General features: G+C 46.6%; 1 pseudogene; it reads left to right on the forward strand.

The window, feature by feature from the left end:
• Positions 1 to 15,324: 15,324 nt before the first annotated feature.
• Positions 15,325 to 46,288, forward strand: LOC103645233 (uncharacterized; annotated as a pseudogene).
• Positions 46,289 to 72,089: the final 25,801 nt, after the last annotated feature.

Here is a 72,089-nt window from a genome sequence, read left to right on the forward strand (position 1 = left end):
CATAACCTGTTAATTATGCTATTTTACTTCACTTAATGATTGTAGGATTGATTGTGCACATAGGTGTAGGAATTGTTTGGAACCTTAGTTGCATGATCTCAGGAATCCTGTTGAGATGAATACTAGTATGCTAGGTCGAGTAGCTGCTTTATTAAGTAGGATCTCGGTAGAAGACGAGTGATTTTTCTAGCACTCGCGCGAGGTCAGGACATTGATTGTACCCACTTTCATATCGTACTGATGTTGGGTGTGGGCAACAATCCATGGGGATTGGTTGTTCACGGGATAAAAATTTGAATAAGGATTAAGGTGTGGTACCGTGAGTCAAGCGTTTGAACGTACTAAACATATACCGAGAAATATGGTAAATCGGTAAGCCTAGTACCTGATTGAACCTGGCAGCAGATTGCCCTCCTCACGCGACCTGAGACGAGGTCTCCCATTCCGGTTATGGTGGGTACAAGTGCGGTCACTGCACGACGGCCAGTCGGGGTCAGTGAGGCATTGTACGCCAAGGCGGTGAGCCCCTCTCTGCTGACGGGGAATCGATGGGGACGGTTGATGTGTGTGGGGACGGAGTGCCTCGCCACGTTGTGTGTTTAGGTTTACCTTGCAAGGTTTAAAAACTCGATTCGAATCGTCTGCTTCTCGCAGCTAATGAGACTGCTTGGTCCATGCTGCTACATTGAGTAACAAGTGGAATTGTGCTGAGATGATACAAGATGTTGATTGCTAAAAATGTTTGCTACTATGTATGAATAGATAGTACATCTTTAGCCTTAAGAGAGTCACACTTAATTTTGACAAAGTTAAAAACTTGATTTAGAAACTCAGCTAGTGCTTTTGGCAACCAAACCCCACATCCAAACAGCTGCATGTCTAGAGGTAGAGGAGTAGACTCCTCACACCGGGTAAGTCTAGCTGAGTATTAGTATACTCAGCCTTGCTTGTGGCATAATTTTTACAGGTTCTTTGGAGGAAATGGTTGCTGGAGTGACTTGGCCGTCCATCTTGCCACCGGGTTGGACTGTCGAGTGGGACCCTGCCTCGGCTGAGGAGGAGCATGAGGAGTGATGGGACAGGCTTCCCCATCTCTCTATTTATTTACCGTTAGTTTATTTCCGCTGCACTTCGAACAATGATGGTTACTGTTGCAAAAACTCCGATGATGATGATGGTGATGTAATAATTTAATACTCTGACATGTATGGTTTTATGCTTTATTGTATTTGCTCTGTGACTCACCTTCGAGTGAGATTGTGGTACTTGATCCTGTCAGTGGCCGTGTCGGACTAGATCCGAGGGATTGACGGGTTATTCCGATTTAAGTGTGGTCTAGCCTCTAAGGCGGGGCTTAGGCACTTAAGTTGGAATACTTCGGGCAGTTCCGCCACAGCTGGTATCGGAGCTTGTACCACCACAGAGGAATCAATAAAATGTAAATACCATCATTTTTCCAAGTAAAACTTGATAGAAACAATATTGGATAGATAGTAGGACGAGCAGGATAGACCTAGGACGTGAAGCCTTAGGGTAATAGAAGGGTAGCTAGGTGGCTAAGTAACTAGGCCCTACATGCCACTTTTACAGGATGGGAGTTCTTCCCTATTCCTTTTATCTTGTTGTGAGGTCGTTCAGGACGAGCATGCATGCATTCTTAATTAAGCAAATGGATAACTGAGTAAAGGACTTAAAAACAAGATAACAACCAACTAGGTCCCCAGTGCCTTTTCATTTAACTAGAGAAAGGCTGAGTTTTATTTTTCCTTGTTCTTTTTATAATTCTTTTTCTTTTACTTACGCTTAACCGTACACAGATGACTTCCCACGGATCCTCCGATGACGGAAATGCACTGTCCCACACTGATGGGCTTGCACGAGAGGGCTTTCCCCGCATTTTATGGGAGGTACTTCAGGGGGCCGGATACGCGACACCCCCTCAGTACGCGGTGCAGCAGTTCGAGAAGCACCGAGTGCCCCGCTGTAGGGTGAGGATGACCTTGGAGCCTCATCCCCTGCAGCCAGGCTGGCGCTCTTTGGACTCCGAGTCTTTCGGATATCGAGCGGAGGACACGATCGAGGCGATCGCTCTGCATGGATTGACTACTTTCTGCGGATTCCATCCTTTGGAGCTGGCTACCCACCCCATTGGCTTGTTCCCCGCTAAGAGGGAGGACGACCCAATGTGGAAGGATCGGGTGGAGCATGCCAAGGATATCTGGGCCATCTACCTAGGACAGACCGCGCACTTGACCGTACGGTGCATGAATGCGCTGTACCGTCTGCAAGTAATGTGCGGTGAGGCAATGTGCCATCTGATGGCACTGCTGGAGGCAACAAAGATTACGTTGGACAATAGAGAGGAACTCGTGGTTGATTTGTCTCAAGAAATGGTGGAGAAGGACTTGCAGGTGGAGCAGCTATCCACGGATATCCAAGAGTTGGAGGAGCTAGTGGGCACCAGGGAGAACACCATCGAGGTTCTAGAGGATCAGCTCATTAACGCTCAGCAGCAGCTTGCTGAGGCTAACGAGCACCTGGATATGCATCACCAGGAGATCCAGGACCTAGAGGCCAATGAGGACGTCGACATCGAGGGAGGAGATGAGCCTGCCTCCAGTGTGGACACTGCTGGCTCGGGAAGACCACCTTCCCCCGAGTCGAGTGTTGCTTCGTTCGCTTACTAGGTGTTCAGGATAGGATTAGAAGTGGGATGGTCGGACTCCTCGCAGCTAGCTTAGCTTTTGCACCCTTGGGGTACTAGGCTAGATAGAGTTGAGTCATTTTGGGACAATTGATGTAATCGTGCTAAACTCTCTTGGAAGCTTGTTTGATGGATGCTGTCATCAGTTTAAATTTGGAAGGAAGAATTTGTGCCTTTTAAAAATCCTTTTGTTGAAGTCGGAGTCTATCATGTTGTTTTAACTTTTTCTCCGCGATAAAATCTTGAACTTGGAAATAAGGTGTTAAGTATGTGGTTTTTTCAGATGGCTGGGAGGCGGCGTCGTGGCCAGAATGAGCACGTTCCTCCACCGCCACCGCCTCCCACTCTGCAGGAGCTCATGGCTCAGCAGAATGAGATCTTGAGACAGCTGGCTCAACGTCAGCCACCACCTCAGCACTATGGTGGTGGAGACCATCAGCGTCACCCCGCGGCGGCTACCTATCAGGAGTTCCTCAGCACCCAGCCTCCATTGTTCACAAGGGCGGAGGACCCACTTGATGCAGATGTATGGTTGCGAGTGGTGGAATCCAAATTCCCGCTACTCCATGGAGCTTGCTCAGAGGTCACCAAAGTCAGGTTCGCCACCAGCAGCTTCGCGGACCCGCAAGGACTTGGTGGGATCATTTTCTTGCTATGCAGCCAGAGGACCGAGAGGTGGAATGGAGGGAGTTCAAGGCAGCTTTCAGGGGACACCATATACCAGCCGGAATTATGGACAGGAAGCTCAATGAGTTTTTGGCACTCACTCAGGGCAACAGGATAGTGTTGCAGTATGCCCAGGCCTTTAATGACTTGTGCCAGTATGCTGGGTATCATGCAGATACAGATGAGAAGAAGAGAGACAGGTTCAGGAGGGGGCTCAGCACTAAGCTCCGTGACCGTCTCAACACCGTCAGGGCCAACAGTTACAATGAGTTGGTCAACATGGCTATCTCCCAAGAGGACTGCATTACAGCTAGACAGGCAGAGAAGAAGAGGAAGACCCATGTGGCAGGACCCTCAGCTCAGCCACAACGCTTCAGGATTGTGTCCGACACCCAGGGCAGGGGACCCCAGCAGCAGCAAGGGCGATGGGTAATCCGACCTCAGCAGCAGCAGCAGCAGGCACCCAAACGCACCCAGTTTCCAGCTCAGAGGAACAATCAGCAGCAGCAGTACCGTCAGGCAAATGACAACAGGTGCTTCACTTGTGGCAACACCGGACATTACGCCAAGAATTGCCCCAGGACCCAGCAGAGGCAGGGGCAGAATGTTAATCAGAACCAAGGCAAGAGGCAGAAGGTGCAAGTGAGGCAGGGCAGGCTAAACTTCACCACCATGGCTGATATTCCAGAGGGAGCACCCGTCATGACTGGTATCTTTACAGTTTTAAATTATCCCGCTATATTTCTTTTTGATTCCAGTGCTTCACATAGTTTTATCAGTGCCAAATGCCAGTTGCCCTTTCACCATACCGATGGGGGCATTACAATTTCAACACCAGGAGGCTGAGTTGCCACTTATCAAATCAACAGGCAAGTGCCTATAAAATTTGGTAGTCTGGTGATTAGAACCACCCTTCTCATCTTAGGATTGGATAGCGTGGATATTATTTTGGGAGCTGACTGGTTGACCAGGCACCAGGCAGTATTGGATATTGCAGCCAGGACCATTGAAATCCATTCCCCTGCTTATGGCGAGACTGTTTTGTATTTGCCCGACCAGGGATGTACCCGTTCTTGTGCTTTCGTTATGATAGAGTCCCCAGTGGAAAAGATCCCAGTGGTCTGTGACTACCCGGATGTTTTTCCGGAAGAATTGCCAGGAATGCCACCTGACCGAGACATTGAGTTCGCCATCGAATTGCAACCCGGGACTGCTCCTATCTCTAAGAGACCCTATAGGATGCCTCCCGCGGAATTGGCAGAATTGAAGAAGCAATTGCAAGAGTTGTTGGACAAGGGGTTTATTCGTCCAAGCACTTCACCATGGGGATGTCCAGCATTATTTGTGAAGAAGAAGGATGAGAGTTTGAGGATGTGTGTTGACTACCGCCCTCTTAATGCAGTGACTATCAAGAACAAGTACCCACTGCCCCGTATTGATGTTCTGTTTGATCAGTTGGTAGGAGCCAAGGTGTTCTCCAAGATAGATCTTCGCTCAGGGTACCATCAGATCAAGATCCGTGCCAGCGATATTCCCAAGACGGCTTTCTCTACCAGATATGGGCTGTATGAGTTTTTGGTGATGTCTTTTGGGCTGACCAATGCCCCGGCTTATTTTATGTACCTGATGAACTCAGTGTTTATGCCAGAATTGGATAAGTTCGTGGTCGTTTTCATCGATGATATTTTGGTCTATTCCAAGAATGAAGACGAACATACTGAGCACCTGCACATCGTGCTTCAGCGGCTGCGCGATCATCATCTTTATGCTAAGTTGTCTAAATGTGAATTCTGGCTGAAGGAGATTAAATTCTTGGGTCACACAATTTCTCAGGATGGGATATCAGTTGATCTTGAGAAGGTACAAGAAGTGATGGATTGGAAACCCCCGACTACAGTGAAGAAAATTCGGAGTTTTCTGGGATTGGCAGGGTATTATCGACGATTTATTCCGGATTTCTCCAGGATTGCCAAACCAATGACGGAACTGTTAAAGAAAGGAGTCAAGTATAATTGGAGCCAAAAGTGTGAAGATGCCTTTCATACTTTGAGGCAGCATTTGACAACCGCCCCAGTGTTGGCTCAACCTGACAACACCAAGCCATTTGAAGTTTATTGTGATGCTTCTGGTACTGGATTGGGATGTGTCTTGATGCAAGAAAACAGAGTCATTGCTTATGCTTCCCGAGCACTCAGGCCCCATGAGCAGAACTACCCTACACATGATCTAGAATTGGCAGCTGTAGTTCATGCTCTTAAGATATGGAGACACTACTTGATGGGAGCCCACTGTAACATCTACACTGATCACAAGAGTCTCAAATACATCTTCACTCAGGCAGATCTGAACATGAGGCAGAGGAGATGGTTGGAGTTAATCAAGGACTATGATTTGGAGGTGCATTACCATCCTGGTAAAGCCAATGTTGTGTCAGATGCCTTGAGCAGAAAGGCCCAGTGCAATTGTATGAGCATGGATGTGGGAGTTACCACCCTGTGCGATGAGTTGTGCAAGCTGAACCTGGAAGTTGTTTCTTCGGGTGACCTAAGCTATATCTCGGTGGAGCCCACATTGCAAGAGCAGATAGTCAGGGCACAGGTTGAGGATAAGGGTGTTCAGGTTATCAAAGATATGATCAAGCAAAAGGCTGATAAATACAAGTGTTTCCGACAGGACATCAAGGGAATTCTATGGTTTGGAGATCGATTGGTTGTTCCCAAGGACCCTGAGCTCAGAAAGAAGATACTGGATGATGCTCACCTTTCCAAATTCTCCATGCACCCTGGTAGCAACAAGATGTACCATGATCTCAGATCTTTATATTGGTGGACTAGAATGAAAAGGGAAATTGCCAAGTACATATCCGAGTGTGACACCTGCCAGAGAATCAAAGCTAGTCATTTGAAGGCAGCAGGCCCTTTGCAACCCCTTCCCATACCATCTTGGAAATGGGAGGACATTTGCATGGACTTCATAGTGGGATTACCCAATACCTCCATGCACCATGATTCTATTTGGGTTATCGTGGACAGGTTGACAAAGACTGCGCATTTCTTGCCAGTGCACACCACCCACAGGACAGAGAAATATGCAGAGATCTACATTGATCAAATAATTCGTCTGCATGGGATACCTAAGACTATAGTCTCGGACAGAGGAGCACCATTCGTGGCACGATTTTGGGAACAATTGCAAGAATCACTTGGGACCCATGTCATCCGAAGCTCAGCATACCACCCCCAAATAGATGGCCAGACATAAAGGATAAATCAGATTTTGGAAGACATGTTGCGAGCATGTGCACTACACTATGGAAAGGAATGGGACAAGTGTCTGTCTTTGGCAGAGTTTTCTTACAATAACAGCTATCAGTCCAGTCTGAAGATGGCACCTTTTGAAGCCTTATATGGGAGAAGGTGTAGGACCCCACTAAATTGGTCTCAAGCAGGAGAAAGGGAAATCTTTGGGCCAGACTTGGTACTCGAGGCAGAGGCAAAGGTCAGGGTTATTACCAAGAACTTAGAAGCTGCTCAGGCCAGGCAAAGGAGCTATCATAATAAGAGGTGGAAGCCTCTACAGTTTAAGGTGGGAGATCATGTCTATCTTAAGGTATCACCCACCAAGGGTGTCCAGAGATTCGGGCTCAAGGGCAAGTTAGCTCCTCGCTACATTGGACCCTATGAGATCAAGGCAAGTTGTGGACCCGTAGCCTACCAATTGGAATTGCCACCTCACATGTCAGCAGTTCATAATGTGTTCCATGTATCTCAGCTGCGGAAATGTGTTCGCCTACCCACTGAAGTGCTACCGGAACCAGACCTTGTGATAGAACCAGATTTGTCCTACCAAGAGTACCCCGTCAAGGTATTAGATCAAAAGGAAAGATCAACTCGGGCAAGGTCGGTCAGAATGTATAAAGTTCAGTGGAGTCACCATTCAGCAGAAGAAGCTACATGGGAGACTGAGGATTTTCTACGCTCTCGCTTCCCCGACTTTCTGCCCAAAGGAGTCGGTACGTAACCCCAAAACCCCACCCCCACCTGCCCTTTGAATTCAATTATAAGAAAAACTTAGATAACAAGGATAGTCTAAGTTGCGGATTTAACTTAAGAAGGGCTTCCTTCTGAAGTTGCAAAGAGGATGACATTCGAAGAGCAGTTAATAAGAGAAACTTAAGGGTAAAGGAAAAATAACACCAGCACACCTTCAAGCACCCTCCAAGGGACTCTATCTAAAATCTCGGGACGAGATTCCTTTAAGGGGGGAGGGCTGTAACACCCCAGGTGTTACCATGGCTAGAGCACACCTTGGTACTAAGGACTGTGAATTATATGTGGTAGAGGCTTAAGGCAACACATAAGAACTTTGGAGATCATGTGCTAATCAAGTTGCCAATGACCTAAGAAGCATTACTCTAATCCTTGCTCACTTACTACCTTGGATAAGAGGGGAGAAGAACCCTAGACCTCTCTTAAGCCCTATCTCCCAAAACCCTAGGTAAGAGGGGAAAGAGAGTGAACAAGTGTGCAAAGCATGAGAAATTTTTTACCCAAACCTTAACTAACCTTATAACCATCAATTAGGGGAGGGAAATATTGCAAAAAGACCCCTGGAGAAATCCCAATTCGAATCTCCAAGTGAAGAGAGAGCTAGAGCTCTCTATTTCCCCCTAAGTCAAATTCTAACCCTAATCCAAAGACCAACCGTGTTCACCTTGAATATGGCACCAAAACCACTTAGGTTCTATACCAAAAATGTGGTATACCACCTAAGGCACCCCCTGGAAAAAGTGGAAACCGAGACTTTGACGTTTGACAGGTTTTGGCATCAGTTTTGTCGCGGTGTGGGCAGTGAGACAAGCCAGATTTGGCGCCCGTCTATCTCCTGATCTAGGGCGTATCCTCCATTGGAACTCACACATGTGAGATAGCCCTAGGTGCCAGGAAGAGGTCTGCGCCGGATTCATGGCAAGATTCGCACGTTTGCGATCTCTGGAGACGTTTGAACAATGGAAGAAACACACCTCCACGTGTTCGACGCTTCCTGCCCGCGCCAGAGCACGCTCACGCGCGCCCCCGCATGCCCAGCGCCGCGCCTGAGCCAAGCCAGCGCCATGGCCCGCGCCCGCGCCTATAAAGCCCTCCCAGACTTCGACTGCACTCTTCCGCGCACCCTCAAACCTCACCGGAGTCTAGCTCGCCGCCGTTTGCCCGTGCGCAGCGTGTCCGCGGCCGCCCAATCCCTCTGTCACCGTAGACCGGCCAATAGAGCCATTCCCAACCCCGTCCAGCCCTCGGAGAAGACTGTGCACACCTCCGTGAAGCTCCCCGAGCGAGGAATCGGAGTTTGCTTCGCCGGAGAGGCCAGTCCACGCTCGCCGGAGCTCTCAACCCCGCCGGAGTACGTGGACCGGGTAATCCACTCAACCATCCTTCGATTCCTTGTGCACACGGTCCCTACGTTACCCCGTGAAGCTCACCGTGCCCTTGGATTGAACCAGTTCGCCGTGGTTTGGCCGGTACACTCGCCGCCGACGAGAACACCCGCCTGCGCGCATGGACCGGGCGATTCCGGCCATCCCCGACGTCAAGCCGTACCTCGACGTGACCGCCAGAGTCTCCCCGAGCCAACCCCACCCTTCGCCGGTAAGCCGCGCCACCCTTTTCTTTCCCGCGGTTACTGTTTGCATAGGGGGAAGGACTGCGGGTGAGAGGGAGAGAAGGTCAGGGGGTTTTGTGAAATGTCAGAGACACAGGGGAATAGTGGCGCAAGGGTAGAGTTGCGAAGGTTGATTTAGTTTAAACCCAGGGACCTCGGTGTAAACTGCTTTTTCAGAAAACCTTATTAAACCTGATTTTAAATTTGAACAGAAACTTTGAAAATCCATAACTTCTGTTTAGTTCATCCAAATTTGGTCAAACCAATTTTGTCAGACTCTAAATAATGTAACCTACTTAAGAAAAATATAAAACCCCCTATGTACTATAGAAAACTTTAAAGCTATGATTTAATTATAGTTTTGACCAAAAGCTCAATAATAGGGCAAAAATTAGTTGCACTATTTGACTGGGGTTAGAAAAATTTTGAGAAGTTTATATCTACCTACTAACCCAAATAAAAATGTTAAACCTCTCTGTCCACTCCATTAAGTTAGTTTTTACCCCTTATTCTATAATATGCTTAAGGATAAGAAAAATAGAAAATGTAATTTAAACAATGAACCAGAGAGCACCCCTATTTTTGTTAGGATACTTATTTAATGTAGTTCACTGGAAAAATATATCATACCCTGTTTTAGTATAAAATAAGTAGGATCCATTTTGTTTTAATAAAACAAGTGAAACTTAGAAAAACTCTACAAGAATAACCCCAAGGTAAAAACACCCCCACCCTTGGGATAACTAATGTTTTATTAATGAGAACTTAGGAAAAATATGAAATCTGCTGTTTGACATTTTTCAAATAATAATGTAGTAGAAAGTGCCTTTTTGACATTAAACTTAAGAAAATCATAACTACATAACCACCCCTTAGTTTTCTGTGATTTTTTGCACAGAAGCCTATCATTACTATTGGATGCCAGCAAAAATAACCTCTAGGGCAGAACCCACCCCTAACTAAGAGATGTAGTGTAAAGTGGCCCATTTTGCATAACTCTTGTTATTTTTGTTTAAAGCCTAGCCTTTGTACTTTAAGCCTCAAATTCTCAAAACCAGCTAGAAAAGCAAATGGCAACCCACTGTACTTTTTATAGAATTTTTGGAAAATATTAAACCCCTGTCATAGTTCAAACCTACCCTAGAAACCCTAAGTAGAAATTAAGAAAAGGAAAATGAATAGTGGTAATTAATGTCATCCTAAAACCCTTGTAAATTTGTCCACTGAAATCTATAAAGACAATACAAATCCACTATGTTATCCTAAAAGAAAACCTAAGCCTAAAAGGTAATAAGTATATGTATATATACCACTAGAAGCCCCACATAACCAAAAAACCCTAAGTTACTTCTTGACTTAATTTCTTTTAGCTTAATGTTATTAAATCTTGCATAATCATGACATACATATTCATTGCATCTCGATAGACTGTAACCTTGCTGACGGAGAGTACATCCTCGTGCCGGAGCAAGGAGCTGCTCAGGAGGTATCCCCGGATCCAGCCCCAGAGTCTGCACCAGAGGACCTGCCTGCCACTGCTTTGGAAGGCAAGCCCCGGTTTTATGCATAACCTGTTAATTATGCTATTTTACTTCACTTAATGATTGTAGGATTGATTGTGCACATAGGTGTAGGAATTGTTTGGAACCTTAGTTGCATGATCTCAGGAATCCTGTTGAGATGAATACTAGTATGCTAGGTCGAGTAGCTGCTTTATTAAGTAGGATCTCGGTAGAAGACGAGTGATTTTTCTAGCACTCGCGCGAGGTCAGGACATTGATTGTACCCACTTTCATATCGTACTGATGTTGGGTGTGGGCAACAATCCATGGGGATTGGTTGTTCACGGGATAAAAATTTGAATAAGGATTAAGGTGTGGTACCGTGAGTCAAGCGTTTGAACGTACTAAACATATACCGAGAAATATGGTAAATCGGTAAGCCTAGTACCTGATTGAACCTGGCAGCAGATTGCCCTCCTCACGCGACCTGAGACGAGGTCTCCCATTCCGGTTATGGTGGGTACAAGTGCGGTCACTGCATGACGGCCAGTCGGGGTCAGTGAGGCATTGTACGCCAAGGCGGTGAGCCTCTCTCTGCTGACGGGGAATCGATGGGGACGGTTGATGTGTGTGGGGACGGAGTGCCTCGCCACGTCGTGTGTTTAGGTTTACCTTGCAAGGTTTAAAAACTCGATTCGAATCGTCTGCTTCTCGCAGCTAATGAGACTGCTTGGTCCATGCTGCTACATTGAGTAACAAGTGGAATTGTGCTGAGATGATACAAGATGTTGATTGCTAAAAATGTTTGCTACTATGTATGAATAGATAGTACATCTTTTGCCTTAAGAGAGTCACACTTAATTTTGACAAAGTTAAAAACTTGATTTAGAAACTCAGCTAGTGCTTTTGGCAACCAAACCCCACAGCCAAACAGCTGCATGTCTAGAGGTAGAGGAGTAGACTCCTCACACCGGGTAAGTCTAGCTGAGTATTAGTATACTCAGCCTTGCTTGTGGCATAATTTTTACAGGTTCTCTGGAGGAAATGGTTGTTGGAGTGACTTGGCCGTCCATCTTGCCACCGGGTTGGACTGTCGAGTGGGACCCTGCCTCGGCTGAGGAGGAGCATGAGGAGTGATGGGACAGGCTTCCCCATCTCTCTATTTATTTACCGTTAGTTTATTTCCGCTGCACTTCGAACAATGATGGTTACTGTTGCAAAAACTCCGATGATGATGATGGTGATGTAATAATTTAATACTCTGACATGTATGGTTTTATGCTTTATTGTATTTGCTCTGTGACTCACCTTCGAGTGAGATTGTGGTACTTGATCCTGTCAGTGGCCGTGTCGGACTAGATCCGAGGGATTGACGGGTTATTCCCATTTAAGTGTGGTCTAGCCTCTAAGGCGGGACTTAGGCACTTAAGTTGGAATAATTCGGGCAGTTCCGCCACAAGGAACATTGCCCGAAAGGTCCACAAAATCTTTGATGAGTAGATGGGATACTATCAAAACACAGTGTTCCACTTTTGCTGATTACATGATGGCAGTCCTCCGACAGAATCCTAGTGGACTCACTGACGCAGACAAGGTACATCTTTAATGTAACATTTTCACATAAGTATTGTAGGTATTTACAAGTATGTTCCTGCTGTAACCATTTGTTTTCTCGCAGACATCACTGGCAGCGTCTAGGTTTGCAGCTATTGAGAAGAAGCCTTTCCACTTTTTACATTGTTGGGTCATACTTAAGGACCAACCAAAATGGATGGACAACCACATGGGGCAACAAAATCAGCATGGCAACGCTAATCCCACCCATAGTAACACTGTCGATGTGGATGCAGAAGAATCTGTACCATCTAGCTTCACATCGAAGAGGCCACTCGGTCGAGATTCTTCCAAGGAAAAGGCCAAGAGGACTAAATCTGTGGACACATCTTCATCTGATTCTGAGTTCATGACACACATGGGAGATCTTTCTTTGGAGCGCCTTTCTGTGTACAAAACAACTGTTACAACTGAGGAAAAGAAGTTGGATTCAATGAACAAAAATGAGAGGCAAAAACTGCTCCTAGAAAAGAAGAAGTTGAACCTAGAGAAATTAAGGCTGGAAAGGCAGAAACTAAAGGAGGACAAGGAAGAGGAGATCATGATCTTAAGCATGGATCTGAGCAAATGTAACCCTCTTCTCCGCAAGTACTATGAAGCCAAGAAACAAGAGATACTGGCTAGTGTTACAGGGTCAACTTCATCTACCCAGTGATGGTCAGTTAATGAATTTGTTTCTTTATAATTTCTGAATGAGGCGTACTCGGACTTCTTTGTGTGAGGTTGTTGTCATCAGACCCAAATCTGGTTTGTACCAGATTGTTTTAGTACTTGTTTGAACTATTTGTTTTGAACTATTTGTTTTGAACTATTTGTCATGGATTGTACCTGAATGTTTTACTATATGTTTTGAACTATTTGGTTTGAATAACTGTGAGGATGCTATACTTTTTTTGATCATTTGTACACACATGTGCTTGCATGACAGTAGTACTTCATGTTATTGAATTGAAAGAGCACTTACATGAGACACTACGACAGACACTACAGACAACAGACAGTTCGACACTAGAACAAGGTAAACTAACAAACATGAGACAAGAACAGACATGAGACAAGAACAGACTATGCAACTCCGGATCCATGTCGCGCCCAGTGATGGTGTATAAGATCAACCTGAAGTTGAGTATATTTGTTGCGGTCTTTGAGTTGGTTGTACCTTTGATTGACGAAATCGTTGTGCTCTTCCATTGAACCTTGACTTGTGTCAGCCAGCACTCTGATGTTTTCAAAGGTTGTGTTCAAAGCCAATGGACCTTCGTCTTCTACTATCATGTTGTGCAATATTATGCAAGTTTTCATGATGTCCCCAATGTGTTCAGGACTCCAACCGTAAGCAGGGCCACGGACCACACCCCATCGCTTCTGGAGTACACCAAAAGCTCGTTCAATATCTTTTCGAGCAGACTCTTGAATTGTTGCAAAGTCTTGCGTTCTAACGTCGTACGTATTACAGATTGTCTTTACAAATGCGGGCCAGTCAGGGTAAATCCCGTCTGCTAGGTAATATCCCATATTGTACGTGTGACCATTCAAAGTGAATTAAACAGGAGGTGTGTCACCTCTCAGATGCCTTTCAAAAAGGTTTGAACGGTGGAGAACATTTATGTCGTTGCAGCTACCTGGCAGCCCAAAATATGCATGCCATATCCACAGGTTATACGACGCAACAGCTTCCAAGATCATGGTAGGATGTTTACCGCGCCCTGTAAACATGCCCTTCCATGAACTTGGGCAGTTACGCCACTCCCAATGCATGCAATCAACACTACCAAGCATACCAGGAAACCCACGTGACTCACCAACTTGGAGAAGGCGTGCGATATCTTCTACATTGGGTGCACGGAGATAGTACGGAGCAAACGCGGTTTGGACGGCCGTGCAAAAGTGTTTCAATGCCTCATGAGTCGTGGATTCACCAATGTGTACGTATTCGTCGACGACATCAGCCGGAATACCGTAAGCAAGGATTCGAACAGCATCAGCCGGAATACCGTAAGCAAGATTCGAACAGCAGCAGCAACAACATCAGCCGGAATACCCGCACAGTTTGGACGCTGAATAAAGTATGGATCCACTTGTTGCACAACATCAACAAGGCACTCAAACACATGGCGACGCATACGGAACCTACCATAAAATTAATGTGTCATAATAGGGGTCATCAAGTTATGTACATGGCAAAATGAATGTGGGAATGTGAAATACCTCCTATGAAATGGAGCATTCGTGTACACCAGTTGCGCTCCAAAGTAGTCCGCTCGGATTCTTGAATCGTCGCTCATGTGATCACGATGAATCCTAACACACCCTGGAATGGAACCACCATGACGACGCTCGTTGCGTGCACGCCGCCTCCTATTGAGCATGTGCCTCACCAACTCCAACTCTTCTTCTTCCTCTTCCATTTCTTCCATCAACCTCACAAGAAAATTCGATTCTAAGTAGGGGTTCATTGTTGTGGAGTTTGTAAAGGCAAGGTTGAGTGAAGTATGCAAGGCTCACTCGGTATTTATAAAGGAAGTACGCTTCGGAGACAAGCCATCCCGTTGCCGTGCAGGGGAAGCAAGTCCATGGCTTCTCGAAGAAGAGTTGTGGCTTACGGTGGAAGCTTGTCAATTTGAAAACATATTTTCGTACCGATAAAATACTATGCGGCGCTTTATCGACAATAGTTACACACAACAAAACAGGCAATGGTAATTAATATTGACAATTTGAATTTATTAATTTAAAAATTAATAAATACACATTTTGACGCATCATTTGTGTAGTGTGAATTGGGAAGAAAACAAAGAAAACTGAAAAAGAAATGGAAAAAGGGAATCTGTTAACACTGTAGCTTTAGGGGACCGAATTTAGGGGACGCTGCTGGAGACTGAGAATATATAGAGAACATAATCTTTTAGAGTGTTTTGTAAAGGACAGAGAATATTCCTTTAGGGGACGGAATTTAGGGGACGCTGCTGGAGACAGCCTAAAGGTTAGTGACTCCGTTTTAGTCTCATTTTGCGAACACAAGGTTGATTTGTCCCTTGTGGTTCGGGTTGATGATGAGTGATTGTCAACGGGTAGCACTTTGGGATAGTCAGTGGGCTGACTAGAGTGTGAGATTAATGCTTGTGCAACCATGTTGGTCGACTTGTGGTGTGCAGGTGTGGAGCACAGAAACGGTGGTCGATGGCTGAGGTGAAGGTCATGCAGGCTCGTGATGATGGACCAGGAGCGGTGAAGGGCGAGTGTTGGGGTTTGACTGATGGATCAGAGCAGCCAGGTGACCAACTACGGTGGTTGACACCTGGGACACTCACTTGTGCGAGGACGTGGTGGAGTGGACCGTGTTGCCGGCGTGGTCGAGGACTGGCGGGACACGCGTCTGATCGTGGAGAACGTGCACGAGGTGTGGTGCTCACGGCAGGTTTGGTGGTTTGGGCCTCAAAACCACCCAGCGCTACGAATGCCTGGTTTTGCTAAGTTTGGGCCTCAAAACTCAGCGGTGGCGGTTCCGGAGGGAACCGGTGGCGGCACGCGGCGTGATCGCGGAGGGTGCGTCAAGGCAAAGCAACTCCGTGTGAAGGACGTGGCCCAGATCGAAAACCTACGAGTTGGTCCATTTTGCCCCCGGTGGAGTGGATAGGCTCTTTGTAAATAGGGATAGTTTAGGAAGTGAGAATAACCCTCTATAAATATAGGGGAGGGCTGGTTGGTTCAGCATCACTTGGTTGCCATTTGTTTTGAGCACTCATTCTAGAGCTCCTAGTTTTCTCTCTAGGTAGACACCAGTTGAGCCGAGGGTTCCACAGTGATTTTGTATTTCGACTATGTTCTTGATTTTCAAGTTTAATCAGAGGAAGGGTCACCGGTCCGGCCCACAGGGCTCTTTGGCTTCAAATCTCAGTTTGTATCTGTCGGTACCCTGAATTAGGGGTACCCCTTACTACAGTATGAAGACACGGTGCCCGTACGGCGTTCTCTAGCCGCACGATGAACAACACCCAACCCACCACGTGGACGGCTCAAGGGGCACCATGTGGCAAGAAAGGATGATACATCCCAGGATGTATCAGTTGGATCGGACCTCCACGAGGAAGCACCGGACCCCTGTACGCACAACCCGGACCCCCGATTACGGTCCGGACTCCCAAGTAAGCATGCTGGGTCCCTTGGATGGGGTCCAGGTCCCTCCGAGTAAGGTCCGAGCCACAACGAGGTCCCGGGACAAGGGATACCCTAGCATAAGCAAGGGTCCGGTACTAACACGTGTCCAGGCCTTATCCTGTGCGCTTGCACTCCCCGCTCAGGCGGAGACCCGATGCTGCCACGTGGCTTGTTGGCCGTGACATAAGCCAGCAGGCGGAGCCTGACATAAGGCCTCTAGGCCGCACGGTCTCTGCATTTATTGCAGAGAGGACGTGCCGCCTGTCCACCCTACTGACAGGCGATGTGCCCCCTCAGCATTTAATGCGTCATGTCCACTCCGCTGACAGGTGGCGCCAGGGCCATCCTGCAGACGGCGCGCCTGTCCAGTCCATTGTCAAACAGTACGCCCGTGCTGCGCGACGCACTGTGTCCATCATCCTTTATACGAGAAGCTTCCCCTGCACACCGATAACGCATATCTCGGATGTCAGGGAGCAAGAAGATTGCAACAGCAGCGAACATTAGTAGCTCCAAGTACTACATCTGTTATGTTCCTAAGCCCACATGTCGGGCTCAGTACCCTTGTACATGCCCCCTTTAGCTATAAAAGGGGAGGCATGCAACGTTACAAAAGGAGGGCTCTCTTAGATCAAACTTAGACAGAGACTCTCAGCTCTCAAGCTTCCACATCAATCCAACACACAGTGGAGTAGGGTATTACGCTCCGGCGGCCCGAACCACTCTAAATCCTCGCGTGTTCATGTGCTCGGTGATCGCTTAGCAAGATAGGCAAAATGCTTAAGCCCCTTCCTCATCTTAGGATTTAGGGTGGGTGTATTCCGCCACCCGGCCGGAGAATTCCCTCTCTGACATTTGGTGCGCCAGGTAGAGGGCTAGGCATTAGGTTTTTGTTTGTTTCCTCGCTCAGCATGATGGTGCAAATCGTGGAGCACCGCGTCGAGACTTCAACGAATTTCCTAGTGGAGGAAGAAGTTGTTTCTTCCACGCCATAGGTTCCCAACCGCCCAGTGCCGGGCACTGCTGCTGTGCACGCTGCACGGCAGCATACAACTGCGCAGACATCCCGGACTCCATCGAGAGCGGCTTCGGGAGCATTATCAGCAGCCAGGGAGTTGCTGCGTCACCCTCCAAGCTCCACGGCCTCACCGGAGGCCATGAAGCAGTGGCGGGACGACGTCGACCGGCTGCTCGGCATGACACATTCTACCTCGACCAGGTCGAGGCCACGGTCATCTCGGCACCAACATGAGGCGTCGGCGTCTGTGCGCTCACCCTCAGTGAGGGGCACACAGACCAACGACCTCCGGGTAGAACTCAACCGCAGGCGTGCGGGAGAGGACGCCCGGGTCTCTTTAGAGAGGGCGCGCGAGCGCCGGCAAAACATCGAGGGTCGCAACCTCGATCAAGACTTCGCTGCAGTAGCACCGCAGGCCCCAATGGGCACCCGGTCCCAAGCGAGTGTCCCCTTGGCCGGCGTGGGCTGCGCCGCTCTCGCGGATCATCTCCACGCGGCGTCATGGCCATCCAAGTTTCGGCCTGTAACACCCGGATTTTAGGGGTCCAAAACCCGGGGTTAACATAAACACCAGGTATGCTGGGACCAAGTCTCAAACATATGATGTATAGTGGCACAGGATCGAATGTCACAACTTTATATATAACAGGAGTTCTTTACAAAATAATTACATTATAAGGAGACAACGGTCCAGCAACCCAAAGTTGACTGGGAGACGATGACCTAGACCTCTCACGAACTCATCACAGCATCCTCCATGAGCATCATCCTGCAGTACCTGGTCTTGACCTGTGGTGTATGTGAGACAGCAAGAGTGAGCTCACATACGTTCATCGCTCAACAAGTTGTGGGGAATAATGTGCATGAACTCGCCAAAGGTGGGAGCTCATAAAGTGTAAGGCTTACCAAGGAAGATGGTTAGAGCTGAGCATTGCTTTTAAAGTTGGTCAAAATTTTATTAGCAGTTACTAAGTATAAGTAAATACCAAACCCAATTAAGTAATAGAACAAAAGTAACAACATCACCTGCGATGCAATGCATATGACAAATTGAATTTAGTTCCATAAATTAATCATGTGAGTGTCCGAGCCGCTCATGACCGTGAGCACGGCTAGTATACCAGTTTTACACTCTGCAGAGGTTGCGCATCTTTACCCACAAGTCGTGTATCCCATGTCGCCAGGGTTTGCAAGGCCCTTAGACACTTCCGAGGTGAATGGCTAGGGATCCACTACGAGGCCTTTACAAAGTTCCACTAGCTTCCGAAAACCCGCTACAGTTTATAGGAAGATCCAGTACAGGAATCCCTTGCAGGACCGCCATCGCAGCAAAATCCTCCCGAGGGCCTCCCCGCACTGACCTCTCCCCTACTGCCCTTGCCCCTTTCGGGTAAGGTAGTCTTCCACTAGCTTTCCTAATTAATCAGCCAAGGGCGTCCCATTAAACCCTTGTGGTAGCACTGTTTTCCCGGGTGGTTCTCCATGTTCCAATTAACATAATGATCTCAATATGAACAATAAATAATAACTGATAACAAAAGTGTAACCATGAATAGTGTATCTCCATACCCAAAACCACATATAGCACTAGCAAGTACTACCCAGAAAGTTCAGTGGTGAACAAGGTATAAAGATAATCAAACTAGGTAACCTGTTGGGTCCCATCAAAATTAACCTATGCAGATCATTATGATTAATCAGAACATGAGTGGGTAAAAAGAAGTGATCAAGGGCACAACTTGCCTGGGCCTTGAGAATCCAGGTACCAGGATGATCCTCAGGTGATACGTATCCTCACTGCTAGTCGTAGCAATTCAAACAAACATTGTATAGCAAGAATTAACATTACACCAAACATGTAAATAAAATACACAGTAATAAACTAGACACTAAAATGAGATCATAGGAACTGGAATCATTAATTTTGGAGTTATAGATTTTAAGTTATGGATTTTCTAATGTTTTATGTGTTTAATACAAGATTAAGTATTAGATAAATTTAAATGAGCCTTTCATGCCAAAACAGAGGCACAAAATGATGAAGAATATTATTACAAAATTTTAGAAACTGGAATGGTTCAATTTGGAGCTAAAATGAATTTTCTATGAATTATCTAAGTTCTAGCAATTATTTTCATATTAAAAATCCATTTTCTATTTTATTTATTCAATTTAAACGAGTTCTGGACTGGGCCTCAATAACAGAAAACCGCAGGGGGTTCAGCGCAAGAAACCCGAGACACGGGGAACAGTGCCCGAGGGACGGCGGGTTTATTCCGTGAAAGCCAAGGGGCTCTTTAGCAAAAGATCCCGGCCAAAGGGGTATCAAGAATCCAGGGCCGTCCGATCTTGAATCAAGGGACCAGATTAGATTTTTTTCCCCGACCGAACCGGTACGCGCCGTGAGTCGCACGATTAGAGATCAACGGCGGGTATTTAATGGGGCGAAGGGGGTATCCTACTTCTAATCTCAGCCGTCGCTGGTGGATCTAACGGTGCACAGCGTTTCCCCCAAACTCCAGCTCGGAACGGCGGCGCCGCCCAAGACTCACGGCGAACCATCGCCGGAGAGAACCCAATCTGACGTTCCGGTGCCCTAGAGCTCAATCAAAGGCTACTACTCTATGCTTAGGGGATGGCGAACGTGGTAGAAGGGTTATTACCGACAATCTCGGCGCGCAGAAGGTCCGGCGACGACGATGGCGGATCCGCGGCGGCGAGTCGAAGTTCGGCGAGGAATTGCGCCACGTCCAGTGGCCGACTTCGCCCGCGAACGACTCGACAGCCTTCGAATAGACTTGGAGACGCTCCAAGGCCAGTCACCGGGGACCCGACGCCGACGACCACGCGTTTTGGTCACGGTGGCGAACTTGGCCCGAGGAAATCACGACGGCGGTTGGGTGGCTGGCGAGGGGTTGTGACTACCGGTGAGGATGGGAAGGGGGGGTCGCGGAGCTTCGGCTTTATACCCAAGGAACGACCCGCGGCCGTTACACGGAGGCCGAGAATCCATGGTGAGCCATGCGGAGTCCGCGCGGCGCGATCGGCGAAGCTGTTGAAGATGAACCCGACGAGCGGGCCCCGCGGACCAGAGAGAGGGAGGGCAGGCGAGCGCGGGACGAGAGACTGGGCAGGGGCCCCACATGTCAGCGAGAAGGCAGGGAGGAGCGAGCGCGGGAGGATGACAGGTGGGACCCGCGTGTCGGCGCCGTGGTGGAGTGGGCTGCGCGCGGTAACTGTTTAAGTGGGCCGAAATGAGGTATGGCGGCCCATGAGGCTGTTTTCGTTTTATTCTTTTTATTTTCTGTTTTCTTTTCTTCATTTTCAAACCCAATTTGAATTCAAGTTTAAATTCAAACTTCTATGGCTCATCACTTCAACTTATTTTTGTGAAATTAGGGATATTAATTCTGAATATATTTATTTATATATATATTATTTATATTTTTGTTTTATATCCCTTCTCTTTTCTTATTTCCTAACTCTAAGATTTGAATTAGGTTTTTAATCCTCAATTCACATCATTAATGTAGCCTTATTAATATTTTCTTTATTATTAAATGCACAAGCAATTAAACTCCAGCATGATGTACAATTTAATGGCTTTTATTAATCCTTTATTTTTACATGAGGTGTTCCCTTGTGATAGTAAGTAGATACAACACACATATATAGATAAAGGAAAATAATCCTTTTATTTTATATGCACAAATTGGGTATTACAAATCCTACCCCCCTTAAAAATAATCTCGTCCCCGAGATTAGTAAGAGGATGTAGAAGAAATTGTTTGTAGTCTATGGGTTAGTTTCTAATTGATTTTAATACCAAAACTCTTCTCTCTTTTTTTATATCACAAATTATCAGGTGATTAGAAAAGCATGGGTATATATGGGTATAGCCACTTTATTATGCAGGATAAATGATATCTTTAAAGCATATATAGTTTTGGGTAAGGAGTGGGGTAAGAAAAGACTCCATCCAAGATTTGTGGATCTTGACTCCGTTGGCGATTCAACTTGATCTTTGAAGTCTTGAGTTAATGCTTATCCTTCTTTGATGTGGTTGGTCTCCTTTGGCCTTTCTTCTTGGAGTTGCCATCCGAGTTAAGGACATATGGTTAAGATATATGTGAGTAGGATGGATTATGTGTAGGTTAAAAGTTTGTTTGTTATTAGGTGAGAATAGAAAAGTTATACCATTCATCATGGCCCTATTGGTTAGATCAGATCTCATGCATGTGGGTGAGTGGGTTTAAGGCACTAGTTGAGGGGTATGGACTTATCTCTTATACTAGTATTAAGTAACTTACTCTAGATTAGATCATAATAGATTAGATGGAATCTAGATTAGATTGGTATGACTAGTTTGACTAGTTTAGGTTAGATAGATCTACTAGGGTAGGATACATGTTTAGAATCTTTTGGGATAGGATGGATCATTAGGTTAAAAGCTCTATTAGGTTAACACCGAGGGATCATGCATCTATTGGATGGGTAAGGTAGTTGCATATGTATATGGTCAAGTTAATCTAAGGCATCAATTTTAGGTTAGATTGGTATAACCAGATTAGACTAGATAGAATCTCATTAATTTTAATTAGGTCATGGTTGTTATTCTAGAGGGGAATAAATATTCAATTTAGGGCAAGATGAATCCATAAGATAAGATAGAGTCTTTCGAGGTCAGTTAGATTTATTAGGATAGGATAGAATCTTTTCAAGATAAGATGAGTATCTTTTAAGATGAGATGGATTTATTAAGATAAGGGAGAATCTTTTAAGATGAGATGAATTGGTTAGAATGAGATCTTTTAGGATAAGATAAATCTCTTAAGCTAGATATGTTCCAATGGGGAATAATCTAGGTTGTCTAGTTACTTTATAAATATATTTTTATACCTATGTGTATATACAGATGCAATTGTGGACATTACTCCACAACCCATCACACTCAATCAAAGATCCAAATCAGACAGGTATCATAAGAACAAACATTCAAATATATAAACACTCATAAAAATAGTTTTGTTTTTGTTCCTAGGATTAGGTCTCCTATTCCTAAAAGTCACTTTAGGCATAGGATTTCAAAGTGTGAAATCCACATTTGTCTTTCAGAAAGAAAAGATAAGAATAATCAGAGTAAAGCGGAAATAGATGAGAAAAGATTAAGATAAGTTTAGAAAGGATCAGAGTAGCAAAGGTGAGTAGATAATGGTTGTCCAGTTCTATCTAGGTTTCGTCCTACAGTCAACATTGCCTCTGATACCACTTCTGTAACACCCGGATTTTAGGGGTCCAAAACCCGGGGTTAACATAAACACCAGGTATGCTGGGACCAAGTCTCAAACATATGATGTATAGTGGCACAGGATCGAATGTCACAACTTTATATATAACAGGAGTTCTTTACAAAATAATTACATTATAAGGAGACAACGGTCCAGCAACCCAAAGTTGACTGGGAGACGATGACCTAGACCTCTCACGAACTCATCACAGCATCCTCCATGAGCATCATCCTGCAGTACCTGGTCTTGACCTGTGGTGTATGTGAGACAGCAAGAGTGAGCTCACATACGTTCATCGCTCAACAAGTTGTGGGGAATAATGTGCATGAACTCGCCAAAGGTGGGAGCTCATAAAGTGTAAGGCTTACCAAGGAAGATGGTTAGAGCTGAGCATTGCTTTTAAAGTTGGTCAAAATTTTATTAGCAGTTACTAAGTATAAGTAAATACCAAACCCAATTAAGTAATAGAACAAAAGTAACAACATCACCTGCGATGCAATGCATATGACAAATTGAATTTAGTTCCATAAATTAATCATGTGAGTGTCCGAGCCGCTCATGACCGTGAGCACGGCTAGTATACCAGTTTTACACTCTGCAGAGGTTGCGCATCTTTACCCACAAGTCGTGTATCCCATGTCGCCAGGGTTTGCAAGGCCCTTAGACACTTCCGAGGTGAATGGCTAGGGATCCACTACGAGGCCTTTACAAAGTTCCACTAGCTTCCGAAAACCCGCTACAGTTTATAGGAAGATCCAGTACAGGAATCCCTTGCAGGACCGCCATCGCAGCAAAATCCTCCCGAGGGCCTCCCCGCACTGACCTCTCCCCTACTGCCCTTGCCCCTTTCGGGTAAGGTAGTCTTCCACTAGCTTTCCTAATTAATCAGCCAAGGGCGTCCCATTAAACCCTTGTGGTAGCACTGTTTTCCCGGGTGGTTCTCCATGTTCCAATTAACATAATGATCTCAATATGAACAATAAATAATAACTGATAACAAAAGTGTAACCATGAATAGTGTATCTCCATACCCAAAACCACATATAGCACTAGCAAGTACTACCCAGAAAGTTCAGTGGTGAACAAGGTATAAAGATAATCAAACTAGGTAACCTGTTGGGTCCCATCAAAATTAACCTATGCAGATCATTATGATTAATCAGAACATGAGTGGGTAAAAAGAAGTGATCAAGGGCACAACTTGCCTGGGCCTTGAGAATCCAGGTACCAGGATGATCCTCAGGTGATACGTATCCTCACTGCTAGTCGTAGCAATTCAAACAAACATTGTATAGCAAGAATTAACATTACACCAAACATGTAAATAAAATACACAGTAATAAACTAGACACTAAAATGAGATCATAGGAACTGGAATCATTAATTTTGGAGTTATAGATTTTAAGTTATGGATTTTCTAATGTTTTATGTGTTTAATACAAGATTAAGTATTAGATAAATTTAAATGAGCCTTTCATGCCAAAACAGAGGCACAAAATGATGAAGAATATTATTACAAAATTTTAGAAACTGGAATGGTTCAATTTGGAGCTAAAATGAATTTTCTATGAATTATCTAAGTTCTAGCAATTATTTTCATATTAAAAATCCATTTTCTATTTTATTTATTCAATTTAAACGAGTTCTGGACTGGGCCTCAATAAAAGAAAACCGCAGGGGGTTCAGCGCAAGAAACCCGAGACACGGGGAACAGTGCCCGAGGGACGGCGGGTTTATTCCGTGAAAGCCAAGGGGCTCTTTAGCAAAAGATCCCGGCCAAAGGGGTATCAAGAATCCAGGGCCGTCCGATCTTGAATCAAGGGACCAGATTAGATTTTTTTCCCCGACCGAACCGGTACGCGCCGTGAGTCGCACGATTAGAGATCAACGGCGGGTATTTAATGGGGCGAAGGGGGTATCCTACTTCTAATCTCAGCCGTCGCTGGTGGATCTAACGGTGCACAGCGTTTCCCCCAAACTCCAGCTCGGAACGGCGGCGCCGCCCAAGACTCACGGCGAACCATCGCCGGAGAGAACCCAATCTGACGTTCCGGTGCCCTAGAGCTCAATCAAAGGCTACTACTCTATGCTTAGGGGATGGCGAACGTGGTAGAAGGGTTATTACCGACAATCTCGGCGCGCAGAAGGTCCGGCGACGACGATGGCGGATCCGCGGCGGCGAGTCGAAGTTCGGCGAGGAATTGCGCCACGTCCAGTGGCCGACTTCGCCCGCGAACGACTCGACAGCCTTCGAATAGACTTGGAGACGCTCCAAGGCCAGTCACCGGGGACCCGACGCCGACGACCACGCGTTTTGGTCACGGCGGCGAACTTGGCCCGAGGAAATCACGACGGCGGTTGGGTGGCTGGCGAGGGGTTGTGACTACCGGTGAGGATGGGAAGGGGGGGTCGCGGAGCTTCGGCTTTATACCCAAGGAACGACCCGCGGCCGTTACACGGAGGCCGAGAATCCATGGTGAGCCATGCGGAGTCCGCGCGGCGCGATCGGCGAAGCTGTTGAAGATGAACCCGACGAGCGGGCCCCGCGGACCAGAGAGAGGGAGGGCAGGCGAGCGCGGGACGAGAGACTGGGCAGGGGCCCCACATGTCAGCGAGAAGGCAGGGAGGAGCGAGCGCGGGAGGATGACAGGTGGGACCCGCGTGTCGGCGCCGTGGTGGAGTGGGCTGCGCGCGGTAACTGTTTAAGTGGGCCGAAATGAGGTATGGCGGCCCATGAGGCTGTTTTCGTTTTATTCTTTTTATTTTCTGTTTTCTTTTCTTCATTTTCAAACCCAATTTGAATTCAAGTTTAAATTCAAACTTCTATGGCTCATCACTTCAACTTATTTTTGTGAAATTAGGGATATTAATTCTGAATATATTTATTTATATATATATATTATTTATATTTTTGTTTTATATCCCTTCTCTTTTCTTATTTCCTAACTCTAAGATTTGAATTAGGTTTTTAATCCTCAATTCACATCATTAATGTAGCCTTATTAATATTTTCTTTATTATTAAATGCACAAGCAATTAAACTCCAGCATGATGTACAATTTAATGGCTTTTATTAATCCTTTATTTTTACATGAGGTGTTCCCTTGTGATAGTAAGTAGATACAACACACATATATAGATAAAGGAAAATAATCCTTTTATTTTATATGCACAAATTGGGTATTACACGGCCACACCTGCCGGAAAAGTACGACGGTACGTCAAATCCGTTGGAATTCCTGCAGGTGTACGTCACCATTATCACAGCAGCAGGTGGAAACACCGCTGTGATGGCGACATATTTTCATGTCGCCTTGTCTGGACCTGCCTAGACTTGGCTCATGAACCTCGCCCCAGGGTCAATCTACTCCTGGGAAGAGCTCTACACGCGGTTCGTTGCGAACTTCGCCAGCGCTTACCAGCAGCACGGTGTGGAGGCCCACCTCCACACGGTAAGGTAGGAGCCCGGGGAGACTCTCCGGATGTTCATCTCCCGCTTCATCAAGGTGTGAGGTACTATACCTCACATTTCCGATGCTTCCATCATCACGGCCTTCTGCCAGGGGGTGCGTGATAAGAAAATGTTGGAGAAGTTGGCCACGCATGACGTGGAGACTGTCCCCACACTCTTCGCCCTGGCCGACAAATGCGCCAGAGCCGCCGAGGGCCATGCATGGCACTCGGCCCCACAGACCGGGGCTGCCCAGTCGGGTGGCTCGGGTGCCGTCCCTCGGGACGGTAAGAAGAAAAAGAAGAAGGACCGCGACCACCAGAAGCCACGGTCCACCGCTCTAGTCATTGCAGCCGCGACGGGGGGCCAGGGTGACCACAACAAATGCCCACGGCCGCAGAGGGGTAACAGTGGCCCATGCCCTGTGCACCCCAACGGTCGCCATAGCGTCGCGGAGTGTCGCGAGATCATTGACCTCGCAAAACACATCAGCGAGTGGCGCGAGCAGTCTTCTAAGGACGGCTCCCCACCTCGTCGCCGACCTGACAAGGAAAGGGTCGACGACGGCGAGGTGGCCGCGGCTGAACGGGACCTCGGGCATCAGTCACCCGAGGGGGACCTGAAGGATCTCTTCGCTGGAGACTCCTACTCCGGTGGCGACAACTAGATGGACTCCCGGAGGGACCCTGAACTCCCCGGTCTACGAGGCCGAAGCCTGCCTTCCCTCGGAAACCCTTCTAGACTCCCCACGGGTCCAGGTTTCTGACAAGTCTATGCAGAAATGGCTACAACACGAGGACGAGGGCTCCCTCATCAAACACAGATGGGAACCCAGGGTCTGGACCTAGTCCTACGACAAGTACCAAACCAAGAAGGGCTCCGCAACTCTCCCCCAGCTGGGAAGGACCCTTCAAGGTGATGGGAATACGCCAACCTGGGGGTGACTATCTTGCTATGACTGAAGGAGTACCTCTTCCTGACCACTAGAGCATCTCTGTAAGTTCTATCCATAGGAGCAAGTCTGAGGGGTCGAATTTTTCTCCCTTTTGTAACTAGGTAACGCATACGTGTACGCCAACTCGGTGAGGTCCGCCCTCATAAGCCCGACCTGTTGGTCCACACCCATGCATGACAGGTTATAAAGAAAAGATTTACCCCCTCAGATGTGCCTCTATGATAGTTTTATCCTACTGCTCCATGGTCTTACCTTGCAGTTTTCCGGATGTTATTTTATCTAACCCACCCAAATAGTTCCCTTTCCATCAGACATAATGACATCCGAATTAAACAGCCAGGCTTGCAGTTTAGGACCTCTTTGCGAAAGCAGGAGGACCCGATAGCCTAGGGGCCAGTTCTAAAGAACGGGAGCCCGTTCCATGGGGTGGTCCGGAGCCTGTGTGGCCGCTTAGCCTGGTCCCGTACCCGAAAGCCTGCACACTCCACCACTCCGTGACGGGTACCCTAGTATTTGGAGCTATAAGTCCTATGGGTCCGGCAACCTGGGGTCCGGAACTAGAGAATGGACACTTGTCTCCTGGGGTGGATCGAAGCCCGTGTAGCCGCTCAGCCTGGTTCCGTACCGTGGGCCTGCATGCTCCACCACTCTGCGACGGGTGTCCTAGTACCTAGAACCACCATCCAGGGGGTCCGAACGCACAACTTGGCCTCCCAAACTAGACCCTGCAGGTCCCGAGCATGTATCAAAGGATGGCTAGTGTCAGATGGCGGGTCCTGTGGGTGTACTACTAATGCTCCCTAGCCGAAGCTGTGTGCAGGCCCAGGTCCCAGTCGAGGCTACCTCCTGGGGACCATTGCCAACTCTTTCTTAGGTATACTGGTCTGCAGCCTCGACAAATCGAGCCTACATCCCAGGGGGCCAGGTACCAAGGAGGAATCGGTTACACCACACACAACAGGGACAAGTGGTACACAGATAAGTGCTAATACTGCTTGATAAATAGTACTCAAAAGTACCTTACAAAAAGCAAAAGTATTACATCCGCCTTCAAGCGGAGCCCTAGCTCAATCTCTACTCTACAGGAATGAACTACCTCCACACCAATAGGGCCAGGGGAGGCGACCACCTCTGCACCGACGGCTCGCCAGAGGCGGCGGCCACCTTGGCACCTTGGGCTTGCCGGCAACGGCAACCACCTCGGCGCGTGCGAAGAGGTCCTCGCCTCCGTTCTTCTACGGGGGTGAGGACAAGACCATCCAAGAACGCAGCCGCCACCTCCACGGCGTACGACGTCTTGTACGTCCCCCCGGGCGGCGTCAGAGCAGTGTGGCCGGCGGCACAGGGGACGCTACGGATGCGGCGGACCTACGCACAGCGCGACCGTTGCCCGTGCGGTGGACGGACAACCACGCCCCGCTCGGCGGTAGGAGGCAGCGTTGGAGGCGGCACCAAATCCATCAAAGCCAAAAAGATGGAGCCGCAACACGGCTCGCTTCCCAGCCCAAAAGAATTGGGGCGCGAGGGATGGAGCCATGGCTCAGCCCACTGTCCACCTCCATGAGGCTGGTAATCATCCTCCCCCCGAACGCTGGAGGAAGAAGTGGGAAGGAGCATCGCCTCCACGGACATCCCGCGAAGGTAGGCGACGATGGCCGCCTGAAGGATGAAGCAGGACACCACGGGCAGAGGCTGGAGGCCAGGCCCCTCCAACAGTTGCACGAGGAAAGATGGGATCGGCAGAGCCAACCCGCTAGGGAGTTTGGAAACAAAAAACACAAACTCTTCAGCGGCGAGGTCACCGAGAGAAGAGACACCGACACAGGTCCTCCCTACAAACGCCAGCACACCCCATCCGAGCGGGTTATGCACCAAGTTGAGTGCCACCTCGAGCTGGAAGCGCTCGCGAAGGTCTAGCAAGGCCATGACGGCTACAACGACAAAAGAGCACGGAGAGCTCGAGGGCGAAAAGGCGCTGATGAGAATGACTACCACGCTTGGGGGAGTCCCTTTTTAAAGAAGGACTCTCCCACTGGCACCCCGAAGCGTCGCAGAAGACCTCGCCCGACGCGCTCCAAGGTGACCCAGTCTCTAGCACGGGGGCCCGGACCCACGAGTCATGACCCTTGGGCGTTGGCCTCCGTGCGCGAAGAAGGCGAATCATCGCACAAGGAGCGTGCTACCGCCCCGCGGTAGTGCGCCCCCTCGTCCTCACTGCAATCAGTGGTCCAACCTCTGGCATGGGGGCCCAGGCCCACATGCCATGCACCTGGCGCGCTGGTTACTGGATGCAGAGAAGTCGCACCGCCGCTCGCGCTAATGCCGCGCCTCCTCAGGGTCGCCGTAGAAGACTGAGAGGTTAAATTTTCAAAACCAATGCAGCGACTCGAGGCACCCCGCGCATGGCCCAACAAAGCCATTAAGTGCGGAGGTCACGGGTCAGCCAGCCGCGGGGACAGGTGTGGCAGTCGGCGTGACCAAGGGCGGACCGTCAATAACTATACCAACGGGCGCGTAGAAACAACGAGCCAATCACTAATCAAACTTTGGCCCCACCTGCAGGCTCGTATCCTCCTCTGAGGCGGGCCCGGGGGCCACTGTCGGTACCCTGAATCAGGGGTACCCCTTACTATAGTATGAAGACGTGGTGCCCGTACGTCGTTCTCTAGCCGCACGGTGAACAGCACCCGACCCCACCACGCGGACGGCTCAAGGGGCACCACGTGGCGAGAAAGGATGATACATCCTAGGATGTATCAGTTGGACTGGACCTCCGCGAGGAAGCACCAGACCCCTGTACGCACAACCCGGACCCATGATTACGGTCCGGACTCCCAAGTAAGCATGCCGGGTCCCTTGGATGGGGTCCAGATCCCTCCGAGTAAGGTCCGGGCCACAACAAGGTCCCAGGACAGGGGATACCCTGGCATAAGCAAGGGTCTGGTACTAACACGTGTCCATGCCTTATCCTGTGCACTTGCGCTCCCCGCTCAAGTGGAGACCCGATGCTGCCACATGGCTTGTTGCCCGTGACATAAGCCAGCGGGCGGAGCCTGACGTAAAGCCTCTAGGCCGCACGGTTTCTGCATTTATTGCGGAGAGGACGCGCCGCCTGTCCACCCTGCTGACAGGCGATGTGCCCCCTCAGCATTTAATGCGTCATGTCCACTCCGCTGGCAGGTGGCGCCAGTGCCATCCTGCAGACGGCGCGCCTGTCCAGTCCATTGTCAAACAGTACGCCCGTGCTGCGCGACGCACTGTGTCCATCATCCCTTATACGAGAAGCTTCCCCTGCACGCCGATAACGCAGATCTCGGATGTCAGGGTGCAAGAAGATTGCTCTAGCAGCGAACATTAGTAGCTCCAAGTACTACATCCGTTATGTTCCTAAGCCCACATGTCGGGGTTCAGTACCCTTGTACATGCCCCCTTTAGCTATAAAAGGGGAGGTGAAAGGGAATTAGGCTTACACCTTTTTCCTAATTGATTTTGGTGGTTGAATTGCCCAACACAAATAATTGGACTAACTAGTTTTGCTCTAGTCTATAAGCTTTACAGGTGTCAAAGGTTCACAATAAGCCAATAAAAAGACCAAGAAAGGGTTCAAACAAAGAGAGCAAAGGACAACCCAAAGGCACCCTGGTCTGGCGCACCGGACTGTCTGGTGTGCCACCGGACAGTGTCCGGTGCACCAGGGCACTCGAGGCTGAACTCTTCACCTTCGAGAAAATCAGAGGGCGCTTCGCTATAATTCACCGGACTGTCCGGTGTGCCAGCGGAGCAACGGCTACTTCGCGTGCAACGATCGACTGCAACCGCATTCAATGCGCTACAGTGCGTGCCAGAGTCAGAGCACGCGCAGTTGGCGCACCGGACAGTCTACAGAACCTGTCCGGTGCGCCACCGGATAGCCCAGAGGCCCCACAAGTCAAAGCTCCAACGGTCGAACCCCAACGGTCTGCTGACGTGGCTGGCGCACCGGACAGTGTCCGGTGGCGCACCGAACTGTCCAGTGCGCCATGCGACAGCACACTTCCAACGACCATTTTTGGTGGTTGGGGCTATAAATGCCCCAACCACCCCACATTCAATGGCATCCAAGTTTCTACACTTTTACACCTTACAAGAGCTATAGCATTCAATACAAGACACACCAAAGAGATCAAATCCTCTCCCAACTCCACACAAAGTTTTAGTGATTAGAGAGAGAGATTTGTTGTGTTCATTTGAGCTCTTGCGCTTGGATTGCTTCTTTTTGTTTCTCATTCTTTCGTGATAAACTCAATTGTAACCGAGGCAAGAGACACCAATTGTGTGGTGGTCCTTGCGGGAACTTTGTGTTCCGTTTGATTGAGAAGAGAAGCTCACTCGGTCTAGGTGACCGTTTGAGAGAGGGAAAGGGTTGAAAGAGACCCGGTCTTTGTGACCACCTCAATGGGGAGTAGGTTTGCAAGAACTGAACCTCGATAAAACAAATCATCGTGTCTCGCTCTTTATTTGCTCATGATTTGTTGTGTGCCCTCTCTCTTGGACTCGTTTCTATTTCTAACGCTAACCCGGCTTGTAGTTGTGCTTAAGTTTATAAATTTCAGATTCGCCCTATTCACCCCCCTCTAGGCGACTTTCAATTGGTATCAAAGTCCGATGCTTCATTAGAGCCTAACCGCTCGAAGTGATGTCGGGAGCATCCGCCAAGAGGGATCTCGGGACCGGCGACAAGTCCGCAAGTTCGGGAAGAACACACTCAAGGGAGTCCGCCCACAAGCACAAGGAGGAATCCTCTTCCTCCATCAAGTCCCATTGGATGGGTGACAAGAAGAAGAAGATGAGGAAGGTGGTCTACTACGAGACCGACTCTTCGTCACCCTCCACCTCCGGCTCGGAATCGGCCTCCACTACTTCAAAGCGCCATGAGCGCAAGAAGTATAGTAAGATGCCCCTTCGCTATCCTCGCATTTCTAGACGCACTCCATTACTCTTCGTTCCATTAGGCAAACCACCTATGTTTGAAGGTGAAGATTATTCTATGTGGAGTGATAAAATGAGGCATCACCTAACCTCACTCCACAAAAGCATATGGGATATTGTTGAGTATGGAGTGCAGGTACCAAAGAAGGGAGACAATGATTACGACTCGGAGGAGGTCGAACAAATCCAACACTTCAACTCCCAAGCCACAACTATACTCCTCGCCTCTCTAAGTCGAGAGGAGTATAATAAGGTGCAAGGGTTGAAGAGTGCAAAGGAAATTTGGGACGTGCTAAAGACCGCACACGAAGGAGACGAGGTGACCAAAATCACCAAGCGGGAGACGATCGAGGGGGAGCTCGGCCGCTTCCGACTTCGCCAAGGGGAGGAGCCACAAGACATGTCAACCGGCTCAAAACCTTGGTGAACCAAGTGCGCAACCTCGGGAGCAAAAAATGGGATGACCACGAAATGGTTAAGGTTATTCTTAGATCACTTGTTTTCCTTAACCCTACTCAAGTTCAATTAATTTGTGGCAATCCTAGATATACACTAATGACTCCCAAGGAAGTGATAGAGAATTTTGTGAGCTTTGAATTGATGATCAAAGGCTCAAAGAAAATTGTTGAGCTAGATGGCCCCTCCACGTCCGAAGCACAACCGGTCGCATTCAAGGCGACGGAGGAGAAGAAGGAGGAATCTACATCAAGTAGAACACCCATCGACGCCTCCAAGCTCGACAACGAGGAAATGACGCTCATCATCAAGAGCTTCCGCCAAATCCTCAAACAAAGGAGGGGGAAGGATTACAAGCCCCGCTCCAAGAAAGTATGCTACAAGTGTGGTAAGCCCGGTCATTTCATTGCTAAATGTCCATTATCTAGTGATAGTGACAGGGGCGATGACAAGAAGGGGAGAAGAAAGGAGAAGAAGAGGTACTACAAGAAGAAGGGCGGCAATGCTCATGTTTGCCGGGAATGGGACTCCGACGAGAGCTCCACCGACTCCTCCAACGAGGACACCGCAAACATCACCGTCACCAAGGGTCTTCTCTTTCCCAACGTCGGCCACAAGTGCCTCATGGCAAAGGACGACAAAAGGAAGAAGGTAAAATCAAGATCCTCCACTAAATATGAAACCTCTAGTGATGAGGATAATTGTAGTGATGAGGAGGATAACTTGCGCACCCTTTTTGCCAACCTAAACATGCAACAAAAAGAAAAATTAAATGAATTAATTAGTGCTATTCATGAGAAGGATGATATCTTGGACTCCCAAGAGGACTTCCTTATTAAAGAAAACAAGAAGCATGTTAAGGTTAAGAATGCTTATGCTCTAGAAGTAGAAAAATGTGAAAAATTATCTAGTGAGCTAAGCACTTGCCATGATACTATTGCCAACCTTAGAAATGAAAATGCTAAACTTATTGCTAAGGTTGATTCTAATGGTTGTGATGATTCGATTTCCAATCTTAGAAATGATAATGCTAATTTGCTTGCTAAGATTGAAAAATTGAATGATTCTCTTGCTAGCCTTAGAAATGAAAATAAAAATTTGATTGCTAAGGCTCAAGACTTTGATGTTTGCAATGTTACTATTTCTAACCTTAGAAGTGAAAATGATATATTACATGCTAAGGTTGTTGAATTAAAATCTTGCAAACCCTATACATCTACCGTTGAGCATACTTCCATTTGTACTAGATGTAGAGACATTAATGTTGATGCTATCCATGACCACCTAGCCTTAATTAAGAAACAAAATGATCACATAGCTCAACTTAATGCAAAAATTAATGAGCATGACTTGGAAAATGAAAAATTTAAATTTGCTAGAAGCATGCTCTATAATGGGAGACACCCTGGCATCAAGGATGGCATTGGCTTCCAAAAGGGGGACAATGTCAAACTTAATGCCCCTCCTAAAAGATTGTCAAACTTTGTTAAGGGCAAAGCTCCCATGCCTCAGGATAACGAGGGTTACATTTTGTACCCTGTCGGTTATCCTGAGAGAAAAATTAGGAGAATTCACTCTAGGAAGTCTCACTCTGGCCCTAATCATGCTTTTATGTATAAGGGTGAGACATCTAGCTCTAGGCAATCAACCCGTGCTAAATTGTCTAAGAAGAAAACTCCTAGTGCATCAAATGATCATAACATTTCATTTAAAACTTTTGATGCATCTTATGTTTTAACTAACAAATCCGGCAAGGTAGTTGCCAAATATGTCGGGGGCCGGCACAAGGGGTCAAAGACTTGTGTTTGGGTACCCAAAGTTCTTGTATCTAATGTCAAAGGACCCAAAACCATTTGGGTACCTAAAATCAAGAACTAAACCTGTTTTGTAGGTTTATGCATCCGGGGGCTCAAGTTGGATCATCGATAGCGGGTGCACAAACCACATGACAGGGGAGAAGAAGATGTCCTCCTCCTATGAGAAAAACCAAGATCCTCAAAGAGCGATCACATTCGGGGATGGAAACCAAGGTTTGGTCAAAGGATTGGGTAAAATTGCTATTTCTCCTGACCATTCCATTTCCAATGTTTTTCTTGTAGATTCTTTAGATTACAACTTGCTTTCAGTTTCGCAATTATGTAAAATGGGCTACAACTGTCTTTTTACAGATGTAGGTGTTACTGCCTTTAGAAGAAGTGATGATTCAATAGCATTTAAGGGAGTGTTAGAGGGTCAGCTATACTTAGTAGATTTTGAAAGAGCTGAACTCGACACTTGCTTAATTGCTAAGACTAACATGGGCTGGCTCTGTCATCGCCGACTAGCACATGTTGGAATGAAGAATCTTCACAAGCTTCTAAAGGGAGAACACATTTTGGGACTAACAGATGTTCATTTTGAGAAAGACAGGATTTGTAGCACATGTCAAGCAGGGAAGCAAGTTGGTGTTCATCATCCACACAAGAACATCATGACGACGGACAGGCCACTCGAGCTCCTACACATGGACCTATTCGGCCCGATAGCTTACATAAGCATCGACGGGAGTAAGTACTGTCTAGTTATTGTGGATGATTATTCTCGCTTCACTTGGGTGTTCTTTTTGCAGGAAAAATCTCATACCCAAGAAACCTTAAAGGGATTCTTGAGACGGGCTCAAAATGAGTTCGGCTTAAGAATCAAGAAAATTAGAAGCGACAACGGGATGGAGTTCAAGAACTCACAAATCGAAGGCTTCCTTGAGGAGAAGGGCATCAAGCATGAGTTCTCTTCTCCCTACACGCCACAACAAAATGGTGTAGTGGAGAGGAAGAATAGAACTCTATTGGACATGGCAAGAACCATGCTTGATGAGTACAAGACTTCGGATCGGTTTTGGGCCGAGGCGGTCAACACTGCCTGCTACGCCATCAACCGGTTGTATCTACACCGAATCCTCAAGAATACATCGTATGAACTCTTAACCGGTAAAAATCCCAATGTTTCATATTTTAGAGTCTTTGCTAGCAAATGTTTTATTCTTGTTAAAAGAGGTAGAAAATCCAAATTTGCTCCTAAGGCTGTAGAAGGCTTTTTACTAGGATATGATTCAAACACAAGGGCATATAGAATCTTTAACAAGTCCTCTGGGCTAGTAGAAGTTTCTTGTGACATTGTGTTTGATGAGACTAACGACTCTCAAGTAGAGCAAGTTGATCTTGATGAGATAGGTGATGAAGAGGCTATGTGCGTCGCACTAAGGAACATGTCCATTGGGGATGTGTGTCCTAAGGAATCCGAAGAGCCACCACAAGCACAAGATCAACCATCTTCCTCCACACAAGCATCTTCACCAACTCAAGATGAGGATCAGGCTCAAAATGATGAAGGAGAAGTTCAAGAAGTTGAGCCACCTCAAGAGGAGAGCAACGATCAAGGGGGAGATGCCCATGATCAAGATGAGGAAGATGAACGAGCTTCAAGACCACCACACCCAAGAGTCCACCAAGCAATCCAACGAGATCACCCCGTCGACACCATCCTCGGCGACATTCATAAGGGGGTAACCACTAGATCTCGTGTTGCACATTTTTGTGAGCGTTACTCTTTTGTTTCCTCTATTGAGCCACACAGGGTAGAGGAAGCACTACAAGATTCGGATTCGGTGGTGGCGATGCAAGAGGAGCTCAACAACTTCACTAGGAATGAGGTATGGCATTTAGTTCCACGTCCTAATCAAAATGTTGTAGGAACCAAGTGGGTTTTCCGCAACAAGCAAGATGAGCATGGTGTGGTGACAAGGAACAAAGCCCGACTTGTGGCCAAGGGATATTCACAAGTCGAAGGTTTGGATTTCGATGAAACCTATGCACCTGTAGCTAGGCTTGAGTCAATTCGCATATTACTTGCCTATGCTACTTACCATGGCTTTAAGCTTTATCAAATGGACGTGAAAAGTGCTTTCCTCAACGGACCAATCAAGGAAGAGGTCTATGTTGAGCAACCTCCCGGCTTTGAAGATAGTGAGTACCCTAACTATGTATATAAACTCTCTAAGGCGCTTTATGGGCTCAAGCAAGCCCCAAGAGCATGGTATGAATGCCTAAGAGATTTTCTTATCACTAATGGCTTCAAAGTCGGAAAGGCCGATCCTACTTTATTTACTAAAACTCTTGACAATGATTTGTTCGTATGCCAAATTTATGTTGATGATATTATATTTGGGTCTACTAACGAATCTACATGTGAGGAATTTAGTAGGATCATGACACAAAAATTCGAGATGTCGATGATGGGGGAGTTGAAGTACTTCTTGGGATTTCAAGTGAAGCAACTCCAAGAGGGTACCTTCATTAGCCAAACAAAGTACATTCAAGACATTCTAAACAAGTTTGGGATGAAGGATGCCAAGCCCATCAAGACACCCATGGGAACCAATGGGCATCTCGACCTCGACACGTGAGGTAAATCCGTAGATCAAAAGATATACCGGTCGATGATAGGCTCTTTACTCTATTTATGTGCATCTCGACCGGACATAATACTTTCCGTATGCATGTGTGCAAGATTCCAAGCCGACCCTAAGGAAGCTCACCTTACGGCCGTAAAACGAATCTTGAGATATTTAGTTCATACTCCTAAGTTTGGGCTTTGGTATCCTAGGAGATGCACATTTGATTTGATTGGATATTCGGATGCCGATTGGGCAGAGTGTAAAATCAATAGAAAGAGCACATCGGGGACTTGCCAGTTCTTGGGAAGGTCCCTGGTGTCTTGGGCTTCAAAGAAGCAAAATTCTGTAGCTCTTTCCACCGCCGAAGCCGAGTATATTGCCGCAGGCCATTGTTGCGCGCAATTGCTTTGGATGAGGCAAACCCTTAGGGACTATGGTTACAAATTAACCAAAGTTCCTCTTCTATGTGATAATGAGAGTGCAATCCGCATGGCGGATAATCCCGTTGAGCATAGTCGCACTAAAAACATAGCCATTCGGTATCACTTCCTAAGGGATCACCAACAAAAGGGAGATATCGAGATTGCATATATTAACACTAAGGAACAATTAGCCGATATCTTTACCAAGCCACTAGATGAACAAACCTTTAACAAACTTAGGCATGAGCTAAATATTCTTGATTCTAGGAATTTCTTTTGATGTCTTGCATACATAGCTCATTAATATACCTTTGATCATATCTCTTTCATGTGCTATGACTAATGTGGTTTCAAGCATATTTCAAACCAAGTCATAGGTGTATTGAAAGGGACTTCGAGTCTTCGGCGAAGACAAAGGCTTCCACTCCACTCCATAACTCATCCTTCGCCGTCGCTCCGAGCAACTCTCCAACTTTGGTATAATCTTCACTCATATTGTATTCACCAAAGGGGGAGAAAGTAGTTATAAGGGCTGATATTTCACTCAAGTATCCGTTTTTGGCGATTCATGCCAAAGGGGGAGAAAGTATTAGCCCAAAGCAAAAGGATCGCACCACCACCTAATTTTAAACTAATGATTTTCAAATTGGTATCTTATTATGTTCAAAAGGGGGAGAAAGTAGTATTTTTAAAATTGATATCTTAAAACCCTCTTGAACACTAAAAGGAGAATCTTATATAAGGGGAGTTTTGTTTAGTCAAAGGAGAAGCATTTGAAACAAGGGGAGAAAATTTCAAATCTTGGAAATGCTTCTCAAAATCTTATTCATTTACCTTTGACTATCTGCAAAAGAACTTTGAAAAGAATTTACAAAAGAATTTGCAAGAACAAAACATGTGGTGCAAGCGTGGTCCAAAATGTTAAAAATAAAGAAACAATCCATGCATATCTTATGAAAATATTTATTGGTTTCAATTCTAAGTAACCTTTGCACTTACAATTATGCAAACTAGTTCAATTATGCACTTCTATACTTGCTTTGGTTTGTGTTGGCATCAATCACCAAAAAGGGGGAGATTGAAAGGGAATTAGGCTTACACCTTTTTCCTAATTGATTTTGGTGGTTGAATTGCCCAACACAAATAATTGGACTAACTAGTTCTGCTCTAGTCTATAAGTTTTACAGGTGTCAAAGGTTCACAATAAGCCAATAAAAAGACCAAGAAAGGGTTCAAACAAAGAGAGCAAAGGACAACCCAAAGGCACCCTGGTCTGGCGCACCGGACTGTCCGGTGCACCAGGGCACTCAAGGCTGAACTCTTGACCTTTGGGAAAATCAGAGGGCGCTCCGCTATAATTCACCGGACTGTCCGGTGTGCCAGCGGAGCAACGGCTACTTCGCATGCAACGGTCGACTGCAACTGCATTCAATGCTCTACAGTGCGGGCCAGAGTTAGAGCACGCGCAGTTGGCGCACTGGACAGTCTACAGAACCTGTCCGGTGCGCCACCGGACAGCCCAGAGGCCCCCCAAGTCAGAGCTCCAACGGTCGAACCCCAACGGTCTGCTGACGTGGCTGGCGCACCGGACAGTGTCCGGTGGCGCACCGGACTGTCCAGTGCGCCATGCGACAGAACACTTCCAACGGCCATTTTTGGTGGTTGGGGCTATAAATACCCCAACCACCCACATTCAATGGCATCCAAGTTTCTACACTTCTACACCTTACAAGAGCTATAACATTCAATACAAGACACACCAAAGAGATCAAATCCTCTCCCAACTCCACACAAAGCTTTAGTGATTAGAGAGAGATTTGTTGTGTTCATTTGAGCTCTTGCGCTTGGATTGCTTCTTTTTGTTTCTCATTCTTTCGTGATAAACTCAATTGTAACCGAGGCAAGAGACACCAATTGTGTGATGGTTCTTGCGGGAACTTTGTGTTCCGTTTGATTGAGAAGAGAAGCTCACTCGGTCTAGGTGACCATTTGAGAGAGGGAAAGGGTTGAAAGAGACCCGGTCTTTGTGACCACCTCAACGGGGAGTAGGTTTGCAAGAACCGAACCTCGGTAAAACAAATCATCGTGTCTCGCTCTTTATTTGCTCACGATTTGTTTTGCGCCCTCTCTCTTGGACTCGTTTCTATTTCTAACGCTAACCCGACTTGTAGTTGTGCTTAAGTTTATAAATTTCAGATTCACCCTATTCACCCCCCCCTCTAGGCGACTTTCAATTGGTATCAAAGCCCGGTGCTTCATTAGAGCCTAACCGCTCGAAGTGATGTCGGGAGCATTCGCCAAGAGGGATCTCGGGACCGGCGACAAGTCCGCAAGCTCGGGAAGAACACACTCAAGGGAGTCCGCCCATAAGCACAAGGAGGAATCCTCTTCCTCCATCAAGTCCCATCGGATGGGTGACAAGAAGAAGAAGATGAGGAAGGTGGTCTACTACGAGACCGACTCTTCGTCACCCTCCACCTCTGGCTCGGAATCGGCCTCCACTACTTCAAAGCGCCATGAGCGCAAGAAGTATAGTAAGATGCCCCTTCGCTATCCTCGCATTTCTAGACGCACTCCATTACTCTCTGTTCCATTAGGCAAACCACCTAAGTTTGAAGGTGAAGATTATTCTATGTGGAGACCCGGTCTTTGTGACCACCTCAACGGGGAGTAGGTTTGCAAGAACCGAACCTCGGTAAAACAAATCATCGTGTCTCGCTCTTTATTTGCTCATGATTTGTTTTGCGCCCTCTCTCTTGGACTCGTTTCTATTTCTAACGCTAACCCGGCTTGTAGTTGTGCTTAAGTTTATATATTTCAGATTCGCCCTATTCACTCCCCCTCTAGGCGACTTTCAGGAGGCATGCAACGTTACAAAAGGAGAGCTCTCTTAGATCAAACTTAGACAAAGACTCTCAGCTCTCAAGCTTCCACAGCAATCCAACACACAGTGGAGTAGGGTATTACGCTCCGGCGGCCCGAACCACTATAAATCCTCGCGTGTTCATGTGCTCGGTGATCGCTTAGCAAGACAGGCAAAACGCTTAAGCCCCTTCCTCATCTTAGGATTTAGGGCGGGTGCATTCCCGCCACCCGGCCAGAGAATTCCCTCTCCGACAGTATCCTTGCTGAAATTTCTGAAGTTTTATAGTCTTGGTTTCTCCTTTTCCTGATCTTGTATTGTTTTTGAAAAACCTTTGATTTCATTGAGAGGAATTGGTTTGAGGATTGATTGGTGGTGAGTTGCACTCTTCGGACCACTGCATACACCTAGTTGTTGCAGATTTTGGTCGCGGTTTGAGAAAAACTCAGTTTGAACTCGTTATAGAAAACCTCAACAAAACCCTAATTTCTGCTGTATTTTTAAATCTGAGGGTGATTCACAAGTCGGATTGAGCTCAAAATTTGGAGAGTTCTTGGAAACGTATTTGCTCAGGTGTGTGTAAAATTTCATCTCAATCGGAGTTCGTTTGGTTCAGTTTTGAATTCAAAAACAGAATTTCGTACTGCTGAAAACAACACTTGTTGACGATACTGTATTGGACCGTTTTGGACTTTTTGGTGTCCGATTTGCAATCCGTTTGTTTTGCTGGTCTCATGTGAGTATTAGGAACGTTTTGTAATCATGAGATCACTAGTTCGCTGATGTGTTTATGGTTTAAGCACTTGCTTCATCTCAATTGAAGTGAAGTGTTAATTTTCAGTGTTTGGAGAGAAAAATCCGATTGGCTCCCATTCACCCCCCTCTGGTCGCCTTATCGGTCCTACATATTTAGTTTCTAAATTATAAACGATGGGACTAAAACAGAGACTAAATTGTTGTAGTCTCTAGTCACTCAAAGGGTGACTAAAAGGGACTAAACCATATAAATTCCACCTTTTGCCCCTCCTTTATTTCAGTTGCACTAATGGGTGGGAGAATGCTATTTTAGTCCTTTTATGATTCATTTAATATGTTTTAAATAATTTTAGTCTCTAGAGCCAAACAGGGTACGAGCTAAACTTTAGTCTCCTAACTAAACTTTTAGTCCCTAGACTAAAGGAACCAAACAGGTCCTAAATGATATGGATGGTATCAGTCCCTATTCGAATTGTTTCCGTCTAATAGGACTGAGATTCAATTCGTATTTGAGTCCGGAATACTCAATATCTGATATGTAATCGATTTTTATCTGTATTCTCAAAGTTGAATATATAATATGTCGATATCTATTCGAATCTTATCCGAAACAACTTGATTATATTCCTATCCGAATCCGAAGAGAAAATATAAAATCAAATATGGAACGAGTAATGGCTGTCTGTATCAGATCCGGTTACACCATAGCTCTTCACAATGCTCACAAGCTCCCAATAATATAGTGCCGAGTACAAATGTGGTGGCGTAGACATGTACAAACAGGTCATCTGGTCTGGACCGACCTGGTAAGCACGGAAAAAACGGGCCGAGTAGTAGGCGTAGCGGGCCGGTAATAAGCACAGATATGCTATTTAGATCTCTTAATTTGACACTTATGAACATGCAAGCACATACTTAGCAAACTAGTTAGATCTCGAGGTTATGTTAATCATTGATCACCAAAATCAAACTAGAAATGACATATAGCGCATTTCTCTTTGAATCTCCCCCTTTTTGGTGATTGGTGCCAACACAATCAAAGCAAATTTGAATAATCTAACTTGCTAACTTGATCAATATTCATCATAGGTTCATGAGATGCAAATTGAATTTCAGAACTAAGTTGGATGTAGGTTTTTAGCAGTTTTAACATATCGGACCTTAATGAGCCACCACTTTCTTTTTTTTGCAATACAAATCATTTTCAAGGTTTTGAACATTTTCCTCCTATGTCGAAGAAACATAAGTTTGGAAAATTCAAAAAGCTTTGGCATAAAGGAATTTTCTTTTGATTAGGACATGGTACTAAATTCCATACTTAATTCCTCTTAAAGTTATTGAGCTCTTCTTGCATAACCATCATCCAGTCTAAATCCTTCAAAGCTTCTTTTATCTTCAATGCTCAAAAGTAGACACAAATGAGTAATTTTCACAAAAAATTGTAATTCTAGAATGAGTGGTTACTCCCTTATGTATATCTCCAAGGATCACGTCCACCAGATGATATCTTTGAATGGTTTGGTGGACTATTGGGTGTGGCACTTGTATTCTTAGTGGCTGAACTTCATCTTCTTCCTCCTTGTCTTGATTTTCCTCATCTCCCCTTGATCATTGCCATTACATTGTCCATCTTCATCTTGAGCTAGGGTTTGAGCTTGGATGGAGGATGATTGATCTTGTTCTTGTTGAGCCGGTACGTTCATGGGAGTAGGACTTGGGCGACAATGAATGGTCCCTCCCATGGTGGGGAGAGCTTGTACTTGTTCTTGGTGGTCATGACCCTCCTCAGCACCAAGTCATCAACATTGAATGACCTGCTATGGACCTGTCGGTCATGGTAGTGTCATAAGTTCTGTGGCTAGATTTTTGTCATTAAACTTGTTTGTCACAGATGTTCTTATGGGTAGATTTTAATTTTAGAAGTCATGTGGTGACTTGCTAATTTCATTGAACGTACACTTGAACCCTATTTTGCTCGAATGTGAAACTTGTCATTATGTTGGATAAAGTGAAATATGTGTTCATGTTGTTCCAAATTTGTTTTGATATATGTGTTCATGTTGTTCCAGATTTTTTTCTCTATGAATGTTAGAACCGAACAAACAATGTTTTGGAGGGGCCATTTTTTCTTTTTTAAGACTGGGGTAGGATTGTCATTCCATGTGGGAGAGAAAATAAGAATAGACTAAGGTCTCATTCTAAACCTCTAGAGCTAATTGTTAACATGCTAATAAGTTACTAGCTGGGTCCAGACAGCTAACAACTGATAGCTATTTGAGAGGTATAACTAACAATTAGTTGGTATATTACTTGACCCGTTCTAAACTTCCCAACTAATTTTAGCTGCTAACTATTAGTTTTAGAGGTTTGGAACATGGCCTAAGACCATCTCCAAGAGTTGAGGCATCCGCATGCCTATCTGTAAAATACTTCATATGTGTTGAAATAGAATACTCCAACAACTGGACCATTATTGGTAGGCCCAACGCATCCACATACCATCCGATGAAAACACCGTTCTATGCATCCTTGATGCATCCATTCACAACCAATAGTGTGTTGGGTGCAGAGCGGTGCGGAGGCGTAGGGCGCATCATGACGTGGTGGCGCATGGTGCAGTGGCGAGTCGACGACACGTAGGGCTCAACAACCTCATACATCTTTGGTAAATTTTCTGCACAGGCTTCAACTAGGAGTTATTCTTTCAGATAGTAAACAAAATCATCATTATATTCCATATTGATGTAATTTCTAAAATCTAAGATGAGGTTTCCTTGATTATTATTTGTCAAATAGGTTGAGCATTGTGCAAATTGAGGCAAACAGATCTACTCTTGCCGCTAGCTTGAATCCATCATAATTTCCAAATGTTGATACATGGAACTTTGATGGATGCTATTATAACATCACAGAGGATGAGGAGGTGAGCTGATTTTCATGTGCTAAGTACTATCAATTTCATTTATATGATTGTATCACCATGTCCATCGTACAAGATTCACACCATAATGAACATGTGCATGAGGTACAAGGGCTGCCCACCTAGGATGTTGAAGTTGACAACAGAATTACAAAAAGGAAAGTAGCGGGGAGAGCAAAGAACTTCAGCCATCAGGAGGATGAGGTTATATGTTATGCTTTTAGAAATGTGAGCCAAGATGCGACAATTGGCATGAATCAAATGAGTGGTGGCTATTGGAAGCGTTTTGCCAATTACTTTGACAAATTGAAAGTTCCCTATGCCTAGGAACATGATCTGGATGTCGCCTAGAGGGGGGTGAATAGGCGAATAATAATTATCACTGTAAAACTTAAAACCTTACTCTACTCGAAGACTGGATTACAACGGAATGAAGATTGCTTCGTGTAGGTGGCAGCGGAAATGAAGTTCCTGTCTCAAAAAGTCCTGCACTTCACAAGTAACTTATACCACAGATAAGAGTATATGAAGTGCACACACTAATAAGGCAAGAGACAAAGAACAGAAATAGAGACAAGACAAGAGTCACGCCACAGAGCACGCATGACACAAGGATTTATACCGAGGTTCAGACAAGCCTGAAATGCTTGCCTAGTCCTTGTTGGAGTTAGCCACACCTTGGCTTGGAGTATCTTACTCCATCCTCTGATGTGCTCAAATCTGTCAATGTGATAGATAGAGCCTTCCAATATGTTGATGGTTGTTACAACGTTGTCGTGGCTACTTACAGCCTTCTTGATAGCACTTCGGTAGAGTAACAGTGCTCAAGATCCTGATCTTGTTCTCAGCAGCACTTCCCCTCTCTCTAAAGGCTTATAATTGTGCCTCTACACAACTTAGAGAGAAATACACAAAAGAGGGAGAGCAAAATGATTTGCAATGAGTCTACAAAGTGTTGCTGCACTTGGGAGTGTTCCACTTATGTAGATGGACGCCTAGGGGGTCCTTTTATAGCCCCAAGGGAGCCCTTAGTCGTTGGTTCTTCAAATGGGAAGCAATCAGCCTTCCCTATCTGCGTGTGCACCATACAGTCCGGTGCACACCAGACAGTGAGCAGTAGCTGATTTCCTTCCTTTCCTGGCAAAGCCGACTGTTGCCACCCTTCGGCCACTTGGTACACCAGACAGTCCGGTGGCGCACCAGACTGTACGGTACGACTTGATGACCGTTGGTTTGACTGACGTGGCCGACGCTGATTACGTGACCGACCGTTGGCAAGGCGCGCAGCTGGCACACCGGACAGTCCGGTGCACACCGGACAGTCCGGTGATTTATAGCCACAGTGCCCCCACCGGCTTCCCGAGAGCGGTTTGTTCACCGAGGGCCAGCTTGGGCACCGGACAGTCCGGTGCTCCCAGACTGGTGCAACTTCTTTACTCCAATTTATCTTCTTTTGGGATGATCCATCGCACTTAGACACACACAGTTAGCCACTAAAACAATTAACTAAGTCTTGGGATCATACCTCTTTACTCCAAGATTTCTGATCTACTTTAGACAGAGCTTCAGAACCATCAAGTCAACTTGACTTGATCTAGATTAATACACATAAGCTCCAACACCTTGGAAAGGTCACATAAAACATATCCGAACATAGGAACAACCCAAACTAAAGGTCAAGGCAAACTTAGCTCTTTTGGGCTACTTCCAGTTCTGGTTTTGACACTACTCCTCCTTCTAGTGACATTGTTTACTTCACGAGCTTGATCTTGAGCCTTATGACTTACACCACATAACTGTAAATGTTACCTCATTGGTTGTAAGTCATGTCCTTATGTAGTGATCCTTGATGCACCATAACTCTTCTTAAATCGATCAACCTTGACTTTGCAAGTCTTCTTCTTCACCCCTGGCTTTGGGTTCCTCGGTATCCTTGACCTTCTCATGTGCACTTGGTACCTCAAAGCTCTTCTTGCTTCCATCCTTGGCTTGATCGGCTGTCTCTGAGTTACGCACACTGAGTCTCACTTAAGCAATGTCCATCTTACTTGTGATGTCCATTATCTATAGATATTCCAGTGTTTGGACCATCACACTTGTTTATTTTTGTTGAAACATGTTATCTTTGCATTAAGCACATGTTCAACACTTAGCACACCTGTTAGTCCTTTAATTGGGTTGTCATCCAACCCACCAAAACCCACAAGAGAGCTTTCACAAATAGAGGCCTAAAGGACCACAAAGGACACAAATAATTGTACAACACGAGTGGAAGACAATTCAGAAGGAAGTAAACAAGTTTTGTGTGTACTTGTTTAAAATAAAGCGTCAAAATGAGAGTGGAAAGTGGTAGAAGATATGGTAACTAATATTCTAGTTAGTCTTTTATCTTGGCGACATAATGGGTTAAATGGTAATGATGTTTTTATAGCTAAAGGATTCCATGAAGAAGTTTGAGGGACTACAAAATCATCATTTCTAATTCACACATTGCTGGATATTATTGAGAAATGCGAGAAAGTGGTGTGAAAGATCTACTGCAACAAGACTAGGGAGGGTCGTAAATGAAGATCAACCAACGAACATGTTTCCTTCTGGTGAACCTGAGGTGACAATACGTTCTAAGGGTCATGACTCGTGCAAGAGAAAGCGTGCAAATAAAAATACTGCACCTGTTGATTCCATTGCTTATGTTGAAGTGCTTGAGCGTATGACCAAGAACCGAGAGCTCGTCGAGGTTAAACGTGATGGACAATACAAGGAGCTATTTGCGCATAGGTACTATGAGCTTGATTTGAAGGAACAAGAGATGGAGTTCAATATCATGGCTATGAACATTGACGAGGTGCCAGAGGACAAGCGTGCTTACTACCTAAACCTATAGTGACGTTTTATGGAGAAGAGGAACAAAGACAAAAATAGTTCAACTTAGATTCGAATGGTATTTGACAATGAACTATGTGTTTCAAGCTATGTCTATGTTTTTAAATTCTAAACCTTGTTGATGTTGGATTGAATAAGCATCATGCACTCCTCTGCACTTTGTGCATGATGAACTTATCATGGGAAAGTGGTTGGTACTGTATATATTGTTATTTTGATCATTTTGGAAATGCTTTGTTTGTAGTAAATGTTTCATTTTTCCTTGTACTAAAATACTTGCAACAACTTTTTACTAAAGAAGCAAGTTGTTGCTATGGTGCTTGCTACTCAGATGTTGCTCCTGATCTTCATCTCGGCGAAGAGCGAGTTCTAGGTAATTGACTAGTTGTGAGTGTTGTTATCAACATACTAGAAATATAGCTAGTGGGAGCATGCATGGTAATAGTATTTGTCGGTACCCTGAATCAAAGGTACCCCTTACTACAGTATGGAGACACGGTGCCCGCACAACTATCTCTAGTCGCGCGGTGAACAGCACCCAACCCCTCCACGTGGCGGCTCCGGGGCCGCCACGTGGCTAGAGGAGACGATATACTCCAAGGTGGCGACAATGGGTCCGGGCCCCCACGAGAAAGTGCCGGACCCCTGGATGCACAGCTCGGACCTCTGGGCAAGGTTCAAGACCTCCACAGGTACAAACAAGACCCCTGAGACGGGTCCTGGACCCCTCAGGAGGGGTCCGGGCTACTCACAGTGGGGTCCTGGGATTCCAAGGCAAAGAATACCCAGGCCTTAATTAAGGCCAGGCGGGGTCCAGTGCTGACATGTGTCCGGACCATACCACAAGCGCTCCCACTCCCCGCTCAGGTGGAGACCCGATGCTGCCACGTGGCCTACTACCCGTGACGTAAGCCAGCGAGCGGAGCCAGACGTTAGGCCTCTCGGCCGCATTTATTGCGGAGGAGGCGCGCCGCCTGTCAAGCTGGCCGGTGATGTGCCGCCTCAGCATTAAATACGACCTGTCTACTCCACTGACAAGCGATGTGCTGCCTCAGCATTTAATGTGCCCTGTCCACTCTGCTGACGGGCGGCGGCCAGGCCATCCTGCAGGCGGCGTGCCCGTCCGCTCCGGTGGCAGGCAGTATGCCCGTGCTGCGGCATACACTGTGCTCATCATCTCTCTTGAAGCTTCCACTGCATGCCAATACTACACAGGCTGTGGATATCAGGACGCAAGGAGATTGCCCAGGCAACTAGCATTAGTTGCTGCAAGTATTACATCCGTTATGTCCTTGGGCCCGCATGTCGGGGCTCAGCACCCTTGTACGTGCCCCCCTTTAGCTATAAAAGGGGAGGCACGCAACGTTACAACACAGGCTGACTGAGGCTCAAGCTCACTTAGACCTAGCTCAGGCTCACAAGTTCATACAAGCTCTCAAGCTCAATACATCACACAATGGAGTAAGGTATTATGCTCCGGCGGCCCAGACCACTCTAAATCCTTGTGTGTTCTGGTGTTCGTTCTTCGCTTAGCAGACAGGCAAAACGCTTAGGCCCCTCCTCATCTTAGGATTTAGGGCGGGTGTGTTCCGCCACCCGACCGAAGAATTTCCTCTCTGACATTTGGCGTGCCAGGTAGGGGCTTAGGCTTTAGGTTTTTGCTTGTTTTCTTGCTCAGTATGATGGTGCAAATCGTTGAGCACCGCGCTAAGACTTCGGTCGATTTGCTGGTGGAGGAAGAAGCTGCTTCTTCCATGCCACAGGTTCCCAGCCGCCTAGTGCCGGGCACTGCTGCTGTCCACGCTGCACAACAGCATACAGCTACGCAGACATCCCAGACTCCATCAAGGGCAGCTCCGGGGGCGTTGTCTGCGGCCAGGGAGTTGCTGCGCCACCCCCAAGCTCCACGGCCTCATCAAGGGCCATGAAGCAGTGGCGTGACGACATCGACCGACTGCTCGGCATGGCGCACTCCGGCTCGACCAGGTCAAGGCCGCGGTCATCCCGGCGCCAACATGAGGCGACGGTGTATGTGCGCTCACCCTCGGTGAGGGGTGCACAGACCGACGACCTCCGGGTAGAGCTCAACCGTAGGCGTGCGGGAGAGGATGCCCGGGTCTCCCTAGAGAGGGCGCGGGAGCGCCGATGAAACATCGAGGGTCGCAACCTCGATCAAGATTTTGCTGCGGTAGCACCACAGACCCCAGCGGGCGCCCGGATTCAGGCGGGTGTCCCATTGGCCGGCGTAGGCTGCGTCGCGCTCGTGGATCATCTCCACGCGGCGACCTGGCCACCCAAGTTCCGACCGCACTTGCCAGAAAAGTACGACGGTACGACCAACCCGTCAGAATTCTTGCAGGTGTACGTCACCGCCATTACGGCAGCGGGTGGAGACACCGCCGTAATGGCAACATATTTTCATGTTGCCTTATCTGGCCCTACCCGGACTTGGCTCATGAATCTTACCCCAGGATAAATATACTCCTGGGAAGAGCTCTGCGAGTGGTTTGTAGCGAACTTCGCCAGTGCTTATCAGCGACATGGCGTGGAGGCTCACCTCCATGCAGTGAGGCAGGAGCCCAGGGAAACTCTCCGGACCTTTATCTCCCGCTTCACCAGGGTACGAGGGACTATACCCCGTATCTCCGATGCTTCCATCATCACTGCCTTCCGCCAGGGGGTGCGTGATGAAGAAATGCTGGAGAAGTTGGCCACGCATGATGTGGAAACTATCACCACGCTTTTTGCTCTGGCCGACAAGTGCGCCAGGGCTGCCGAGGGCCGTGCATGGCACTCGGCACCACAAACCGGGGTTGCCCAGACGGGTGGCTCGGGTGCCGTCTCTCAGGACGGCAAAAACAAAAAGAAGAAGAACCGCGGCTCCGAGAGGCTGTCGTCTACTGCTTCGGTCGTCGCAGCTGCGACTAGGGGCCGAAACGAGCGCAACAAGCACCCACGGTCGTAGAGGGGTAATAGCGGCTCATGCCCTGTACACCCCAACAGTCGCCATAGCGCCATGGAGTGTCGCGAGATCATCGAACTCGCGAAGCACGTTAGCAAACGACACGAGCAGACCTCCAAGGACGGCTCCCCTCCTCGTCGCCGACCTGGCAAGGAAAGGGTCGACAGTGGCGAGGTGGCCGCGGGAGAACCGGACCTCGGGTATCAGTCACCCGAGGGGGTCCTGAAGGACGTTTTCACCGGAGACTCCAAATCCGGTTATGACAACTAGTCAGGCCATCGGGGAGACCCCGTCCTTCCTGGTCTACGGGGCCGAAGCATGTCTTCCCCCGGAAACCTTTATGGGCTCCTCACGGGTCCAGTATTCTAACGAATCTGTGCAGGAGCGGCCACAGCGTAAGGATGTGGACCCTTTTCTTGCACACAGGGGGCAAGCAGCGACCTGAAATGCACGTTGCAACTAGGCGCCCAGGCGCTACTCACGGTTTGTGCATAGTAGGGAACCCTGGGTCGGGACCTAGCCCTATGGTGAGTACTGAACCAAGAAGGGTCCCGTAAACTCTGCCCTAGCTGGGAAGGACCCTTCAAGGTGACGGAAATGTGCCGACCCGGGGGTAACCACCTTGCTACAGCTGGAGTACCTCTTCCTAACCCCTGGAGCATCTCTGTAAGTTCTAATGGATAGGAGCAAGTCTGAGGGGTTGAGTTTTTCTCCCTTTTGTGACTAGGTTGTGCATACGTATGCGCCAGCCCGGAGAGGTCTGCCCTCATAAGCCCGGCCTGTTGGCCTGCACCCATGCATGTCGAGTTATAAAGAGAAGATTTACCCCCTTAGATGTGCTTCTATGACAGGTTTATCCTCCTGACTCCATGGTTTTATCCTGCAGTTTCTGGATATTATTTTTTATCTAACCCACCCGTGCAGTTTCCATCTGTTCCGGCATGATGACATCCGAATTGAGTAGCCAGGCCTGCAGTTTAGGACCCCTCTACGAAAGCAGGGGGTCCGGTAGCCTGGGGGCTGGTTCTAAAGAACAGGAGCTTGTTCCATGGGGTGGTCCGGAGCAGTGTAGCCGCTTAGTCTGGTTCCGTACCCAAAGCCTGCACACTCCACCACTCTGTGATGGGCACCCTAGTATTTGGAGCTATAGTCCTATGGGTCTGACAACCTGGGGTCCGGCTCTAGAGAATGGATACTTGTCTCCTGGGGTGGTCCGGAGCCGTGTAGCCACTTAGTCTGGTCCCGTACCATAAGCCTGCACGCTCCACCACTCTGCGACGGATGTCCTAGTATTTGGAACCGCGGTCCAGGGGGTCCGGACTCACAACTTGGCTTCCCAAACTAAAACTTGTAGGTCTCGTGCATGTATCAAGGGATGGCTAATGTCAGACGATGGGTCCTATGGGTGTGCTACTAACGCTCCCTAGCCGAAGCTATGTTCAGGTCCAGGCCCCAGTCGAGGCTGCCTCCTGAGGGCCGTTGCCAACTCTTTTAGGTATGCTGGTATCCAGCCTCGACACGTCGAGCCTACATCCCAGGGGGGCCAGGTACCAGGGAGGAGTCGGCAGCGCCACACACGATAGGGACAAATAGTATGCAGATAAGTGATAATACTGCTCGATAAATAGTACTCAAAAATTACCTTACAAAAACAAAGTTATTACATCTGCCTTCAAGTAGGGCCCTAGCCTTATGTCTACAGGTATGACCTACTCGACATCAGTAGGGTCGCGCTGGAAGCACGTGGCCGCCATCTCCACGGCGTACGACGTCTTGTACGACCCTCCAGGTGACGTCTTCAGCATTCGACGACACTGAAGCCATCAAAGCCGAAGAGATGGAGCCACAGCACAGCTCGCTTCCCACCCCCAAAGAGTTGGGGGCGTGAGGGATGGAGCCACAGCTCAGCCCACTGTCCACCTTCACGAGGCTGGTGAACATCCTTCCCTCCGAATGCTGGAGGAAGAAGCGGGAAGGAGCGTCGCCCCCATGGACATCCTACGGAGGTAGGCGATAATGGTCGCCTGAAGGATGAAGCAGGGCACGAAGTGCTGGGGTTGGAGGCCAAGCTCCTCCAGCAGCAGCATGAAGAAAGAGGAAATCGGTAGCACCAACCCGCTGGGCAGGTTGGAGATGAAGAACACAAACTCTTCGGCGGTGAGATCGCCGTGACGAGAGGCACCGACACAGATCCTTCTGGCGAACGCCGGCACACCCCATCCGAGCAGGTTGCGCACCAAGTTGAGTGCCACCTCGGGCTGGAAGCGCTCGGGAGGATCTAGCAAGGCCATGGTGGCTACGGCGGCAAAAGAGCGCGGAGAACTCAAGGGCGAAAGGGTGCTGCGAGTGATGAGAATGGCTACCACGCTCAGGGGAGTCCCTTTTTAAAGAGAGATTCCCCCAACTGACGCCCCGAAGCGCCACAGAAGACCTCGCCCGACACACGTCGAGGTGACCCAGTCTCTCACACAGGGGCCCGGGCCCACGAGTCATACTCCTTGGGTGTCGGCCTCCATTTGCAGAGAAGGCGAACCGCCGCATGAAGAGCACGCCAACGCCTGCGATAGTGCGCCTCTTCATCTCCGCCGAAAGTAGCGGACCAGCCTCTAGCACGGGGGCCCGGGCCCATGAGTCATACTCCTTGGGCGTCGGCCTCCGTGTGCGGAGAAGGCGAACCACCGCGTGAGGAGCATGCCACCGCCTGCAGTAGTGCGCCTTTTCACCTCCACCGAAAGTAGCGGACCAGTCCCTGACACGGGGGCCTGGGCCCACAAGTCATACTCTTCGGGCGTCGGCCTCCGTGTGCGGAGAAGGCGAACCGCCGCGTGAGGAGCACGCCACCGCCTGCGGTAGTGCGTCTCTTCACCTCCACCAAAACCAACAGCCCAGTCTCTGACGCGGGGGTCCGGGCCCACGAGTCATCCTCCTTGGGCACCGGTTCCTGGGTGTAGAGAAGTCAAACCGCCGCTCGCGCCAGTACCGTGCCTCCTTGGGGCCGCCGCAGAAGACAGAGAAGGTGAATTTTCAAAACCAATGCAGTGGTATCGAGGCACCCCGCGCATGGCCTAGTAAAGCCATCAAGTGCGGAGATCACGGGTCGGTCAGTCGCGGAGACAGGCGTGGCAGTTGACGTGATCGAAGACGGACTGGCAGTGATTATGACAGCAAGCGCACGGAAGCAGCGCGCCAATCGCCAATCAAGCTTTGGCCCCACCTGCAGGCTCGTATCCTCCCCTCAGGCAGGCCCGGGGGCCACTGTCGGTACCGTGAATCAAGGGTACCCCTTACTAAAGTATGGAGACACGGTGTCTGCGCGGCTATCTCTAGTCGCGCGGTGAACAGCACCCAACCCCTCCACGTGGGCGGCTCTGGGGCCGCCACGTGGCCAGAGGAGACGATATACTCCAAGGTGGCGACAATGGGTCCGGGCCCCCACGAGAAAGTGCCGGACCCCTGGATGCACAGCTCGGACCTCCGGGCGAGGTTCAAGACCTCCACAGGTACAAACAAGACCCGTGAGACGGGTCCCGGACCCCTCAGGAGGGATCCGGGCTTCTCAGAGTGGGGTCTCGGGATTCCAAGGCAAAGCATACCCAGGCCTTAATTAAGGCCAGGCGGGGGTTCGGTGCTGACACGTGTCCGGACCATACCACAAGCGCTCCCACTCCCCGCTCAGGTGGAGACCCGATGCTGCCACGTGGCCTACTGCCCGTGACATAAGCCAGCGGGCGAAGCCAGACGTAAGGCCTCTGGGTCGCATTTATTGCGGAGGAGGTGTGCCGCCTGTCAAGCCGACAGGTGATGTGCCGCCTCAGCATTAAATACGCCCTGTCTACTCCACTGACAAGGGATGTGCCGCCTTAGCATTTAATGTGCCCTGTCCACTCTGCTGACGGGCGGCGACCAGGCCATCCTGCAGGCGGCGTGCCCGTCCGCTCCGGTGGCAGGCAGTACGCCCGTGCTGCGGCATACACTGTGCTCATCATCTCTCTTGAAGCTTCCGTTGCACGCCAATACTACGCAAGCTATGGATATCGGGACGCAAGGAGATTGCCCTGGCAACTAGCATTAGTTGCTCTAAGTATTACATCCGTTATGTCCCTGGGCCCGCATGTTGGGGCTCAGCACCCTTGTATGTGCCCCCCTTTAGCAATAAAAGGGGAGGCATGCAACGTTACAACACATGCTGACTGAGGCTCAAGCTCACTTAGACCTCCGGCTCACAAGTTCATACAAGCTCTCAAGCTCAATACATCACACAGTGGAGTAGGGTATTACGCTCCGGCGGCCCGAACCACTCTAAATCCTTGTGTGTTCTGGTGTTCGTTCTTTGCTTAGCAGACAGGCAAAACACTTAGGCCCCTCCTCATCTTAGGATTTAGGGCGGGTGCATTCCGCCACCCGGCCGGAGAATTTCCTCTCCGACAGTATTAGTATGCATATTTCCTAACATTTCACCCTTATCTCCAATTGTGAAATGGAGGGAAATAAAGACTTACCTATGTTTAAAATTGAACAATCAGCATAGACTTTTGGGTGGTATTTAATGAATAAGAACTTTCAGTGGTAAAACTAAAAAATTCTTAATTTATTAATTCAGTTGTAATTGCGCCAGTGAACTTTTTCAAGAATACATGCCTACTAGAAAAGACATAATGACTTATAATTTGACTGGCCAAAGACCAATGCATGAATTTGTGTTGCTACAATAGCCTGCTTCTTCTTTCAGCTTGGTAAACTAGTATGTCAGTTACTAAAGTTGCTATGGTTGCTAGAAGCTGAATGAACAGAAACGTTGAACACATCAAAACAAAATTGATAGAACTGTTTTGAGAGCACCTAGAGGGGGGGTGAATAGGTGATCCTGTAAAACTTAAAACTTATAGCCACAAAAAGTTGGTTAAGTGTTAGCACAATGGAATCAAGTGGCTAAGGATCGAGCTCTTGAAACACAATGGTCACAAAGAAAACAAGCACAAGAGACACGGTAATTTATCCCGTGGTTCGGCCAAGTATAACACTTGCCTACTCCACGTTGTGGCGTCCCAATGGACGAGGGTTGCACTCAACCCCTCTCAAGTGATCCAACGATCAACTTGAATACCACGGTTGTTCTCTTTCTTATACTCTATCCCGTTTGCGAGGAATCTCCACAACTTGGAGTCTCTCGCCCTTACAACAAAGATCAAAGTGTAAGCACTAGAGTAAGGGAGGGAAGCAACACACACAAATCCATAGCAATACGCACACACACAGCCAAGACTTGAGCTCGAATGAATCGCAACAAGTTCACCACTAGAACGAAGCTCAAATCACTAAGAAAGTCAATCAAGTGCACAGAGACGGAGTGTGGAAGATTTAGAATGCTCAAAGTATGCTTGGGTGACTCCTCCATGCGCCTAGGGGTCCCTTTTATAGCCCTAAGGTAGCTAGGAGCCGTTGGAACCCAACAAGGAAGGCAATTCTTGCCTTCTGACGGGTGGCACACCGGACAGTGCGGTGCACCACCGGACAACCACTGTAGCATGTCTGGTGCGGATCTCCTTCCATTCATGGCGCAGTCGACCATTGGATCTTCAGGCTGGTTGGCGCACCGAACACTGTCCGGTGCACACCGGACAGTCCGGTGCCCCCAGCCGACCGTTGGCGTGGGCCACGCGTATCGCGCGGATTGCACGGTCGACCGTTGCTCTGGTGGCTGTTGGCTCACCGGACAGTCCGGTGCACCACCGGACAGTCCGGTGAATTATAGTCGTACGCCGCCGACGAATTCCCGAGAGTGGCCAGTTCGCAGAGTCCAGCCTGGCGCACCGGACACTGTTCGGTGCACCACCGGACACTGTCCGGTGCACCACCGGACACTGTGGTGCACCCAGACTGAGCAGCAGTTGGCTGTACACAGCCAACTCTTTTCCAATCCTTTTCTTTTCCTGATTCTAGCACTTAGACAAATATATTAGTACATAAAAACCAATGTACTAAGTCTAGAACCATACCTTCTTGTCGATTTGCACTTCATCCATCATTTGGCATATAATTACTCACTCAATATGTGTTGGGCACTTAATCACCAAAATATACTAGAAATAGCCCAAGGGCACATTTCCCTTTCAATCTCCCCCTTTTTGGTGATTTATGCCAACACATCAAAAAGCAACAAATAGAAGTGCAACATCAATGCAATTGAGAACAAAAATAGTCTTTGACAAGATTTGACATATTTGGATCGTTCTTCGCCACCACTTGGTTTGTTTTTGCAAATCAAACTCATTTTCCTATCTCTAAGTTAAACACACTTGATTAGACACAAGGAGAGATAATCCAAGAGTAAAAATGATTAAGAGCCAAAAACTCCCCCTTTTTCCCATAATCAAACATTCTCCCCACAAGAGACCAAATTTTGATAGTAAGAGCTATTTTGACAAATCAAAAGTTCTACTCTACTCTTTTTCAAAAATTTCACAAGTGGTAGCTGATCCATTTGCTTTGGCCTTATTTTCTCCCCCTTTGGCATTAAGCACCAAAACGGGATCAATCTTGGCCCTCTAACCCCATTGCCTCACCAAAATTGTCAACTAAGAGCAAAAAGGCAATATGAGTATGGAGATGAACTTGGAGTAAATTACGCTCTCATCGGAGTGCAGTGGAAGTCTTGCATGGTCCAAGTTCATTTTTCCCTTTCAATCCACCTTTGAGACTAAATTAAGTAAACTCAAGCACACGGTTAGTCTCAAAGGGTCAAGTTGTAGCACATCTCCCCCTAAATATGTGCATCACTCACACATGGACTTTTGAGGTCTGGGGATTGCTTGCACAACTTGAGCACCATAAATAAACAACAAAATGCATAAACGAAATCTGATCAAAGACATAACACACATGGATGCTATAGATCAATCCAAGTTATGCGAATCTAAGACATTTAGCTCACTACGCAGCCTGCAAAAGGTCTTTTCATCTAAAGGCTTGGTAAAGATATCGGCTAGCTGGTTCTCGGTGCTAACATAAAACACTTCGATATCTCCCTTTTGCTGGTGGTCTCCCAAAAAGTGATGCCGGATGTCTATGTGCTTTGTGCGGCTGTGTTCAACAGGATTGTCCGCCATGCGGATTGCACTCTCATTATCACATAGGAGTGGGACTTTGCTCAGATTGTAGCCAAAGTCCCGGAGGGTTTGCCTCATCCAAAGTAGTTGCGTGCAACACTGTCCTGCGGCAACATACTCGGCCTCAGCGGTGGATAGGGCAACGGAAGTTTGTTTCCTTGAACTCCAAGACATCAGGGACCTTCCTAGGAATTGGCACGTCCCTGATGTACTCTTCCTATCAATCTTGCACCCGACATAATCGGAGTCTAAATATCCAATCAAGTCAAAGGTAGACCCCTTTGGATACCAGATCCCGAAGCAAGGCGTAGCAACTAAATATCTAAGTATTCGCTTAACGGCCACAAGGTGACACTCCCTTGGGTCGGATTGAAATCTAGCACACATGCATACGCTTAGCATAATATCTGGTCTACTAGCACATAAATAAAGCAAAGAACCTATCATAGACCAGTATGCCTTTTGATCAACAGACTTACCTCCTTTGTTGAGGTCGACATGTCCGTCGGTTCCCATGGTGTCTTTGCGGGCTTGGCGTCCTTCATCCCAAACCGCTTGATCAAGTCTTGTGTGTACTTCATTTGGGAGATGAAGGTGCCGTCCTTGAGTTGCTTCACTTGGAATCCAAGGAAGTAGTTTAACTCGCCCATCATCGACATCTCAAATTTCTGAGTCATCACCCTTCTAAACTCTTCACAAGACTTTTGGTTAGTAGAACCAAATATTATGTCATCGACATAAATTTGGCACACAAATAAGTCACCATCACAAGTCTTAGTGAATAGAGTTGGATTGGCATTCCCAACCTTGAAAGCATTAGCGATTAGAAAATCTCTAAGGCATTCATACCATGCTCTTGGGGCTTGCTTAAGTCCATAGAGCGCCTTAGAGAGCTTACACACATGGTCGGGGTACCGTTCATCCTCAAAGCCAGGGGGTTGCTCTACGTACACCTCCTCCTTGATTGGCCCGTTGAGGAAAGCACTCTTCACATCCATTTGGAACAACCTGAAGGAATGGTGAGTAGCATAGGCTAACAAAATGCGAATAGACTCTAGCCTACCTACAGGAGCAAAAGTCTCCTCAAAGTCCAAACCTGCGACTTGGGCATAACCTTTTGCCACAAGTCGAGCCTTGTTCCTTGTCACCACTCCGTGCTTGTCTTGCTTGTTGTGGAACACCCACTTGGTTCCCACAACGTTTTGCTTTGGACGTGGCACCAGGGTCCAAACTTCATTCCGCTTGAAGTTATTTAGCTCTTCCTGCATGGCCAACACCCAGTCCGGATCTAGCAAGGCCTCTTCTACCCTGAAAGGCTCAATAGAAGAGACGAACAAGTAATGCTCACAAAAATTAGCTAATCTAGAGCGAGTAGTTACTCCCTTGCTTATATCACCCAAAATCTGATCGACAGGATGATTCCTTTGAATCGTCGCTCGAACTTGAGTTGGAGGGGCCTGTGGTGCTTCTTCCTCCATAACATGATCATCTTGTGCTCCCCCTTGATCACACGCCTCTTCTTGATGAACTTGTTCATCATTTTGAGTTGGGGGTGCACCATTGTTGAGGAAGAAGGTTGATCTTGCTCTTGGTGTTCCTGTGGTCGCACATCTCCAATAGCCATGGTGCGAATTGCGTCCGTTGGAACATCATCTTCATCTACATCATCAAGATCAACTTGCTCTCTTGGAGAGCCATTAGTCTCATCAAATACAACGTCGCTAGAGACTTCAACCAAACCCGATGATTTGTTGAAGACCCTATACGCCTTTGTATTTGAGTCATAACCTAACAAAAACCCTTCTACAGCTTTGGGAGCAAATTTAGAATTTCTACTTTTCTTCACTAGAATATAACATTTACTCCCAAATACACGAAAGTATGACACGTTGGGTTTGTTACCGGTTAGAAGTTCGTACGACGTCTTCATGAGGAGACGATGAAGATAGACCCGATTTATGGCATGGCAAGCTTTGTTCACAGCTTCTGACCAAAACCGCTCGGTGTCTTGAATTCTCCAAGCATCATCCTCGCCATGTCTATAAGCGTCCTCTTCTTCCTCTCTACCACACCATTTTACTGTGGTGTGTAGGGAGCAAAGAACTCGTGCTTGATTCCTTCCTCCTCAAGAAACTCTTCCACTTGAAGGTTCTTGAACTCGGACCCGTTGTCGCTTCTTATCTTTTTCACCTTGAGCTCAAATTCGTTTTGAGCTCTCCTTAGGAAGCGCTTTAGGGTCCCTTGGGTTTCTGATTTATCCTGCAAAAAGAATACCCAAGTGAAGCGAGAAAAATCATCAACAATAACAAGACCATACTTACTTCCCCTGATGCTGAGGTAGGCGACGGGTCCGAAAAGGTCCATGTGAAGTGGCTCCAGAGGTCTTGATGTGGTCATCACATTCTTGCTGTGATGAGTACTTCCCACCTGTTTACCTGCTTGACAAGCTGCACAAGGTCTATCTTTTTCGAAAGTTACATTGGTTAGACCTAACACATGTTCTCCCTTTAGAAGTTTATGAAGGTTCTTCATCCCAAAATGTGCTAGACGGCGATGCCACAGCCAGCCCATGCTAGTCTTAGCGATTAAGCATGCATCTAGAACAACCTCCTCCTTCGAAAAATCAACTAAATAGAGTTTGCCGTCTAGTACACCCTTAAAAGCTAATGAACAATCACTCCTAAAGACAGACACATCTACATTGGTAAATAAGCAATTGTAACCCATATTACATAGTTTACTAACGGATATAAGTTATACCTGAGCGATTCAACTAAGAACACTGTTGGGACTATGCTTCGTCGCCGAAGGTCTTGTAGGAAGAAGCAGTTTTCGGCTGAAGCTGTTAGTATGAGATGACCGAAGGTTCCTCTTCATGAAGCTTCGGAATTTACAAACCGACATAAAAGTAGAATGACCTTTTAGTCCATAAATGTTTGAGTCACCGTTGTAATCCCTTATGAGGGATATAATTGTAATTCCTCACAGGCTATGCCCTGTGCCTATAAATAGGTGAACAGTACCTCTGTACTGTTCACGCAATCTTGTAATCACTGGCACATTACGCTGGAATTATTGCTTTCTGCCAAGACAAAGGTATAAATGTACCTAAATATTATGTTTCAATATATAGGTTCACATAATGAAATATATGTGAATATTGTTACTCATTTTCGGCATGTCTTTCTATAATGCTTTATATTTTACATTTTACTTCATATTGTTTTTCAAGTCCGATCACGAAGGTAAGACCTTCGTGATATTTTGTTTATGGCCTTCGTCCGAAACTCATTAAATCCTTGGGAAGATAATGCTTCCACGGACGAAGGGCATTAATATTTAATATTTTATGTTGCCTTGTTCTTAATTCATAGCATTTGAGAACAAGTCCCCAACATTGGCGCCCACCTCCGGTGAACTCACTTCCACTTTTTTGAGATGATGGCTTCGTTCAACGACGAAGCTGGAGCTGCTTCGGCTCCGAAGCTGGTGCTCCCGATAACAGGTGGTTCGTGCTCAGAACCAGCCAACAAAAAGCAAAAGAAAGAGGCGCAGAGAAGGGTACAACATGTTGGAGTGCAGGGACCCTTCATCAAGTCAAGGTGGTCCCACATACCAATCACCTTCTCCCAGGAGGACCTTCAGCTCAAGGATTTTCCTCATAACGATGCTATGGTTATTTCTTGCGTTATCAAAGGGTTTCTGGTCCACAATGTCATGGTTGATACAGGCAGTGCAGCTGATATCATATTTGCTAAGGCCTTCAGGCAAATGCAAGAGCCAGAAGATAAGATTCATGATGCTACACACCCTCTCTGTGGCTTCGGAGGAAGACAGATTGTAGCACTGGGCAAGATCACCATGCCAGTGACCTTCGGATTCATCAACAACACCAGAACTGAGCAAGTTGTGTTTGACATTGTTGACATGGAATACCCTTACAATGCAATTATTGGTCGTGGCACCCTCAATGCTTTCGAAGCAATTCTTCAGCATGCTTACCTTTGCATGAAGATACCTTCGGATCAAGGACCCATTGCTATTCATGGGAGTCAGGAAGCTGCCAGAAGGGCTGAGGGAAACTGGACTGACTCAAAAGCAATCCATAACATAGATGGAGCTGAAGCTTGTGAACAGTACAAATTCAGAAGGGAGAAAGCAGCTTCAGCAGATCAGTCGAAGCTCATGCTCTTATGTGAGGACATAGCAGAGCAGAGGGTGCTGTTGGGCTCTCAATTATCTGAAGAACAGGAGAAAACCTTGATAAGGTTTTTGTTCAACAACAAAGATGTTTTTGCATGGTCAGCCAATGATCTTTGCGGAGTTAACAGGGATGTTATTGAACACTCGCTCAATGTTGACCCATCCTTCAGACCCAGAAAGCAGAGGCTTCGGAAAATGTCTGATGACAAGGCCGAAGGTGCTCGTAATGAAGTAAAAAGACTCCTCAGTGCAGGAGTTATCAGAGAAGTAAAGTACCCAGAATGGCTAGCTAACACTGTTATGGTAAAAAAGGCCAATGGCAAATGGCGAATGTGTATTGATTTTACAGATCTCAACAAGGCCTGTCCGAAGGACGAATTCCCTTTGCCAAGGATAGACTCCTTAGTTGATGCAGCAGCTTCGTCAGAGCTTATGAGTCTTCTCGATTGTTATTCAGGCTATCATCAAATTTGGATGAAGAAGGAGGATGAGCCAAAGACCAGTTTCATAACCCCTAGTGGAACATATTGTTACCTTCGGATGCCTGAGGGGCTCAAGAACGCTGGAGGAAGTTTCAGCAGAATGACTGCGAAGGTTCTCCAGTCTCAGATAGGCAGAAATGTGCTAACTTATGTTGATGACATCATTGTAAAAAGCACGAAACACGAAAATCACATTGCTGATTTGCAGGAGACCTTCGCCAGTTTTAGACAAGCTGGCCTAAAGTTGAATCCAGAAAAATGTGTCTTCGGAGTAAAGAAGGGGAAATTTCTTGGATGCTTGGTTTCAACAAAGGGAATTGAAGCTAATCCAAGTAAAATTGAAGCTATACTTCGAATGGAGCCACCAACTACAAAAAAGGGGGCCCAAAGATTGACAGGGAGGCTGGCATCTCTTAATAGATTTACATCCAGATCAGCAGAAAGAAATTTACCATTCTTCGAAGTGCTGAAATCAGCCGAAGTCTTTCAATGGGGACCAAGCCAACAAAAAGCCTTCGAGGAACTGAAGCAATATTTGATAGATTTAACAACATTAACTCCACCAACGCCAGGGGCTCCTTTGTTATTATATGTGGCAGCTTCGCACTCAGCGGTAAGTGCAGCACTTGTTCAAGAGAAGCTTGATGGCCAAGTCAAGAAGCAGGTCCCAGTATATTTTGTATCTGAAGTTCTTAGTATATCAAAGAAAAACTATACAGAATTGGAGAAGGTGTTATATGCTGTTTTGATGGCATCCAGGAAGCTTCGGCATTACTTTCAAGCATACAATATTGTTGTTCCTTCTTCGCAGCCGTTGAAGGATATTATGAGAAATAGAGAAGCTACTGGGCGGATTGGAAAATGGGCTGCAGAGCTCAATGAATTTTGCATTGATTATGTGCATAGATCTTCGATCCAGTCTCAAGCGTTGGCAGATTTTATCGCCGATTGGACGCCAGGGGCTCAGGGTGAAGAAACAAATAAAGATGCCGAAGTATGGACAGTGTTTTGCGATGGGTCTTGGGGAACCTTCGGAGCAGGAGCAGCCGCTGTGTTGGTCTCACCATCCAAAGTTAAAACTTGTTATGCAGCAAGACTCGATTTTAGTTGTACAAACAATATTACTGAGTACGAAGCCCTGCTTTTGGGTCTTCGGAAGTTAAAAGCAATGGGAATCAGAAGGACCATTCTTAAAACTGATTCCCAGGTTGTTTCGGGTCATATCGACAAGAGTTGCAAGGCTAAGGATCCGAAGCTTGAAAAATATCTAGACACGGTCCGAAAAGTCGAAGCTTCCTTCGAAGGATTTTCTGTCAAAAATATCCCTCGAGGACAAAATGAGCATGCTGATTTGCTAGCTAAGTCAGCAGCACAGGGGCTGCCCTTACCTTCGGATGTGTTCTTCGAAACAATAAAAGCACCTTCAGTGGAACTTCTTGAAAGAGCAGTCCTCAGTATATCTCCTGTTTATAGCGAAGACTGGAGAACTGAGATCATCTCTTACCTTCAGGGTAAATTCCTTTCAGATGACGAAACTTATAACAAGAGGATAGAGGCAAGAGCTCGTCCATATGTCATGATAGAAGGGGAGTTGTACAAGCATGGAGTTTGTGCTCCACTACTCAAGTGTTTATCTAGAACCGAAGGCATAGAATTGATGAAAGAAATACATGCAGGTCTGTGTGGATCTCACATTGGATCTAGGTCGTTACTTGGAAAAGTTTTCCGCCAAGGGTTCTATTGGCCGAAGGCAGCTTCGGATGCAGCGGAATTAGTTCAAAAGTGCGAAGGTTGTCAGAAATGTGCAAGAGATCAAAAACAACCTTCGTCCTTAACCCAGCTCATACAACCCATCTGGCCATTGCAAAGGTGGGGCCTTGACTTGTTAGGTCCGTTACCACCGGCCCAAGGGAACTTAAGATATGTTGTAGTAGCTGTGGAATATTTTTCTAAATGGATTGAGGCAAAGCCTTTAGCCACAATAACTTCGGCCACCATTCAAAAGTTTTTCTGGCAGAATATTATTTGTCATTTCGGGGTACCAAAGGCCATCACTGTAGATAATGGAACACAGTTCGACTCCGAAGCTTTCAGAGATTTCTGTGATCAAATTGGTACGAAGATCCATTTTGCATCAGTCAGGCATCCGGAGTCAAACGGACTCGTTGAAAGAGCCAATGGCATTATAATGACAGGAATAATGAAGTTAATCTTCAATCAACCCAGGGGAAAGTGGCCAGATCAATTAATCAAAGTGGTATGGAGCCACAACACAACAATATCAAGGTCAACAGGCTTTACTCCATTCAAACTATTGTTTGGTGACGAAGCAATAACTCCGGAGGAAGCCAAGACTGGATCAATAAGGGTAGTAGCTTCGGCAGAATCAGATTCTGAAGCTGTTTATTCTGTGGAAAAAGATGCTATAGAAGGGATCAGGCTTCAAGCTATGGAGAACATCAATAAGTATCAAGCCGAAACAATCAAATGGCGTGATAGAAAGGTTCGGCTAAAGAATATTGAGCCAGGACATTTGGTGCTTCGGCGAGTGGCTAACCCAGACACAGTGGGCAAGTTGCAGTTGAAATGGGAGGGACCTTTTTTGGTAGCATCTTCGTCAAGACCCGGTTCATACAGATTGAAGGATATGGACGTCAACGACATTCCTAGATCTTGGAATGCGGATGAGCTTCGGCGATATTATGTGTAACTTGATGTAATTTTTTATATTTTTTCTTTTTCATGGCACCCTTTTCCTTTCTGAAGGGGGAGAAAGGTTTTTAATGGGGCCATCATATATAATTTCCTTTTTTAGTTCTATAAGAGCAAAATCCCCCAAGGATGTAAATGTAAAAGCTGAGAACGCACCATCGAGTGCCGAAAGTAAAAGGCGAAGAAGCTCCAAAGTCGTTCCAAAGGGAATGCAGAGCTTACAGCGAAAAGTCAACGCTGATTCCGCCGAAAGTAAAAGGCGAAGAAGCTCCAAAGTCGTTCCTAAGGGAATGCAGAGCTTACAGCGAAAAGTCAACGCTGATTCCGCCGAAAGTAAAAGGCGAAGAAGCTCCAAAGTCGTTCCTAAGGGAATGCAGAGCTTACAGCAAAAAGTCAACGCTGATTCCACCGAAAGTAAAAGGCGAAGAAGCTCCAAAGTCATTCCTAAGGGAATGCAGAGCTTATAGCGAAAAGTCAGCACTGATATGTGATTGTTTCTAAGGAAATAATGGCTGTGATTATGGCTTCGGATATGTGTTTGGACATTCATTTGCACATCACATTACATCATAGCATTTGCATTCATAAACATTCATCCAGGCATATGTAGGACAACCATCATCATAGCATAAGTGGTTGCTTCGGCAAAAAGAAAAAACTATCTTTTGTACTTCTTCGCGTACGAAAAGAAGAGCTTCGGAAGAAAGGGAAATGTTGTTTTTTATGCTTCGCTGTGTACGAAAAGAAGGGAAGGTGTTTTTTCGCTTTCGGCTCAAAAAGATAATTTCGTCCACATCAAAGCACCTCTCATACATTAATGGAAGGGTAAGAGCATATTACAAGGTATGAACAGAATTCATTAAAGACAAGTTTAGTCACATTTACAAAAGTTATCTCAAAAGTTTCTTGAGTCTGTCTACAGTCTACTCCTATTTAATCTTCAAGGGACCTCAGCTTCGGCGTCATTCTCTTTAACCATCGGCCTCGGCTTCGTCATCCTACATGAATTAAGTTGTTGTCAGTCAAAATCGAGCTTGAAGGAAGAGGTAAGCACAAGGTATGATTTCTTACTGGTTCAAGATGACTCCGAGCTTCGTCTCCAGCCTTTTCTCGCCCGCCTTTTGTCCATATCATCTTTACAAATCTATTAGAAATGCTTCGGGCGAGATCAGGAATGTCATCCAGAATTGATGGTGATAAAGTGAAATTGGGCCTATTGACAATTTTTCCATGATCGCAGCCAGCTTTTAGGAAAGCTGCAGCAGTGCCCCGAGAAGCTACCTAGGCGCAGAAGTCACCGTGCCCGGCTATAACTTCGTCAAGCTCATCAATTTCACCCTCAATATGTTCGAAGGTCTTTGGTAAATCTTCAGCTGACGGGGTGAATTTCTCACTGCTAGCTCCAACTGAGTGGAAAATTTTTCTCAGTCGTCGAATACATTTGTTGCTAAATTCCAAACATTTGTCTTGAAGGCCCGCCAATAGTTTTTTCAAATCTGAATTTTGTTGGACTTCGGCTTCAAGTTTTGCATTAAGTTCTTGCTTTTCTTGTTCAAACTGTTCAGATTGGCAGAGAAGCTTCGTGTTCAGTTCTGTTATTTTAGCTTCGGCTTCCGCCAATAAGCCTTCAGTTGCTTGAAGCTCGAAGTTCTTCTTTTCAATAGTAGCTGATTGCTCTTTTATTTTGCCTTCTAAATTTTCAATTATAACCTCGTGTTTCTTGTCTTCCAGATCTTGCTGCATTTTCAAAGCTTTGCTCAACAGCATACTCTGCACGAAAACAACCTTCGTCAGACATGTCTTCAATATTAAAAACAATAAAAGTCAAGGGAAAAGTAGTTCACCTTGAAATTGGAATAAAATAAACTACCGACGATATGTTGTCGTCGGTAGCGGCTAATGTCCGTTTCTAGCTTCGGAAAGCCGATACTCTTTGACAGAGTACCGATAACCTTAGCTCCAGTTTGATCCCGGATACAGTCTAATCTTTCATCATCAATACCTCCGAAGAGGAGTGCTCCTGGTTTATATCCGCAAGATTTGGCATACTCTTTAAGCTCTTCTATTTCGGTTTTAGACAATTTTTCTCCAACTAAATTTTGAAACATGAAGGCCTCGTCCTCTGAAGCTTCGTCAGCAATTTCCTTTTCTTTCCCCGACACTGCGGCCACGGCCTCTTCGGCGGCAGTAGTAGCTTCTTCTGTGGCCATGTCTAGCAGCATTTTGTCGATGTGTTCGATTGTGCTTTCCAAGTTCAAATCTTCAATTGAGGTAGCTTCGGCAGCCGCGACCTCCGAAGGTGTGATTTCAATATTTGTTATTCCCTCAGCCGCTGGTATCTTCTGAGCTGAAGCTCTCGGTGGTGTCTTGTCAATGACCTCTGTCACAGCGATGATTCTTTGTCTCTTTGCTTTAGTCGTTTTCTTCGTTTTTTCGGGCTCCTTGTCCTTCTGAAAAAACTTTGTCAGTTGAGGCCCCAATGGACTTAGCTTCGCAGGCAGGGATTCAGTCATTACCTTCAAAATTTCCTCCACGTCAGAGGCAGAGTGTGATGCGGGAGTTTCTTCTTCGTCGGATACTTTTTGCTTCGGAGAAGACGCTTTCCTCTTTTTCGGAATTTTCTTCTTTGATGGTTCTTTCTCATCTTCATTTAAGGCTTCAGTTATCCTTTTCCTTTTCCGGCCTCCGACACCTTTATTCAGATTTTCGTAGTCAGGGTATTCAAAACCCACGGCGTCCAGCACTCGATTCAGTCTTCGCTTCGGACGGGTGCCGAAGGCCGCAGTCATCAACTGATCTTCTTTTTTGGAGTAATTGCCAAGTATTTCATTGCACATTATTTCAATTGTTTCCAACCACTCGTGGCAAGGTGTTTTAAAGTATTTCTTAAACTTGTAATAGTAAGGTAACCGCACAAGTTCCCCTTCTTTCTTCTCCCCCTCTAGCTTCGGCATTTCCCATTCTTTTAAACTAGGAAAAACTCTGAAAGCCAAAAACTCCTGAACCAGGTCTCTTGTACTGATATGTTCTGCAATAATTCTGAATTCATCCAACGCTTGTTGGGTTGGACCTTCTGGTGTCATGTTGCAACGAGGTCGGGTTTCTCCGAAGATTAGTTCAAGTGGACTTTGCACAAGCTTCTCCTTGTCGTCATCAACCTTGACATAGAACCACTCCGACTTCCAGCCTGCTGCCCATTTGCTTCGGTAGCTGATTACAGGAAACTTTGTGGTTTTCCGATAAGCAAAATTATAGCAACCAAAATTGTCATGCAATCCATCTTTTCTAGCCTTCGTCTGATAGTGCAGCTCGTGAACTCGACAAAAGTTGTCCGCAAACGGCTCCACCGCTTGGCTTCGGAGGGCCCAGATATAAACACTAAGCCTAACGATAGCGTTATGAGTCAACTGATGAAAGTAGATACCAAACCTCTTCAGTACCTCTGCAATAATCCCATGTAGGGGGAATCTTAATCCAGCCTTTAGAAAGCTCTTGAAAATGACTATTTCATCCTTCTCCGGCTTTGGGGTAGTTTCTTCCCCCCCGAAGCGTAGTAGCTTCTTCTGACTTTCATTGAAATAACCCGACTTTACCATCTTGGAGAGATCAGCCTTTGAAACAGTAGACTTTCCGAAGTCCAAGTGGCTGGGTTTACTTGGCATGGCAATACGATAATCATCTTCGGGATCAGTTTCTTCAATGATTTCTTCTTCTGCTTCGGCAGTTGTTTGTTCTGCTTGTTCTGCATCAGCACTGGGGATTTTTTCCGAAGTTACCAGCCCGGATCGTTGCATCACTTCGGAGATGGGAATAGTCTCCGAACCTTCAGCTTCGCCTCCCTCACGCTCAACCCTAGCGGTAGAACGCACTCTGGCCATTTAATTCTGAATTTGTGGGAATTAAATACTTTTTCTTCCGAAGTTTTTTCTTCTGACGAAGCAGGCTTCAAGCTGGAGCTTCGTTCGATTCCGAGAGTCAAGCTTCGGCTATGGTTAAAAATTTTGGCAGCAAAACAGTGCAAATAGCAATGAATGCTGTGGTAACTTCACACCTACTCGTCTGTTTATATAGTACTGCAGGTAAGAAGGCGAAGCGCCAGGATTTTTACACCAGGCGGACAGCCGCTTGCATTCGCTGCGCGGTGGACCGCAGAGACCCAACAGTAACTCTGCAAGGTGGGACCGCTATGCGCTGGGAAACTGAATCGTTTCTCGTCAACGAGCTCAGGGAAGGTGTTTTTTGGACCTTCGACTTCCTGAAGCTTAGGAGACTTTTTTCACGGATCAAGCTCGTTACGAAAAATGATCTAGCACCGCGAAAGGGGCTACTGTTGGGACTATGCTTCGTCGCCGAAGGTCTTGTAGGAAGAAGCAGTTTTCGGCTGAAGCTGTTAGTATGAGATGACCGAAGGTTCCTCTTCATGAAGCTTCGGAATTTACAAACCGACATAAAAGTAGAATGACCTTTTAGTCCATAAATGTTTGAGTCACCGTTGTAATCCCTTATGAGGGATATAATTGTAATTCCTCACATGCTATGCCCTGTGCCTATAAATAGGTGAACAGTACCTCTGTACTGTTCACGCAATCTTGTAATCACTGGCACATTACGCTGGAATTATTGCTTTCTGCCAAGACGAAGGTATAAATGTACCTAAATATTATGTTTCAATATATAGGTTCACATAATGAAATATATGTGAATATTGTTATTCGCCTTTGGCATGTCTTTCTATAATGCTTTATATTTTACATTTTACTTCATATTGTTTTTCAAGTCCGATCACGAAGGTAAGACCTTCGTGATATTTTGTTTATGGCCTTCGTCCGAAACTCATTAAATCCTTGGGGAGATAATGCTTCCACGGACGAAGGGCATTAATATTTAATATTTTATGTTGCCTTGTTCTTAATTCATAGCATTTGAGAACAAGTCCCCAACAAACACATTAGATATGGAATGCTCGGATGAAATAGCTATTTTTCCTAGTCCTTTAACCTTGCCTTGATTCCCGTCTCCAAAGATGATCGAATCTTGGGAATCTTTGTTCTTGACGTAGGAGGTGAACATCTTCTTCTCCCCCGTCATGTGGTTTGTGCATCCGCTGTCGATAATCCAACTTGAGCCCTCGGATGCATAAATTTGCAAGGCAAATTAGGCTTGAGTTTTAGGTACCCAACTCTTGTTGGGTCCTACAAGGTTAGTAACAATAGTCTTAGGGACCCAAATGCAAGTCTTGTCTCCCTTGCATTTGGCCCCCAATTTCCTGGCAACCACTTTCTTATTTTTACATGAAAGTACAAAATCAGTGTTGCAGGCATGAAAAACAGTAGCAGATTCATTATCCATTTTCCTAGGCACATGATGAACAACATTTTTCCTAGCCATATTTCTACCATGCACAAAGGAAGATCTTGAAGCAATCATGGCATGTGAATCATAAGCATTATAACTCCTATTATAATGAGCATTCCTAGAAAATTTTCTATCATAAATAAATGCATAATTGTTTTGACTACTACTAGCCATAGGAGCCTTCCCTTTCTCCTTGTTGAGAATGGGAGCCCCTTGACTTGTTAAGTTCTTGGCTTCCCTTCGAAAGCCAAGCCCATCCTTAATTGAGGGGTGTCTACCAACAGTGTAGGCATCCCTAGCAAATTTTAATTTATCAAAATCACTTTTGCAAGTCTTAAGTTGAGCATTAAGACTTTCCACTTCATCATTAAGTTTTGTAATAGAAGTAAAGTGCTCAACACATCCATCAACATTGAAGTCCTTACATCTATTACAAATCACAACATGCTCTACACAAGAACTAGATTTATTTACTACTTCTAGCTTATCATTTAATTCATCATTCAAGATCTTCAAGCTAGAAATAGATTCATTGCAAATAGATAACTCAGAAGCTAGTAATTCATTCCTTTTAATCTCTAAGGCAAGAGACTTTTGAACACTAATAAATTTGTCATGTTCCTCATACAAAATGTCCTCTTGCCTCTCTAGCAGTCTATCTTTTTCATTCAAGGCATCAATCAATTCATTAATCTTTTCTACTTTAGCTCTATATAATCCTTTGAACAAGCTAGTGTAGTCTACTTCATCATCACTGGAGTCCTCATCACTAGAAGTAGAGTACTTAGGAGTTTCTCGAGCGTTTACCTTCTTCTCCTTTGCCATTAGGCAAGTATGGCGCTCATTGGGGAAGAGCGACGATTTGTTGAAGGCCGAGGCGGCGAGTCCTTCGTTGTCGGAGTCGGACGACGAACAATCCGAGTCCCACTCTTTGCCAAGGTGCGCCTCGCCCTTCGCCTTCTTGTAGGCCTTCTTTTTCTCCCTCTTCCCATGTCTTTCGTCTCCCTGGTCATTTTCATTATCGGGACATTGAGCAATAAAATGACCTATCTTACCGCACTTGAAGCAGGAACGCTTTCCCTTTGCCTTGTTCTTGTTTGAGTACTCCTTGCATCCCTTTAATGCAGTCTTGAAGTGCTTGATAATGAGGGCCATTTCATCCTCGTTTAGCCCAGTCGCCTCAACTTGTACCACCTTGCTAGGTAGCGCATCCCTGCTACTTGTTGCTTTGAGAGCAACCGTTTGAGGCTCGTAGATGGGCATTGGGACATTCAATGCCTCATCAACGTATCTTGCTTCCTTGATCATCATACGCCCGCTTACAAACTTTCCGAGTATTTCCTCGGGCGTCATCTTGGTGTACCTAGGATTTTCACGGATAGAGTTCACAAGATGGGGATCAAGTACAGTGAAGGACCTGAGCATAAGTCGGACGACGTCGTGGTCCGTCCATCTCGTGCTTCCATAGCTCCTGATCTTGTTGACCTGGGTCTTGAGCCTGTTGTACGTTTGGGTTGGCTCCTCCCCCTGATCATTGCGAACCTTCCTAGTTCACCTTCCATCAACTTCATCTTGGTGATCATGGTGGCGTCATTCCCCTCATGAGAAATCTTGAGGGTGTCCCAAATTTGCTTGGCATTATCCAAGCCGCTCACCTTTTGGTACTCGTCCCTGCACAAGGATGCTAGCAAAACAGTGGTAGCTTGTGCATTTTTATGGATTTGCTCATTAATGAAAACGGGATTGTCAGTACTATTAAAAGGCATTCCGTTTTCAACGATCTCCCAAATACTTGGATGGAGAGAGAATAGGTGACTACGCATTTTGTGACTCCAAAATGAGTAGTCTTCTCCATCAAAGTGCGGAGGTTTCCCAAGTGGAATTGAAAGTAAATGAGCATTGGAGTTAAACGGAATACGAGAATAATCAAAAGAAAAGTTTGAGTTAACCATTTTCTTTTTCTCATCGTCGCTGTCTCTTTGGGAAGAAGAGGACTCGTCACTGTCATAGTAGACTATCTTCTTGATGCGCCTCTTTTTTTCCCATCCTTCTTGTGACTCGAGCCAGAGTCAGTGGGCTTATCGTCTCTTGGCTCGGTGAAGATGAACTCTTTCTCCTTATCGTTGATCACCATCCCCTTTCCCTTAGGATCCATCTCTTCAGGCGATTAGTCCCTTTCTTGAAGAGAACGGCTCCGATACCAATTGAGAGCACCTAGAGGGGGGTGAATAGGTGATCCTGTAAAACTTAAAACTTATAGCCACAAAAAGATGGTTAAGTGTTAGCACAATGGAATCAAGTGGCTAAGGACTGAGCTCTTGAAACACAATGGTCACAAAGAAAACAAGCACAAGAGACACGGTAATTTATCCCGTGGTTCGGCCAAGTATAACACTTGCCTACTCCACGTTGTGGCGTCCCAATGGACGAGGGTTGCACTCAACCCCTCTCAAGTGATCCAACGATCAACTTGAATACCATGGTTGTTCTCTTTCTTATACTCTATCCCGTTTGCGAGGAATCTCCACAACTTGGAGTATCTCGCCCTTACAACA

This window comes from Zea mays, chromosome 1, assembly GCF_902167145.1.
Source record: "Zea mays cultivar B73 chromosome 1, Zm-B73-REFERENCE-NAM-5.0, whole genome shotgun sequence".
NCBI classification, from domain to species: domain Eukaryota; kingdom Viridiplantae; phylum Streptophyta; class Magnoliopsida; order Poales; family Poaceae; genus Zea; species Zea mays.